The sequence below is a fragment of the Nicotiana sylvestris genome, chromosome 2 (assembly GCF_000393655.2).
Source record: "Nicotiana sylvestris chromosome 2, ASM39365v2, whole genome shotgun sequence".
NCBI classification, from domain to species: Eukaryota; Viridiplantae; Streptophyta; class Magnoliopsida; order Solanales; family Solanaceae; genus Nicotiana; species Nicotiana sylvestris.
In genome coordinates this window covers 173,590,241-173,662,329 of record NC_091058.1, presented here as the reverse complement: position 1 = coordinate 173,662,329, position 72,089 = coordinate 173,590,241, and the positions used below count along the sequence as shown (strand labels likewise).

Genomic DNA, 72,089 nt, shown 5'->3' with positions numbered 1-72,089 from the left:
TGAGGCTTTTTCTTTAATTAACTTTGAATCTTATAAAAGTAGATTGGAGGTGTGCCATATTAGACAATAAAATAGTTTATGGCCCTCCAAAACATAGTTTGCATTCCCTTTTACAATTGGAATTGAGGTGCGCCGTGACAAACAAAATGACAATTGCATGGCACTCATTTAATTAATATTGTTTTGATCCTTAGAATCGAGGTGAGCCATTTAGCGAATTTTCATGTCCCTCGCAAAGTTGCAAACGCGTAGTTGCTTTAGGCACATTATTTTAATAAATTATGTTCTTGAACTCGGGTGCGCATTTATGTGACCCAAATCCAAATCCCAACAATGCTAGATTGAAATATGTCGAGAGCCGCGGGTGCATTTATGTGACGTGGTTCAAAACATATTTTAAATGATATTGTAATTTTTTCTTAAAATTAATTAAAAGCGCTTAATAATTTAAAATTATGCCATAGGCTAAAACATGTATTAAAATCAGATAATAGGCCAATTATAGCAGTTGAGCGACCATACTAGAACCACAGAACCCGGGAATGCCTAACACCTTCTCCCAGGTTAACAGAATTCCTTACTCGAATTTCTCTGTTCGTGGACAGTAATACAGAGTCAATATTTTTCTCGATTCGGTATTTGAACCGGTGACTTAGGACACCATAAATTATCCCAAGTGGCGACTCTGAATCTTTAAATGAAATAATCCCGTTTTGATTGTCCTTTAATTGAAAAAACTCCCTTATATACTCCCTTCCGGGGGTGTAGGTAAAAAGGAGGTGTGACAAACCTTTCTCCTAAGATACCAAAAAAGAAGTAAAAAAGAGACTTAGTCTGATGAACTTCCTCCTAGGATCAAAATCTTAGTCTGATAAATCTTTCTCCTAAGATAGAAAACCTAGTCCGATGAATTTTCTCCTAGGATAATAATTTATTTTTTTTAAAAAGGAAGTCTGAATTTGAAAAAAAAGGGAAGTCATTTTTTTAAGTTTTTTAAAGATTTTCTATGTTTAGTTTTACTGAAATTAGGGGGGCCCGCCTGGAGAATAGGGTCAGTTTTTACTTTAGTCAAGCTTAGTTTATAGTTTTCTGCAAGCTCAATCACGTTTAGGAGACGCACATCCTAGTCGAGTCATTAATTTTACTCTTATCATTGCATCCTTCATCAGCAGCGCAAGTGATTTATAGTTTTGTTAACACTCACAGATGTTCCCAATATCAAACTGGGGTAGGAAAATTTCTTTTGTTTTGTCTGTTTTATTGTAATCAGGCGCCCATCTGGAGAACAAGGGAAGACAACTCAAGTTTCAAGGGAAAACAGTTTTGAAGGAAGACAACTCAAGTTTCAAGGGAAAGCAGCTTCGAAGGAAGACAACTCAAGTTTCAAGGGAAAACAGTTTCGAAGGAAGACAACTCAAGTTTCGAGGAAAAGCAACAATTCAAGTGTTGGTAATCAGGAGCCCACCTAAAGAACAAAATAACAAGTCAAGTGTTGCTAATTAGGAGCCCACCTGAAGAACAAAGCAACAAGTCAAGTGTCGGTAATCAGGAGCCCACCTGAAGAACAAAGCAGCAATTCAAGTGTTGGTAATCAGGAGCCCACCTGAAGAACAAAACAGCAATTTAAATGTTAGCAATCAGGCGCCTACTTGGAGAATAAGGGAATTCACTACAGAACGCAAATCAAGTCAGCAACAAAAGAAGCTCTCGGCAAGAATGCGAGTCAACAGTCCGAGATGATCAACAGAAGTTAGTCACAATAAAGAAAAAAAGAAAGGCAAGAAGTTAATCCAAAGGCAAAAGTTGATGAAAGATGTGGGCTGCTCAAGACATGGCCGAGGTCACAAGCACTACATGCCTGGTCTTGATCCGAAAAGCTGAAGAAGGATGAACTAGCACCTGCAACTAGTAAGCGTCAAGGTTCAAATCTAAAGTCTGCATTAAGAACCACTCAAGACTCAAGATCAAGCTTCAGAAGACTTATAGATAGGAATCTTGTTACTCGTAGTTGACGGACTTAGCTAGTCTTTTTGATGTTTTGATTTTTGATGTAATAATAGGACCGCGGACCGGAACCTCGACAGAACGGCACCTCGACCGGCTCTCCACCTCGGCATACTCCATCATCTCACTCACTTCTGAACTACACATGGCCTGATTCCTTTATAGCCAAGGATATGTAGGCAGCTCAGAGACCAAGGCTCGATCACATTCTCATTTCTCTTAGTTTTTGGTCCCTGTAAATAAGGGTCGGGTCAAAAACACCTGTCTAGTCGATCTTTGTCTGATAATACTTCGTCTTTCTAGTCAAAGAGGGGCAGCTGTAGACATGTGATTTTTGACCCTCCCCAAGATTTTTCATATTTTAGCACGTAAATATTTAATTTCAGCCTAATATAGCTATTTCAACTCATTTTTACTCTTTTACTTTTATTTTATTACAAGAACACGAAAATTACAAAAAATAGGTTCATTAAATGTTTTGTAGTCATTTTTAATCTTGAAAAAATACCAAAAAATAGTTTTGTTTTAATGGTCAGTCTTATTTTAATAATTATATTTACTTAAGTAGAGCTAATTAATATTTTTGATAATACTTTTAGTTAATTAAGCTAATTTTAAACATAACTAGTCATAAAGGCCCAAGTTCCTAGCCCGTTCCTTAATCTCAATATCCAATACCCATTAAGCTAATCCTAGGGACCCTTCTAGACTCTTCTTTGGAACAAAAAACAAATAAAAAGACCTTAAGGACTTAACACAAAAAGACCTAGGGACTAGTTGGCAAAATACACAAAAAATACATATTAGACTTAGACCTATACATAGGGGAAGTAAGGCCTAAAAGAAGGGGGACACACAAAAATACGCCTAAAAAAATCAAAAGAAAGAGGCATCTGAAAGGGCTGACAGCCGCAGACAAAAGAACCCCCCCCCCCTCCGAAACTTCGTCTTCCCCACCGAGCTTCACCATAAAAGCCGATGTTCACTTCTAAATTTTCGGCCATGAAAGGCAGCTAAACCATCTCCAAAAACGCACCAAAACGACCTCCAACGCCATCCAATTTCATCTCCAAAAACAAGCTGAACACTGCCCATAAACCAACCCTTAAATCATCTCAAAAACAGCTATAAAAATGTCAAAAAATAGTCCAAAAATCAGCTCGTTTTTCAGCAAAAATCTGCTGTAAAATCAGTTGAAAAACAGCATCAAGCAGTCCCGAAATCAGCTCCAAACACAGTCAATGAAGCGGCCTTGAAACACTCTTAAAAATCTAAGAAACATGCATGAAAATCAGCCAAAATCGCGGCTGAAATTGCTGCAAAAACGCAGCAGCACTTACCCATTAAAACTCACGAGTTTCAGTCGAGGGAGAAGTTTGTTGTTTCGTTTCTACTGATGCTCCGATCCGCGGGCGAGTTTGACCAATCTTTCTTACTTATAATTCAACACTCGGAGGTCCTTTATTAACAAATTGAAAAGTTCTGCTCAACAGAGGTCACTTTCTTATTTGATTCATTTTTGGTTTAATATAATGTGTTTGCTTAGTCTTTTTGTGCTCTATCTTGTTTGAATGTCTTTGATAGCTTATCAAATTGTTTAGTTGCCTGTGTTTTGTCCAAGAGCATTACTACAAATTGTATGAGTTAAGATTTATATTCATATGTTTACTTGATGGGTGGACATTACTGATTTGCATATTTCATCGCCACTTTGAATTTCTCTTTTAGATAAATAACTATGAAAGAAAAAAATGAAAGTATAAAGGGATTTCGGGTAAACTCTAATCAAATAGGCTTTTGGTTGTTTTGTTTTTCTTCTTCTTTTTCTTATTGTGTTAGCATATAGTTCTGGCTTAATCATTGTACACGTATGTCCTAAAAGCTAAAAATGGAAAATATTTGAAGACGGGTAGTAGTTGTGTTGGTTGGGCCTTGTGATTTTATGGTGTATCAAGTAACGTTAATGGGCCATATATTTGTGCTAATTTTTCTTTTGTAATTCCTAACCTTCAAATAACCTCAAACTTAGGAAAATAAACACTTATGAACATTAGTAGGATGCCTTAGGCGCGTTTTAATTTATTATCGTGATTGTGGATACGTTTGCGTGACATAATTACGATTCCTTAAGGATAGATCAAGGCGTGCCATTTAGTTGAACTTTCATGGCCCTCGCAAATTAAAAAAAAATTGTGTAATTTAAATTGCCTTCCTAAACTAAGGTGTGCATTTATGTGACCCAAATCTAAATCTCAACAACGTCAAGTAAAACGTGTCATGTACCGCATGTGCATTTATGTGACGTGGTTCAAGATGTGCTTTTGACGACATTGAATCTTTCTAAAAATAATTAATTAAAGCGGTTATAAAGTTAAAATTGAACCATAGGTTAAAACATGTATTAAAATCAAGTAAATAGGCCAAATATAACAGTTGAGCGACCGTGCTAGAACCACGAAATCCGGGAATGCCTAACACCTTCTCCCGAGTTAACAGAATTCCTTACCCGGATTTCTGTGTTCGCAGGCTATAAAACAGAGTCAATTTTTCCTCGATTCAGGATTTGAACCGGTAACTTGGGACACCATAAAATTATCCCAAGTGGAGACTCTGAATTTATTAAATAAATAAATAAATCTCATTTCGATTGTCACTTTAAGTTGGAAAAAACTCCCCTTATACCCCTTGCAGGGTGTAGGAAAAAGGAGGTGTGACAATGGCGTCGGACACTACTATCAGGCAAGCCAACCAAAATACTTAATTAAATTCTCATTTACACAATTGCGAAAAACTCTGATTTTTTTCTTCAATTTTTACTAGTAAAAGATAATCAGTTCAAATTAAATATAAATGTCAAGAAGTCAATACAAAATACCCCATAACTATCCCAGAACCCGGTGTCACAAGTGCATGAGCTATTTCTAGGAAGCAATACAATACAACAACTGTCCAGAATACAAATTGGACAGAAAATAAATACAATAATCTGGAAGAGACCGTGTTGGATACGGGTCGCCTCGATAAATGCAGCTCACCTAAGTCTCCATATCAACCATGCCGCTATGCCACTAAGCCACTAGCCACATCTGAAACTGTGCAACAAAAATGCACAGCAAGTGTTGTATGAGTACGAAAACAACGTGTACCCAATGAGTATCCCGTCTAATCTCGAAGAAGTAGAGACGAGAGGTCGACTTCATCACTTGCTAGTGGTCCAATAATAATATTATTAATGCAATGAATCACGGATTTATTAAGAACAACATTAAATTCAAATAAGTCACGAAACAGGTAAAAGTTCCTTTTTATTTAAAAGTCTCTGAATTCATAACCCATTCATTAACAATTATCTCAAGTCGGGGAGAGCAAATATCAATATCAATAAATCTCCAGGCAAGCAATACAAGCATGCACAAATCATGTCGAGGTAGTACGACCCGATCCAACATAAATGTAAAATGTGCACTGTCGAGGGTCGAGCGGCGCAAACCATAGATGCATCTATTACCCCGCTCGCGAATCATACATGTGACGCGGTCAAATTTAAATAAACAATCACCCTGCTCGCGAATCATACATGCGACACAGGTACACATAGAAATACATGCTCAAACAGCCAATTAAGAATTTATCGGGGAACATTTATCCAAATAAAAGCCAATTCTTTTTTAACGATTTAAGAAAATGAAGTTTAATCCTTTTAGAAATTCATTTACTAATTCGATAGGATTTAAGCAATTCAACTGCCAACAAGATTACAGATATTCCAAGTATAGCATGTTTTTGGATCCTAGACTACCCGAACTTACACATAATAGTAGCTACGCACGGACTCTCGTCACCTCGTGCATACGTATCCCCCACAAATAGGAGAACATAACCAATCACATCACATATCGGGAAAATTCCCTCTTACAAGGTTAGAAAGGAGACTCATCTCGCTCCGAAGATCCATAACCGGCATTCCACGCCCTTCCGAAGACTCGAATCGATGCACAATGCTTCAAAACTAGCCAATAATTATGCAAATCCATTAACATATGTTCAATTACTCATTACAACCTAATTTATAACAATTCCTAACCCCGATCGAAAAGTTAACAAAATTGCCCTCGGGCCCACGTGCCCGGATTCTGAAATTTTTCAAAGATAAAGTTTACCCATGAACTTACAAACTCAAATATATGATTTTCTCTTAATTTCATGTCCAAAATCGTTGTCAAAATTCAAGAATACCAAATTTCTAAGTCTTCCTCAAAAACCCCAAATTTCCATTAATTTCCATGTTAAAACCCATGCGAAATCAATGTATTTAACTCCTATTAAGTGGGGATAACTTACCTTGCCATTGAATGATGAAACACCCTCTTGAAATCCTCCAAGAATCGCCCAAGCCAAGAGAAAAATGAAAGAAATGGGCCAAATCACGTCTTAAAACAAGTCACTGCCCAGCACTACTCTTCTTTGCGAACGCGGAAATGCCCTCGCGTTCGCGAAGCACAACCTGCTTCAGCCCCAAAATTTCTTCATCGTGTTCGTGACCCTACGCTCGCGTTCACGAAGGCCAGCTCCCCGGACCCTACGCATTCGCATTCCAGGCCTCGCGTTCGCATAGGCCAACAGCCTCAAGCCCCACTCTCATCTTTCCTTCTACGCGTTCGCGATATCTCATACGCGTTCGCGTAGTCAACTCAGCCCACCCCTTCGCGTTCACGATTTCCACTTTGCGTTCGCGAAGGTCAAATCCAGCAGCCTCCCACTTTCCACTTCGCGAACGCGGGACTCCCTTCGCGTTCGCGAAGAAGGAAACCAGATACCAGCAATTAGCAACAACTTTTTATCCAAATTTGATCTGAAACCACCCCGAAACACACCCGAGGCCCCTGGGACCCCGTCCAATCACACAAACCAGTCCCATAACTTAACACAGACCTGTTAGAGGACTCAAATCACATCAAACAACGTCAAAATCATGAATCGTACTCCAATCCAAACTTTATGAACTTTGAAATTTCAAACTTCTACATTCGATGCCGAAACCCGTCAAATCACGTCCGATTAACCTCAAATTGTGCACACAAGTCGTATTCAACATTACAGACCTTCTCCAATTTCCGGAATTAAAATCCGACCCCGATATCAAAAAGTCAACTCTCGGTCAAACTTCCCAAAAACCTTCAAATTTCTATCTTTAGCCAAATGACTCCAAAATGACCTACGGACCTCCGAATTCACTTCTGATCGCACTCCCAATACTAGAATCACCATATGGAGATATTCCCAGACTCGGAATCCCAAACGGACATCGATAACACTGAAATGCACTTCAACCCAAACTTGAGAAATTTCTTCTAAAATGCTAACTTCCACAATAAGCGCCAAAAGGTTCCCAGGTCTTCCAAAACCCGATCCGGACATACGCCCAAGTCCAAAATCATCATACGAACCTATTGGAACCTTCGAATCTCGATTCCGAGGTTGTTTACTCAAAAATCCAACCTTAGCTAATTCTTTCAACTTAAAGCTTCTGAAATGAGAATTCATTTTCCAAATCAACTCCGAATTCCCCGGAATTCAATTCGGACCAAGCGTACAAGTCATAATACCTGAAGTGAAGCTGCTCATGGCCTCAAGCTGCTGAACAACACTCTAGAGCTCAAAACGACTGATAGGGTCGTTACACATACCATCAATATGAACCTCAGTAGGATTCAAGGATCATACATGCTTAGAATAACTTTATAAGGAAAGAACAACATCGGTAACCTTAGTTGCTAGGAGTAGATCCGTTATGAAATAGCGTATTCATTTCATTTTAGATCATGCCAAAAGAAAGAAGGAAGTGCCTTAACATACCTTAACTCCTTTGAGTCCATAGTACATTCTAAGTTATTCTTCAAACAACTCAACTCAATCTACCATAGCATACGGCGATTCAAAATCAGTGTTGTGTAAAGGCTAAGTCCGCAACTTAAACTAGTAGCTCGTTTATGTAAATTTGGTCAGTATCTCCCCTGTAACAAGGGCCTCCTCCAATACCATATACCAACAACAACAAAAACCAGAGAAATCCAGCAACATATAAATATCAATAACAAGACATCATATAGCAACAACAAGTCACAACTACTTCACGACGAGTGGCAAGCTCCAATTGGAATCCGTATACCCCATATCACCCCTTATAGACTTCTTAATTCACCTTAACAATATGATTAACATGATACTGAAGTCATTAATCAATGATTCCAACCTTATACCATATATTTATAACAACGAAAATAATCTACAACTTCAACTATCTTCAATTAGCAACTTTATTCACTAGTTCATGTCTAGTCCATCCATTTAACTTAATCAACATCAAGATAACCTTAGGCACATGAAAGAAAATAATATACATACCTCCTACAGTAGCTTCAAGTTAAAATCCAAGTTATATTTAGCTTACAACATTCCTCAATGGCAATACAACACGATAGAAGTGACTTAAGCTAATCCAAGTATTATCTTGTAGTATCTTTCTCAAATAATGCAACCAACATACAAACAACTTCAAGAGCATGTAGTAGAGTATTATTCATGCCTAAACCAGCAGAAACCACATGAAAATTTAGCCAAACACATCCCACAACTATCCTCAATGACAACACAACCTCAAAGAGGTGTTCTTCTTCACTAGAACTCACTTTTGATGTTGAAATATGGTGTAATCCATTTGCAAGACTTGAAATAACCTAGGATTGATATAAAAACCATGGGGGAGTATTTTACAGAACTTAAACCACTTAAAACAACCTCCCACATAAGCTGGAACCACCCAAAAATTAGCAACAACAAGAAGAACAAGAAACTTACTAGCGCGACGGGATTTCCGATACTTGATTTGTGTTGTTTGCCCTTTGTTTAGGTCTTGGATCATGAGAGAACCTTGAGAGAGTATTTTTAGGTGTCTAGGGTCTGAATAGTGTTTCCAGATGTCTAGGGTCTGAATATACTGTAAAAGCATGAGTAAAAACGGGGTTGAAGCTTCTTATATATATCCATATATCTAAACCGTCTATGTGGGTCTCATAGGGAGATGCTTGGCGCAGTCTCACGAAAACATGAATATCTCTCTATTCCGATATTGTATTGACAAACGGTTTAATGCGTTAGAAACTAGACTCGTAGATCTTCAATTTGGTTGATATATCACCCAATAATTCCAAGTATATTGGGAGAAAAATTCATTTACATTTAACCTAATTTTCAGCACATTATGAATGTAACTTGTGATGACCTTTGCCAACTTTTGTTCTACAACTTGCTTGACTTCAAAATATAGCACACTACTATCATACGACTAAAATAACTCATATCATAACCTCCTTATCATGTTAAGAACCATAGTATCACCCTAAGGTACATGTTATAACATTCCGAACTTGTCGACTTTCGATGAAACTTATTTTCTTCAATTGGTTTAGCTTCTAAGCTTTCCAACCATCTTGGTACTCGTTATTCAATTGGTTTAGCTTCTAAGCTTCTAAACTTATTTGCTTCATGGATAAACTTGCCGTGCCATAGTATATTTGATTGATTTAAAATTGAACATCTTCTAATATCTCACTAATTGGGTAAGATTTTCTTTCGAATGAGTGAAAAATTTAGTTTGGTTTATTCTATTCCTCAATTAAAATGAAGTAAAGGGGCAAGCATGCAGGAACCGTTTGACTCACATTTTCTGTTTTAGGTCAAGTACAATTATTAGTAGATTAGTTGTGTTAAACTTACAAAGGTAAGTTATTTCAAAGGATGATAGTGATAGCTTTCTCTGTTAAATTCTCATGCTTTCTACCATCTTTTTTAAGTAGTTTAATGTAGTCTCTTTGAGTAATTTAGAGAATCTTCAGTGAATTCTTGCTTCTCATGTTCTCGACTAAGTGGTAACTGAAACTTGAGGTTTCAAAGTTGGTGAGCAGCCTTTGAATTAGTCGGTCATGGTGGAAAGGAGTGAATTGTTGGAGAAGATAATGTAACACTGCTTACAATAAAAGCTGCCGACGGTGGAATGGTAGCTCTCAGGGGTCTGCTAAGGCCTTATACTCAAGATGTAGAAAGTCATGGTTCAAACTGAGGTCTCTGCTGATGTGAAAGACAGAAAAATCAGATCTTGAATTTTGTTCGTCTTCAAGATGGAAGCATTGAATAAAAAGGAAGGAGACCATTTTCTTGAAGTCCGACCTTGAGTTCTATTTGGTGAAAATTCGAGGTAGTTGGCAAAAGGTACGGTGATTTTGGTTGTGCTGATTAGAATACAAAAACAACTTCAACAACTAAGTTTCAATCTGAAGCAGGTGTGCTAATTAGAATGACGTAACAAATTTTAACTGACCCAGCTTGACCTGCTAAATCCAAATGGACATCTAAGCTACCTAAAGAGTTGTGTAGAAGTGGACATATCAGGAAAAAAAAAAAACTTGTATATAAGTGGTAGAACAACTAGTGGGTCAGAGTTAAAAATGAACTAGGGCCGGAAACAGAAAAGCACTAAAGCAAAATGGAGAGATGCACATGATTCTACGACCTAACAAGCCGCAACAAAGATTGAACAATGCTTCAACTGTTAAGTTTGGCAAAATGCCAAAGTCCCACATTGGTTGGGAGTTAAGTTTAGGGGGATTTTTCCCCTATAAAAGAAGGCCTAATGTTTAGGATTGAAACACACCTCTCATTTGCCTTCTCATCTGTTTAAGGCATTTGTATCTTCTCTCTTTAGTATTATTTCACTTGTATTTTTGGAGTGAAATAAAATATTGGTTGTGTCCGAGGAGTAGGCAAAATTAGCCGAACCTCGTAAATTCTGGTGTTCCCTTTATTGTTGCTTTATTGTCTTATTTATTATTTGGTGGCTGTCATAATTTTTGGTATAGTAGTTGTGACTTATTCACACTATATACATTTGGCTTCCGCAACAATTGGTATCAGAGCCAAGGTACTGTCTAAGTATGCTCTGTGGTTGCAGCATAGTCTGATCTTCCACATCAGAAAAGATTTATCTTGGTAACTGAGTCAAGGTTCTGTCTGAGTATGCTCTGTGGTTGCAGCTTAGTCTGATCTTCCACACCAGAAAGGAAATAATCTTGATTTGTGTCGTCAGCTATTAAATAATATTTGTGTCAAAGATGGGAGACAATAAACAAGAAGAATCTACATCAAGTGTCAACAATACGTCATCATTGGCATCTTCGCTTATGACAAGAATTGTGTCAAATGCGAAATTTGCGGTCGAAATATTTGACGGGTCCGGACATTTTGGGATGTGGCAAGGCGAGGTTCTAGATGTCCTTTTTCAACAAGGGCTAGATCTGGCCATTGAAGAAAAGAAACCAGATGTTATTGGAGAAGAAGATTGGAGAATTATCAACCGTGTTGCTTGCGGTACCATTCGATCCTACCTTGCTAGAGAGCAGAAATATCCATACACAAAGGAAACTTCTGCAAGTAAATTATGGAAAGCACTGGAGGATAAATTTTTGAAGAAAAATAGTCAAAATAAATTGTACATGAAGAAGAGACTGTTTCACTTCACCTATGTTCCTGGTACCACGATGAATGAACATATCACCAGTTTCAATAAGTTGGTTACAGATTTGCAAAATATGGATACAACTTATGATGATGGTGACTTGGCCTTGATGTTGTTGGCGTCACTTCCTGATGAGTACGAGCACCTTGAAACTACTCTACTCCATGGAAATGACGAAGTTTCTCTCAGAGAAGTTTGTTCGGCTTTGTACAGCTATGAACAAAGAAAGCGAGAAAAACAGAAGGGCGGAGAAGGAGAAGCACTATTTGTGAGGGGTCGTCCTCAAAATCAAACGAGGACAAAGAAGGGAAGATCCAAGTCAAGATCCAGACCCAGCAAAGATGAATGTGCCTTTTGTCGAGAAAAAGGGCACTGGAAGAAAGACTGTCCGAAGTTGAAGAATAAGGCCAAACATAACAATGGAAAGGCTATTATGGATTCAAATGTAGCTGATTGTGATGATTCAGACTTCTCATTAGTTACAACAGAGTCATCAACATCATCAGACATATGGTTGATGGACTCGGCTTGTAGCTATCATATGTGTCCCAACAGGGACTGGTTCGTGGAATTTCAAGAAGGAGAATATGGAGTCATCCACACAGCGGATAACAGCCCTCTTACCTCATATGGCATTGGTTCAATACGATTAAGGAACCATGATGGAATGATCAGAACATTGATAGATGTTCGATATGTACCGGATTTGAAGAAGAATCTCATCTCTGTGGGAGCCCTAGAATCAAAAGGGTTCAAAATCATTGCAGAAAATGGAGTGATGAGAGTATGCTCCGGTGCACTAGTGGTAATGAAGGCTAATCGGAAGAATAATAATATGTACCGCTATCGTGGCAGTACAGTTATTGGGACAGCGACAGTGACATCCAGTGACGACAAAGAGGCAGAAGCAACCAAGCTATGGCACATGCGCTTGGGACATGCTGGAGGAAAATCCTTGAAAACTCTATCAGATCAAGGATTGTTAAAAGGAGTAAAGGCTTGCAACTTGGAGTTTTGTGAGCATTGTGTCAAAGGGAAACAGACAAGGGTTAAATTTGGTACAGCGATCCATAATACTAAAGGCATTTTGGATTATGTACACTCTGATGTTTGGGGTCCTTCCAAAACACCTTCATTGGGTGGGAAGCACTATTTTGTAACCTTTGTTGATGATTTTTCTCGAAGAGTGTGGGTGTATACAATGAAAAACAAAGATGAAGTGCTGGGAATTTTTCTCAAATGGAAGACGATGGTGGAGAATCAAACAGGCAGGAGGATCAAGTGTATTCGCACAGACAATGGAGGTGAATACAAAAATGATCATTTCAATAAGGTCTGTGAAAATGATGGCATCGTCCGACACTTCACTGTTAGACATACACCACAACAGAATGGAGTGGCAGAACGTATGAACCGGACCTTGCTGGAGAAGGTACGGTGTATGTTGTCCAATGCTGGCTTGGGCAAAGAATTTTGGGCTGAGGCAATTACATATGCATGCCACCTCATTAATCGTCTACCATCTGCTGCTATTGATGGCAAAACACCATTTGAAAAATGGTACGGAAAACCTGCTATAGATTATAACTCTTTGCACGTGTTTGGCTCAACTGCATATTATCATGTGACGGAGTCAAAATTGGATCCAAGGGCAAAGAAGGCTATTTTTATGGGAATTACTTCTGGAGTCAAAGGATATCGCTTATGGTGTCCTATGACAAAGAAAGTAATATTCAGCAGAGATGTTACCTTTGATGAATTTGCTATGGTAAATAAGGTAACAGAAGATACCAAACAAAATGAAGGTGCTTCTAAGCAGGTGGAGTTTGAGGGAAAATTTATTTTTCCTACACAAGAAGCAGAGGAGGAAACAAATGAAGATTACCCTCTGGAAGGAGAGCCAGTAGAGGAGATTCCAACTCAGGAATCTCAACAACAACTTGAATCAATAGCAACCAGCAGGCCAAAAAGAACAATAACGAAACCTGTTCGTCTCATAGAGACGGTTGCTTGTGCAACCTCAATTGTAGCTGATGATGTTCCTACTACTTATAAAGACGTTGTCCAAAGTTCAGAAGAAGATAAGTGGAGGATTGCCATGAATGATGAAATACAGTCCCTTCATCAGAATCATACATGGAGATTGGCCAATCTCCCGAAGGGAAAGAAAGCAATTGGGTGCAAATGGGTATTTGCAAAGAAAGAAGGATTTCCTAACCAATTAGATGTTCGCTACAAAGCAAGATTGGTGGCCAAAGGATATGCTCAAAAGGAGGGAATTGATTACAATGAAGTGTTTTCTCCAGTTGTAAAACATTCCTCCATTAGAATTATGTTGGCTTTGGTAGCACAATTGGATTTGGAACTAGTTCAGATGGATGTAAAAACTGCGTTTTTACATGGAAACTTGGAGGAGGAAATCTACATGACTCAGCCAGAAGGATTCAAAGTTGCTGGAAAAGAAAATATGGTGTGCAAACTTGAAAAATCGTTGTACGGATTGAAACAATCTTCTAGACAATGGTACAAGCGATTTGACGAGTTTATGTTGCGGCAAGGGTACAAGAGAAGCAAATACGATCATTGTGTGTATTTGCACAAGCTTAAAGATGGTTCCTTTGTATATCTTCTCCTATATGTTGATGATATGTTGATAGCTTCCAAGAATTTGGAAGAAATTGATAAGTTGAAGATTCAACTGAAGAAGGAGTTCGAGATGAAGGATTTGGGTGAGGCAAAGAAAATTCTTGGCATGGAGATAATTAGAGATAGACGTTCAAAGAAACTCTGTTTATCTCAAAAGGAATATTTGAAGAAGAGTACTTCAACGTTTTGGCATAGATGACAAGACTAAGCCAGTTAGTACTCCACTTGCTTCCCATTTTAAGCTAAGTACTATTATGTCGCCAATGGATGAAGCTGAACGAGAGTATATGTCAAAGGTACCATACGCAAATGTTGTTGGTAGCTTGATGTATGCAATGGTTTGCACAAGGCCTGACATTTCACAAGCTGTTGGAGTTATTAGCAGATATATGCACAATCCAGGGAAGGAGCATTGGCAAGCTGTGAAGTGGATTCTACGGTATATTCATAATACTGTAGATGTCGGGTTAGTTTTTGAGCAGGAAGACAATCAGTCTGTAGTTGGATATTGTGACTCAGATTTTGCGGGTGATCTGGACAAACGAAGATCAACTACTGGTTATGTGTTTACTTTTGCAAAGGCACCAGTTAGTTGGAAGTCTACTTTGCAGTCAACAGTTGCTTTGTCTACAACAGAGGCAGAGTACATGGCTATTACAGAGGCTGTGAAGGAGGCAATTTGGCTTCAAGGATTGCTAAAGGAGCTTGGTGTTGAACAAAAAGGTATCACAATTTTTTGTGATAGTCAAAGTGCTATTCAATTAGCGAAGAACCAAGTTTATCATGCAAGGACGAAGCATATTGATGTTCGGTATCATTTCGTACGAGAAATCATAGAAGAAGGAGGAGTCACAGTGAAGAAAATTCATACTACGGAGAATCCTGCTGATATGCTAACTAAGGTGGTGACTGCGATCAAGTTTCAACATTGTTTGGATTTGATCAACATTGTTGAACACTGAAGATTGAAGATGAAGACACAACCAAAATTTGTTATTGAGAGAGAATTGAAAATGTGGAATTTTGCCAAGGTGGAGATTTGTTGAAGTTTGGCAAAATGCCAAAGTCCCACATTGGTTGGGAGTTAAGTTTGGGGGGATTTTTCCCCTATAAAAGAAGGCCTAATGTTTAGGATTGAAACACACCTCTCATTTGCCTTCTCATCTGTTTAAGGCATTTGTATCTTCTCTTTTTAGTATTATTTCACTTGTATTTTTGGAGTGAAATAAAATATTGGTTGTGTCCGAGGAGTAGGCAAAATTAGCCGAACCTCGTAAATTCTGATATTCCCTTTATTGTTGCTTTATTGTCTTATTTATTATTTGGTGGCTGTCATAATTTTTGGTATAGTAGTTGTGACTTATTCACACTATATACATTTGGCTTCCACAACAATTGGTATCAGAGCCAAGGTACTGTCTAAGTATGCTCGGGAGAGCTAATATAAGTGATCAAAGTTTCCAATTCTTGACAACGGTGAACTTGAATCCTTTCCAAAATTATTCTGATTTGTGTTAATATGGAGAGAGGCCCCTTCAGTTGATTCTCTCTTTTGTATGGAGCCTTTACTGCTAAGTATTTTCCTGCTCACTAACTGGATATTGTAACGTGGTTTTGGCCCATTGGACTATCCCGTGCATTTCTTGACCATTTCTGGAAAATTCCTCTTAACCATCAATTGCTTTCCTCTACTAGATCAGTTTAACTTGGCCAAATTAAACACAGACAAGTAATCTAGAATAATCAATAGCCTCCATCACATAAGGCTTGGTTCATTGAAAGCTTAGGTAGATTAATGAAAACAACTTTAGCCCCAAAAGCTGTTACTCATTGTAATCATTGTAAACCAGGAGCAATGATATTTGTTGAAGTGTGTGACCAGTGACCATCTCATCTAAAAGCTTAAATTGATAGTGAGAATACATTTTTATTTATTTAATTATGATTTTTATTTATTTAAAAGCTTAAATTGATAGTGAGAATACATTTTTATTTATTTAATTATGTCTTCAACACGCCCCTCACGTGCGGGCTTGATTCTTTTTTTATGAGTCAAGCACGTGGAAATTCTTTTTGATATTGGGTGGTGGTGAGACCCGAACCCAGGACCTCTGCCTGCTCTGATACCATGTTGAAGTGTGTGACTATCTCATCTAAAAGTTTAAGCTGTTAGAGAGAACACACTTTTATTTGTTCCCAAATTAGTAAAATGAGATAAAGTTCTTAACAATAATATTGGACATTTAAGAACATACCAACTTCAAACCATTTTTTATAAGCAATTAAAAACTTCAAAAAGATTAGAAGATACTTCACAAAAACTGAACAAGTTCTAGGGTCTAAAGACTCTTTTTTTTTTGTGTGTGTATGTGTGCGTATGAGAGAGAGAGAGAGCGCAAGCGAGCAATTTGCCTTGTCCTTGGGCTTGATTAGCAAACACTGTAAAACTGAAGAGCCCCAAGTGCTTGTATTTTTGGTTCCAAGAAAACGATCTCTTCCATACCTCAGATTATATTTGCTCCTTGTCCATTTCCTCTATATAAAATGTGATTCCATCAATGGAAGGGAGAGAAAAAGTATCCTTGTATCCTGATCAAAAGAGTGGAAATGGATCAGAAAGGGAAAAAAGAATAATCAGCAAGAAAGTATCAAGACAGCAAAGTTCCTGTTTAACCAATTGGTTACAAAACTTGGACTTACACTTATAGAAGTACCAATGCAAGTCACTAAACTACTTTTTCTGCACTCAGCTCGACTTTATCTCTCCTCACTGATTGACTAACTCATGATTTCAATTGTTGATAATGGCTTCATCTTATGGAGTTTTTCTTCATTGTGTGAAGATCAGCTTTGATTCTTTAGCCTAACATAATGAACTTGTATTGTATGTGGTTAATATACTGTATCTGAGGTTGTCTGATAAATAAATTTCAGATAATAGCGAGAATGAACAGCCACAAAAGCAGTCAGAGGTGCAAAGCCAGTCTTCATCCCCTGTAGATGAATTGTCCCTCCCTGGCACTGTGCCACCAAACATGCACTACTTCATGCCTTCTCAATTCCGAGATGCAAATGCTATGGTATTATTATTTTGAACTCATTTCAACTTTTGTTTGTGATAACCTATTTATGAAAGTCCTTTTTATTCTGCTCCTAGTCATTATTCTTGCCAGTAAATGCAATCCCCATCCCCCCTCCCCCCCCCCCCCCACAAAATAATACACACACATGTGATTGTTTAAGTTCTATGACTGCTATCTTTGTTCAGTAATAGGGTTCTTGTTAAATCTGGCAAAGAACTAAAAATATGAACATGTGAATGTATTGATGTTGGTTTGGGAGTATTGTCTTCATGCAGATACTTGTTATCTGCCTTTTTCATCTTCTTTTGTTTAGTTAATACAGTGCACGCACATATATGTTGCATATATTATTTAAATTCACATGATCCTCTGAACACTCCAAAATTGGCTTAAATAATTGGAAGCAAATTTCCATATCCTTGTTCATCTTGATATGCAGATTGAAATAAGTTTTGCTGGGAACCATACAATACCATAGTGTAGGGACGTAAAGTCTAGAGATCAAATTTGTATTTTTGTCATACTACATCAAATTAATAAGCATCTAATCTTGCCCCCCCCCCCCCCCCCGACAATTGTTTTTAATAAAAATTCTTGAAATATTTAGGGCATTAGTTTCAAGATTTTCAAACATTTCAAATGTAAGCAAATGGTATGATGTTTTCCTTTTACTTTAAATGTCATACTCAGACGTCATCCATTAGTTAGAATGTTCATCTACCATTACTATTTGTACACTAACCCCTCAATCAGCATGGGTTAAGTTTTTTCATGTATAATGGAACTAAGAATGATCTACTGTCGTCTTTTATTTATTGCAGGCGCAAACAGCTTATCCTTATTCAGACCCTTACTACAGGGGTATCTTTGCACCCTATGACATGCAGCCTTACCCTGCACAACCTTATCCAGCACAGTCAACGGTATAGATTTTCGTACTAATTACATTTTCATTTGGAATCTAGTGAAGAAGTCTTTCTTACTAATTACATTTTCATTTGGAATCTAGTGAAGAAGTCTTCACAAAGTTTATCTGACCCATGGTTTGGCAGGTTCAACTTCAATTGATGGGAATTCAGCAAGTTGGTGTTCCTCTGCCATCAGATACCATAGAAGAACCTGTTTTTGTTAATGCAAAACAGTATCATGGCATCTTGAGGCGTCGACAATCTCGTGCAAAAGCTGAATCAGAAAATAAACTTCTAAAAGCTAGGAAGGTATTTTGTACAAAATGCACTTTGTATCATTTTACCTGCAGGGTCAGTTGCTTCAGTAGGCCTGCCATTTGGCAGCTTATTGGTTCAACGGCTGATTTATATTTCCCAGTTCATTAGCCTGCCAGATTTACCAACCTGTAGAACTTCTATTTGGCCCCTTATATTTTGAGGTCAGACATAATGGTAACACGTAAAACCCCAACATTTTATTTCTTATGTACTATATCGTGACAATAAAAAGCAGATAGTGAAAAAGTTAGTAGGGAAATTGGCAGAAAGCAGTTTTACTCCATTTGCTTAAGGTCTAGTGCAAGTTAATGCCTCAGATACTCTCTTGGTGCACATGAAAATCCGTAGGATTTTGTAACATGATATATTGTACCAATGTCTTTGCTGCACCAAATGGTATTAAACATTAAAAATGTTATTCCGACGAAATCAGGATCTAACTCCAATCTAAGAAACTACATGTACTCATGATTTTTGGGCCACACGAGGAGTAAAAGTGCTATTTCGTTAATTGCTCCATCAACATCTTATGGTTTGTTGTCTATCATCCCAACATGACAACAATAACAATTATTATGCTTCAATCCCGAACAAGTTGAGGTTGACAATATGAATCCTTATTTCTTTCTTTAAGCTCACCTTGTATCATCATCATTACCAAAATAAAATAAAACAAAAATGAAAGTAAAAAGTAAGATAAATAAAAAAATATACATATGTATATACACATAAATATATAAATAATAGTAATAATACTAATATTATTAGAAGTTCTCTACCAAGTCTAAAACCTATTCCCAATTAGTAGGAAACAACTATATAGATATTTCTCTTCCATTGTGTCCTAATCTTTAGCTAAATCTATGTTGATTCCAAAAATTAGGTCTTTCGAGACTACTTCCTTCCATGTGATTTTAGGTCGATCCCGTCCCCTTTTTAATACTTTCCCTCACTATAGTTTCGCACGTACGGATCGGTGCATCTGTAGGTCGACGTAGTATATGGCCAAACCATCTCAAGCGGCCTTCTCTCATTTTCTCATCAATGCATACAACTTGTACCTTCCTACGAATGTGGTTATTTTTAATCTTATCTAATTTTGTGTGACCGCACATCCATCTTAAGATCTGCATTTTTGCAACACTCATCTTGTGAATATGGTGGACTTTAGCCGCCCAACATTCACTATCATATAACATAGCCGGTCTTATAGTTGTTTTATAGAACTTACCTTTCACTTTGGCAAGCATCCTTCTATCACAAAACTCCTTGTAGCATACTAGTATTTCTCTATTTCAACCATTTGGTTTTAATCTTATGAGTAACATCTTTATTTATCATTCCATTTTCTTGAAACGAACCTAGATATCTAAATTGTTTGCATTTTGTCACCGTAATCTCATCTAGTCTTACCTCAACTTTGCTCTTCTCATGCTGACTAAACTTGCAGTGCATGTACTCCGTCTTACTTCTACTTATCCTGAAACCCTTATTTTCTAAGGTGCTTCTCCATTGCTCAAGTTTGTGGTTGACACTCTCACTAGTTTCGTCAATTAGCACAATTCATCAGCAAATAGCATACACTATCGGACCTCATCTTGTATTGGTTATCTCATCCATGCCTAGGATAAATATGTAGGGGTTCAATTTAGAACCCCAGTGTAAACCCACTGATATGGGAAACTCCTCAGTCTCTCCTACTATTGTTTGCACGCTAGTGACAACTCCTTCATACATGATCTTTATAATATTTATATATTTGATATGAATTTCTTTCTTCTCCGTCGCTCCCCAAAGGACCTTTCATGGTACTCTATCATATGCTTTCTCTAGGTCAATGAACTTCATGTGTAGATCGTTCTTCCTTTCGTGATAATTTCCAACATGATGACACATAAGAAAAATTGAACAGAATTAAAAGTGATAAAAAAGAGTAGGCATCATATGAAATATAAGTGACACAGATCAAAAAATACAATAAAATAAAAATGATTCTCAAAGATGTATTGCAATTTATTGGGGGAACTTGATTGTTATTGGCTTTGCTCCTAGTTGTAATCAAGTTTGAGTTTGCTTTAGGTCAACCCAATCAGGAGTTAGCTCTTTCTCTGGATCACAATTGATATTGAGAAATACTGGATTATCTACTTTCCAAATTAGATCTGAAAACAGGATATAAAAAATGGATGGTAGATTTGGATGTGAATAATTATAGAACACTACAAAAGGGGTGATTTATATGTTGCTTAGATATTGGAGGGACTAATTGTGTCCTTGAACTTAGGAACAAGTGCAATTTTACCTAGTGTATACTTCCTAAACACTTCTGACTTTTTCTATTTGTGCTTCTCTTTTTCAGCCACAGAATTGTAGTCAGAAGTGTTCCTGCTGCCTCTATTCTTTTGATGGTCCAAGTATTAATTTTTTAGTTGTACAAGTGTCCAAATAGTTGAGAAATGCAACTGAATAAATAGAATTGTATGAGGCTTAAAATTTGTCTGAGTTGGACGCATTATTTATCAGGAATATCTTGCGCTTGATCAACGATGTCATTAATTTCCTAGTAAATTAAGAGCTCAAAGTCAAAGCTTTGATTGTGTCGAGTAGCATTGTCTGTTATTAAGGCAGCCTGCCCCATTAATTGTTGTAATCTCTGTTTGAGGCTGTGTGCTTCCAGCACCAAGACCTTGGGGGTCTTACTTTACGAAATAATCTTGCAGCCCTACTTGCATGAATCTTGGCATTTACATGCACTAAAAAGAGCTAGAGGATGTGGTGGTCGTTTTCAGTCAAAGAAGAACGATGAGTACGGTGATAAGTCACAGGCAACTGTTAATATTGACTCCAACAAAATCGAGGTTACTTCTTCAGAAGATGCCTCTTGAATTGAGAAGTTTGTGGGACCAGACACTGGAAGAACTGTTTAAATTCATTGACAGCTTAAAACTATGGTAGTTGGGTAAGTTCAGGCAGGGTCTGGTGTTTCTGTCGCATTATCTCAGTATGAAATTTTCAGGAGTAGGCTGAGTTGCAAAAATGGCAGCTGTGCATGTATTTTCGAGATGCTGTCTAAACTTTCTCTTTTGAATCTTCCTTTTTTTTTCTTTTTCTTCTGTAAGTAATTTTAGCCGTTCCTTGCGCTGGAACTTTGGTAGATTTGTCCGAAGGTAAAGGTTCGTTAGCTGTAACATGTAAGAATACGTTCTTTTAGCTTAGGAAGATAAGCTAACGCAGTGCAGGTCCTTACATTCTCATTGTCAAAGGTCAATTACATTCTCTTTGTCAGTATCTTGAAATGTTTCCTGTGTTACTTGTGCTTAAAACTTGATTACTAGTGAAAGTGAGTATTCGTAGAGTAATTGTCAATGATTATGGACTCGAACCTGGTGAGTCATCCATGTCCAATGTGACTTGAACAACTCGGGCACATTTTCCATTAAGAAACATATATTTGTAAGAGAACTATTTGAAAATTCAAAATTTCTCTTTGGTTAGCTTTTTCAATCCCTTCGATGGGCTCAAGGATTCTAATACATAAGAGTAAAATTGCTTATTTAAATTTCTTTACTATTATGCAGAAAGCTCTCGGTTAACAAAGTCGAAACCAAAGATGCGTATGTTTCTCCTCACCTAAAAACATCTATGAAGGGCGGGCTGAACTTGAACCAATTGTCTATTTAACTGGTAACTGTCAGCAAATAAAATTATTGGTTCGAGCTTGCTCTATGCAATACATGTGTCTCAATTCCCAACAAGTTGGGATCAACTATATAGTTTTCATTGTTCATATCGTTTTATTTATGTCTGTCTCACTCAAATTTATAAGAACTGGCACGGGCTTAAATAAAGAAACATGACTACTGTAGTCAAACAAAAACAATCATATTTTCAAGAAGCCATTAATGGATAAAAACGTAACCTGGAAAATTGGCCCTCGTAAATCAAACTTGTCATTCCCTATAAAACAAAGAGTTTAATCTATTTTTCTTCAGAAAAGAAAAAAAAAAAAAAAAATCTAACCAGGTCCATTTAATTAAAAATAATTTAAAAGGTTGAGTGGGTTTAAATGAAGGAAGCTGGGCAGAGACATGATCATTCAGGAGGTAAAAACAGAGCGTAGTTCAAATGTTAAAGCAGCTTCAAGCTAAAGAGCATTTGATAGTTGTCAGGTTTTTCCCACAAATATAAACTGACTGGTATAAACATTTTCCACTCTAATTTTTTTGAGAACACAAAATTTCTAGAGTATGTTGGGAGTTTGCTAACATAAATGTTGATATAATTTATTCCCATAACCTACTTCCTAAAGATTTTGATAAATACTTGACTGACAAAAAACAACAAATAAAAAGAAGAAGAAAGAAATAGAAAGACAGTACACAAAAGAAGAGAATAGGAAATGCAAGTCAAAGAACAATAGCAAGACAAGGTACTATTGCCGTCTTATTTCCTGGGAAAGCGCTGCGGGATTTGAAGCGTATGGTTCGTGCACCGACAATTCGGACAAGACTTTCCTGTTCAGCTGGACATTCTCCTTCATCAGTCTATGCATGAAGTTTCCATAATTTACCTATAAAAGAAATGACGCAAGCGAAAAGCATATCATGATTTGCATCAAAAAACTATTTAACATATCATATGGGTCGATGTTTTTCCTTTTTGTAGTGAGAGAGAGGGAAAGTACCATTTAACAATACAAGATTTCCATCAAAATGACTTAGTGGTGTCTACCTCTTATGGTGGCACTCATATTACTAAACAACTAACAACAGAATTCCAAACCTTGGTAATTAAGATTGGAAGTCGGAAATGGATGTAAATTAGGACTATAATGATAGGACTCGTAAATCGTGCAAGCTGTTTAGAAAGATTAATTTCCTGCCAAACAGAGAGATGCTACAATTGCAGACTGCAGAAATAACAATGGACTGCTGATTAAGTCCAGAGGATTGGGAAGTCGATGGAGTGGAACTTCTCTTGCATAAACAAGAAGAACAAAATACATCTGAAGCTGATTCTCTATTTGGAAAGATGAGAAATTCACCGTGAAATCATGCTACAACATACTGATTAAAGGTAGCTAATAAAATACGTCATAGATGTTATGCTACAAGTGCAGAAGATCTCTAGAGTTCCCCAATCATTTTTTATACTCTTTAGCAATACGTAGCAGAAACGGTATCTCTTCCTCAACCTGTTGGAGTGCACTAGGTGATGTCAAAGATAGCCTTCCGAACCTGGATGGATAGACATGAGTGGAAAACTGATAAGACTGGATAACTATATTCCTGTTTCTATTGACAACATGGCTGGAGGAGAGCAACAACTGTCGATAACAAAAGTTTGGTGTAACCCAGACTCTGTATATGACTTGCATACCGCACTGGACATTATAGATTCCTCATTTCCCTTTATGCTGAAAGGGTCTAAGTCACACACACATTTTTTGAGCACCCAATTGGTGCTATGATTAATGAAAATTTACCTTCTTATTAAAAAAACAATACCTACGACCAGTGTTGCCAAAGGCGAAAAGCTTTAAAAAGTGTTCTACGGTCTATTGAGGCTTTAAGTGCAAAGTGCAGGTAAGGTGTGGACTTTAGTAAAAAAAAGCCCAATGAGGAAAAATAAAGATATATATGTAATGCAGGAAAAAAAAAGTAACAAATTCATTCATAATGTTTTCTTTAACAATTATTATATCTCTTTGTTAATTATACTTTATTGCTTAGTACCACTCGATTAAACATAGAACGCATGGCCTATAAGACGTATGTCTTAGCGCAGCTTAAGCGAGGCGAAGGGCCCTCCTTGAGCTTTATTGAGCTACAGGGCGTAAGCGCACTTTAAATGAGCCTTTGACAATACTGTCTAAGATAAACGTAGGGAGTTAAAAAAGTCTAAGCAACTAAACCGGAACAAAATGACAACAAATATAATTACACAATGAGTCAAGCAAAAAGATAACAGGATCATGAAGCATAAAAATATTAGATTTTTTTGACAAATGGCATGCGGACAAACTTGCGTGCAGCTCGACTAGTCCATCGGGTACATGATCCTCCCTCCCATCAGCACAGGGACCGGTTAAAAAATTTACTGTTCTCGTTCTTTGGATAATTTGTAGGAATGTTTATCACCCAATTCAAGTGCAATCGATTTGGCGCTCCTATTGCTAAAAACCAGTAAAAGATATATAAATAAGGAAAGAGTTAAAAGTAAACAAACCCCATGTTGGCGAGTGCCGGCGTTGATGCGCTGAATCCAAAGGGAACGCATATCCCTCTTCTTGTTTCGACGGTCTCTATAGGAGTACTGAAGCGCCTTTTCCACTCTCTCCCTTGCTATTCTAATACAGTTCTTGGCTCTCCCTCTGAAACCTTTTGCTAGCTTCAATACCTCCTTGTTCATCTTTTTAACTTCTTGGGGTTTTGCCAAGACTTGGGTGTGTGCGCGCGCCTGCTACAAAGGATGTATCCAGCTGTATATACAAAGGTCCATTTGTTCCGGTTTTGGCACTTTGCACCCTCATGTCTTAAATTTTGAAGTACTACTCTATTAGAGAAATAGAATGGTTTATGCTAGACTTTATACAAATTAATGTAATTTGACTGTTTATAGCATATTGCTATTTGTATTTTATTATAAATATCATATATTCTATGAAAAGTTGCATATTGTTCTACGTTATATATGTAGAAAATTTATAAACTATCTTTATGCAAATCTTAAACTAATGCAATTATACATGATTGTGTTTGCATTTTGTTTAATTTCTTAAAACCAAATCTCTAATACTAGAGAGAAAATTATCTTTTATTTGGTTGAGGCTTTATTTATTTTTTATACGTAAAATAATTTCTTAAATATAAGGGAGAAATTTTACTATATTGCCAGGATTATAGCCCTTGATTCCTGGGGAAGTGCACAAATAGTCATTTCTAGGATTGTTAATAAAAAAATAGCCCCAGATACATCTCAGGTTAGAGGGGGAACCCAAACACCTAAAACTCATACTCTAGAGCAGGTAGCGCGATGGTTAAGACGCCGAAAGCATTGCCAATTGGCTTCGAGCATCCTATTATGGTGCTAGACCCATGGTTGAGCCTGCTATGTCTATTGAGGAGCATAAAAAGGTTTAGAAGTTTAAGAGGCTACATCTTCTTCACTTTGATGGTGACGCTTTAGATGATGCCCAGGATTTTTTAGACCGATGTCATCAGATTCTTTGCAACTTGGGCTTGGTAGAGTCCAAGGGAGTGGACTTTATAACATTTCAATTGAGAGGGGCTGCTAGGAGATAGTGGCAGACTTATGAGTTCGGTAGGTCAATAGGTTCATCTTCTCTTACTTGGACTTAGTTCTCAAACTTGTTTCTATAGAGGTGCCTCCCACACACCATGAGTTGAGAGGTCAGCTTGAGCAACTTCAGCAGGATCACATGACTGTGATTGAGTATGAGGCGAGACTCACATAGTTGTATCGTTATGTTGTTTTCTTAATCCCCACTAAGGCAGAGAAGGTGAGGAGATTTAATAAGGGATTGAGTTATGGTATCAGAATTGCTATGGTCCATGAGTCAGAGATTGGGACTACTTTTCACTAGGCTGTAGAGATAGCTCAGAGGATTGAGCGTATTTGTGGTCAGGGGAAAGAGGCCATGATGAAGGATAAAAGGCCTCTTCATTATAGTAGTTTTATTGGTACCTTATCGGGAGGTAGGAGTCAGTTTGGTAGGGGTCATCATGGTAGGCCAGCTTATTCTGCACAACAAGTAGCCATCACTATAGTGTCTCGGCCATTTTTCAACACTCCGATTCCATCATCTTTTAGTGCTCTGGTAGTGAGTTTGTATTGCGCTCCGTCTGTTCAGGGTTCTTCCAGCGGATATTCGGTCCATTAAGGGCAAATTCAGGTTCAGCAGCCTCCATCAGCTAGAGGTTTGTATGAGTGTGGAGAGTTTGGCAATACTATTGCCCTAGACTTGCTAGAGGCATAACTCTGCAGATTTCTCAAATTGTAGTCCCTGCACTACTTACTTCATCCCCGACCCAATCAGTTATAGGGGGAGGTCATGCAACTAGAGGTCGCCCAAGTGGAGGGGGTCAGGTTGGTGGTGGACAAACCAGTGGTGGTCAGACTCGTAGCTATACTTTTTTGGGTATACCAGAGGCGGTGGCCTCAAATGGAGTGATCACAGGTATGGTTTTGGTCTATCATAGAGATGGTTCTATGCTGTTCAATCTGGGGTCTACATATTCATATGTGTCATCATATTTTGCTCCTTATTTGTATATGCCTTGTGCTTCTCTTGATATTCATATTCATGTATCTAGACCGGTTGGTGATTCTATTATGACGGATCGTATATATCGGTCTTGTGTGGTTATACATACACTAGTGAACTTGCTAGCGCTTCGCGCGGCGTAAACTTTTTTTTTATAAATTTACTAAATACAGAAGAAATAAAAAATTAAATTTAAAAATAAATATATATTGTGGGACATTCACATAAAATAATTAAAAATCAAATGTATAAGAGAAAAAAAACATGTGAAAAGACATCACAAAAATAAATCCAAGTGAAAACATCACATACCTTTTTGTAGAATTTAAATAACAAAGTTCTTGAGGTAAAGAGCCCGTTTGGAGTAGCTGATTTGAAGTAGCTGATAACCATTAGGTGCTAAAAAGCAGATTCTCATTAAAAAGAAAAAAGTCGAAGGCCATTAGGAGTAGATGAAGCTATCAACGACAATGATGATTAGAATTAACGAACCGCAAATTTCAACTTTGCAGTTGCAACAGAAAACAGGAAATCTCCAAATGGAGCTTATGAAGTGACCTAAAGAATGTGAACATGATGGCGAAGTTCCATAGAGCAACGCTGAAGTCAAGAAAATTAAGCCATTGCTTAAGCTTGAATTTTAAAATTTGTGTTTCAAATTAGATTTTGTTTCGAGTGTGTGTTGTTGAAATAGATTGGGTACATCTCAAAGTATTTGAATCTCATTTTTGGGATAATAGACTTGAGATAGTTTGAATTAAAATTTGAACCAAATTTGAAACTGAAGATGAACATGGAAGAAGATAAGATGTGTATCTACTTGTGTATCTCCTTGTGTATCCCCTTGTGTATCTCCTTGAACCAAATTTGATGTATATCACATATATATCAAATGTATATGTAATAAATCAGCAGCACACTCCGACATTACCTAGACGCAGTACTAGAGATAGGCATTTGCCAAGTCATCTAGACCACTACGTGGTCCCCAATCTAAAATGGAATGTTGTATCTGTCAAGCCGTTAGAGAAGGGACAGAATTGCTTGGCAAGGAATAACATATATAGCTGCAACAACAATTAGAATTGGCGTGGATGAAGTTTGCTTTTTATTTCATTAGCTAGCTTGTAGCAGTCTGGGACCTCTCTTTTCTTGCTTTTCATTTTTGTTCACTGTTTCTTCTTGTTTTCCCTAAGGATTGAGGATCATATAGTGTTATCCCTCAGTTCAATTGAATATCATATCTGGTTTCCTTGCATTTGGTGCTTTCATTGATCCTCCTTCTACAAATGGGTGACGGTGCACACAATACTCGGTTGAAATCTTTGGATAAAGCTGTGAAACACCTCCAAGAACAGTCAACTATTCACACCAAAGTTTTGGACTCCATCCACAATACCCTTCAGGAGATTGTTGCGCACAAGGCCTCTCAGAGAGCTCCTTCTCCGACGCCGGTGCCAATCTCTGCTAGCCCTTCTTCCTCTGTGTTGGGTCAATTATCGATGCCGCAACAACAAACTGGGTATAAGAAACACACACCACCACACACACCAATTTTTAACATCACTCAACCACAACAATAATAAAAACAACAGCCCTATAATCACTTTCGCAGAGACAGAGCAATTGAATTACTAAAGTGTGACGGTAACGCTGCGGAGAGTTGGATTTTCCAGTCCCATCAGTATTTCGAGCACTACAATGTTCCCGATGAAGAACATATCAATCAATTTTCCTTCTTTCTTGAAGGCAACGCTAGAGATTGGTATCAATGGATGTTCCGGAGTCACAAATAATGTGGTTGGGTTCACTTAATAAGAGTTTTTGTGACTCCTTTTGGGGTGAAATCATTGGAATCACTGGAGAGTTTGCTTGCAAAATTGCAAATGACTTCTTCCGTTCATGACTATCTCTCCCATTTTGAAAAGCTCGCTAATCGTACGACAGAGATGTCGCGGCCAATGTTGAAACATTGCTTTACTTCAGGGCTTCTACCAGATATTAAGGTCGATGTGCTTTCCTTTCATCTTGTGGACTAGAATGAGGCTATTGGTTTGGCCTTTTTACAAGAGCAGAAATATTTGGCCCAACCCAAACAAACAACCGGCCCAATTCTTTCTCTAAACCACAGCCTCTTTCCCTGCCACAACAAACCATTTGGAACTCTAAACCAACCCCGTCAATCTCTCCTTCTTTGCAATCCCCAACTCTCTCTCTTCCCAGAGTTGGCCGCATCCCTTTTAAAAAACTAACACCGATGGAGATTCAACGCAAACACGAGCTAAATTTGTGTTTCAATTGTGACGAAAAATACCACAAAGGTCATCATTTCTCCTCAACACCCCATCTTTTCTTCATCTCGTAGATGACGAAGCATTGAGGATCCTTCATTGGAATTGTTACCACCACCATCTGATTCCCCTCCTCCTGATATATCACCTACCTCACCCTCTCTTCTCACCATTAGTCTTCACGCCTTCTCTGGAGGACTATATTCCTCCACTATTCGCGTGACTGGTTACATCAAGGGCCTTGCAGCTCAGATTCTCATTGATGGAGGTAGCACTCATAATTTTGTCATTCCGCGTGCTACTAGGAAACTTAAATTGGCCATTGAATCATCTACTAGATTTTCTGTTGTGGTTAGAAATGGGCATGCGTTGACGTGTCTTGGAATGATACATGATGTTCTTATTACTATTCAAGGTTTTTCTTTTTCCATTGACTTCTTTGTCAGTGATCTTCACGGGTTTGACCTTGTTTTGGGTGTGGTTTGGCTAGCCACACTAGGTCCTAGTACTACAGACTATGTCAAACGTCTCTTCGAGTTCAACATTTCTAGGCAATGCATTTGTTGGTTAGGTAACCCTGTTTCTTTCCCAACCCAAATCAATATGACAACCCTTCGTCATTTTACACAAACTGATGTCATTTCTTATCTCCTCCGGTTAGATCTCCACTCTACATCTACCACTACTTTACCTGGTTATCCTCAAGACTTATGCCTTCTCCTTCAATCCTATGATGATGTATTTAAATCCTCAAAGTCACTTCCACCCTCCAGACCTAGGGACCATCGTATTCCACTGCTTCCGGGTGCTAATCCAATTAATGTGCTTCCTTATCGATATCCATATTTTTAGAAGGCTGAAATTGAACGCCAAGTGCCTGAAATGCTTAAGTCCGATGTTATCCGTCCCAGTTCAAGTCCATATTTTTCCCTTTTCTATTAATTAGGAAGAAAGATGGGACTTGGCATTTTTGCATTGATTACCGGACCTTGAACTCCATTATAGTTAAAGATCGTTTTCCTATACCTACTGTTGATGAATTATTTGACGAGTTGCACAATGCTCGCTTCTTATATAAACTGGATTTATTAATAGGGTATCACCGAATTTGCCTCCATCCCACGGATATTGAAAATACTGCCTTCCGCACTCATGATGGGCATCATGAGTTCACTATTATTCCATTTGGGCTTTCGAATGCCCCCTCCACCTTCCAGTCCATAATGAACTCCATTTTCAAACCATTTCTTCTCCAATTTATCCTCATTTTTTTGATGATATTCTCATTTATAGCCAATAGTGGAAGGATCACCTAGCTCACCTTCGCTCTGTATTTAATAGTTTTTGTAGCAATGCTTTAGTGGTAAATCAATCAAAATGTCAATTTGGTTTGTCCTCCATTGCCTATTTGGGTCATATTTTATCTTCTGATCTCCTTCAAGTTGATCCAGAGAAAATTGCTGCTATCATATCTTGGCCCTATCCTTCATCAGTCAAAGATATACGTGGATTCCTTGGCCTAACGGGCTATTATTGATGTTTTGTCAAAGGATACGCTCAATTGTCTTCACCTTTCACGGACTTGTTGAAGAAAGATTCTTTCGTTTGGTCTGATTTGGCTTCTGCTGCTTTTTTAAAACTCAAGAAGGCCTTGAGCTCCATTCCTGTTTTATCATTGACTGACTTCTCCAAAGTCTTCACGGTGGAAGAAGATGCATCGAGTACATGGATTGATGCAGTGCGATCTCAAGAAGGCCATCCCATTGCCTTCTTGAGTCAGAAATTATCTTCAAGAATGCAGGCTGCCTCGATTTATAATAGAGAAATGTTTGCTATCACACAAGCTATTCAAAAGTGGCGGCAATACCTATTGTGACGCAAGTTTATTATAATCAAAGACCGACAACCTTTAAAGTCCCTCATTAGTCAAGTGATCCAAATACATGAACAACAACGTTGGCTCAGTAAACTAATCGGGTATGATTTTGAGATTCTTTACAGATCGGGAAGACTCAATTCAGCCGCTGATGCTCTTTCTTGAGTTCCTACATTGCATGCCCTCACCTTGGCTGTTACTGAATTGGCTTTAATTGACTGGCTGGGGGCCCTGAATAAAACAAATCCTGAGTTATTACCCTTGCAAAGGAAATGGGAGACTGGTCCAACTACTTTACCTCACTTTTCCTTTCAGGAGAATTTTTTTTCGTTTCGCAATCGACGGGTTGTCCCTCGAGATACTAAGCTACGCACATTACTGCTTGAGGAATTTCACTCCTCTAAAACTGGTGGACATGCAGGCATCTCTCATACTTTTCATCGCCTCTTTTCCAATTTTTATTTGGATACTATGCAGACAAATGTGAAATTTTTTATCATGACTTGTCAAAATCTGCCACCAAATGAAGGACTCAAATTTGAAACCTGCTGGACTGCTTTCCCTTTTGCTAATTCCAAAGGTTATCTTCGAAGATATTTCAATGGATTTCATTACTGGTTTGCCTCCTTCCCATGGTCGCACGGTTATTTTGGTCGTTGTGGATCGTTTTACAAATACGGCCATTTTATTGCCTTGCCCACAAACTTCGTCAGTCATAAAGTAGCAGAGGTATTTGTACGGGAGTTCATTTGACTCCATGGTTTTCTAGTCACTATTGTATCGGATAGGGACCCCTTATTTCTCACTGAATTCTGGCATGAACTCCACAAGTTTCAGGGGACACAATTTTGTTACAACCCATATTCACGTACGTTAGTTCATGTCGTAAGGTATTCAACGTAAATCTATAAAGAGATTATCTTTAAGATAAGAAGTTAATTCTATTGGTCTTAAACTATATAAGGGTGTATAAGGGTGGTTAATAAGTATTAGAAGTTAAACGAATCAAGTATGTTGTAACCTGTATTTTCGGGTAAACCTATAGGTGATTAATATACTCAAAAGGTCATATTTTAAGGTATTTGAATCTATAATATCCATATCATAAGTGTTGAAGTCAAACTTATGAAACAAAAGTCGACAAAAATTGTCGCAACTTAGGTTCATAATTTTACTTAAACTTTAGGTCAAATGTTACTAAGATTTTCTCCCAATTTTGCTTGTAATTATGGGGTGATATACCCACCAAATTGAAAATCTATGAGTCTAGTTTCCAACGTATTAAACTGTTCGTCGATACGATTTCGGAGTAGAGAGATATTCACGTTTTCGCGAGACTGCGCCAAGCAGCTCTCTATGGGGCCCACATAGGCAGACATATGGATATAAATAAAATTCCCCAACCTTGTTTTTAGTCATTCTTTTTCAGTATATTCAGATCTTAGAACCCTAAAAAATACTCTCTTAAGTTTCTCTCATGATCCAAGACCAAACAATACAAATCAAGCGTCGGAAATCACGTGGCGCTAGTAAGTTTTTTGTTCTTCTTGTTGTTGCTCATTTTTGTGTTGTTCCGACTCATGTGGGAGGTTTTTTAAATGTTTTATGTTCTATAAATATTCCCTCAAGTTTTTAATATCAACCCTAGGTGATTTCAAGTTTTCTAAAGTGATTCTAGTGCTGAAAAACCCTAATTGATTGCTACTTTCGCTTCCTTGTTCTTGTGGCAGCATTGGAGAGATATTTCATGGAAAATTAAGGTCAAATTGGAGTTGTTCTTTCTGTTTAAAAGTAAGGAACCTCTTACTCTACATGTATTTAAGATTATCCAAGTTGCGGCTAAGTCGTTGAAGCTAGAACTTGTGAAATATATATCGAAAGGCTTGGTAGTAGTGTTGTTGGTTGGTGGACTATTTTGGGAGGCTCAATATGATTATTATTGTTGTTGTTTGAGCTGTTTGGTGATTGTTTTGACTAGTGAGAAGTCATATAAATAGAGGAGGTGTTGTCCGCTTCCTCGTAAAATAGGTTATGGTCGATACATAATAGTTACCACGCCTAAACGATAACGATAGTCTCATTTTTCTTATTGTAGACTAAGGAGTCGTGAAATTTGCATAGCTTGAGGTTGGGCAGTATATACAAGGTATGTGTGGGCTATCCCTTTCCTTCTTTTGCAAGATTCCGATTGTACATAATGTAATGAACGCGCTTCTAAAGATACTCTACTCTTAGGAGCTAACAGTACTTACATTGTTTCCCTTCTTATGGAGCGATTGATGTTGATGTTGCTTCTATTATTCTTTTGTTATCAATGTTGTTGGTACTTCCTTATTCTTATAAGATTCATGATGAAGAGTTAGTCCTAATAACGTGTAGAGAAGAGTACCTTACGTCATTCCGAAAGGTTCAGAATATTATTCCAACGAGTCCAGCATGCATCATATATATGTATCTATTTTACTCTACCGAGCCGTGCTATAGACGGCCAGGTACATCACCTATTATGCAACCACTGATCAGTTAGGTTTTATCGAGGTCCACGTGGCCGGGTACGATTCTACCGAGCCTTATTATGGCCGGGTACATTTTTATCGAGCCTATTACGGCCGAGTATGATATGATGATGATGATCCCACAGAGGCGTATGTTTTAAAAGTTTATGTATATATACATATGTATCATGCATTTCATGTCAGTAGCCCTTAGAGGTACCCAGATGTTACAGGTTGTATATTCTCTATCCCTGCACGCATTACTGTTCGTACTTATGGTTCCCTGCCTTACATACTAGGTACTTTATTCATACTGACGTCCTTTTTATTTGTGGACGCTGCATGTCACACTGCAGGTCCTGATAGATGGGTAGACGCAACTCCCCCACCATAGTAGGCTGCCCAGTTCAGCGGTTATTGGCGCGGTCCCTTCTCCGAACTTGTTGTGGTCTTGATATGCATTTTTGTTATAGACATCATAGTTATGTCGGGGTCCTACTCTGGCAATGTTGCAGCACTTATATTTTTTTAGAGGCTCATAGACAGGTATCAACTCATGTATAGTTTGGTATGCCTTGTCAGCTGATTTTTGTTGTATAGTCTTTCATGGCAGCATGGTAGCTCGTACCTTATATATAGTTTCTTGGTTGTTTGGTCATCCCATGTTATGTATGTTCATGATATTATCTTTCATTGTTGGTTGTTCATGATCCATGTCTACCATTTTTATTGATCTCGCCGGCCCTTAAAGATAATAAGGAAGGTTAGATAAAATGTACATTGGTGCTCGGTAAATATGGCCCGGGTGCTAGTCATGACCCGCCAGTTTAAGTCGTGACAAACTTGGTATTAGAGCAAGTCTGTCCTAGGGGTTGTCTATGAGCCGTGTCTAGTAGACTCTTTATTATGGATGTGTAGCGCGCCACATTTATAATCAGGAAGCTACATGACATCTAGGGTTATTACCTTCTTCTTGAATCTAGATCGTGTGTAGAGTTGAGTCATAAGTGTTCGTCTCTAATATTCACCTTGTTTTCTTTCAGCGATGCCTTTGACTAGGAAATAAGCGATTAGTAGACGGCTTGATATAACTGCAGGAGAGGGTACCAGAACAGGCCAAAGTGAGGCTCAGAGTGAGATACCGTCTCATACCTCATCTACTCCGTCTCCTCCAGAGGATATTAAGAGGCACCCAGCACCACCAGTTCCTCCGTTTGGCACTATAGACCAGGATATGCAGAGTGTGGTGCAGTTTTTGACTAGCTTCATAGCTGCTCAGGCTCAGAGGTAGAATACCGGTGCTATTGATAAATCAGTTAGTACAAGAGTTCGTGATTTTATTAATCTAGACCCTCCAGTGTTTACCGAAACAGACCCCAAGGAGGACCCGCAGACTTTTATTAATCAAGTTCATCGTACACTGAGAGTTATACATGCTAGTGATATGGAGGAAGTAGAGTTGGCTTCTTATCAATTACGGGATTTAGCAATTTTCTGGTATGATAGTTAGGAGCGATCCAGGGATCCGAACGCTCCTCCAGCTGTGTGGAAGGAATTTTCTGAAGTCTTTCTTCGTCACTAATTGCTAGTTGAGATACGACGAGCTAGAGCTGAGTTCTTGAACCTTTGACAAGGTAATATGAGTTTGCGAGACTATAGTATGCAGTTTGATTCTTTAGCAAGGTATGCTCCCTATATAGTGGCTGATATGAGCGATAGGGTGCATCTGTTCGTGAACGAATTGGGACCACATCTGATAAATGAGTGCACGACAGCCTCCTTGGTGGAGGCATGGACATTTCCCGTATTCAGGCTTATGCCCAGAACCTAGAGGATCGTAAGCACCAGAAAAGGGCAGATAGGGAGCAGAATAGGGGCCAACATAAGAGGGCGAGATTTGTAGGGTATTCTGATGACTTCAGAGGCGTGTCAGGCCCCAGTCTTTGAGGAGTTTGGTGCCACCTGTAGCTAGTGCTCCTCCACAGTTTTAAAGGCCTCGATATGATCGAGTTACCTCTTCTGGTTTAGGTCAGAGTTCACGGGCATCAGGCTCACAATATCACAGGGATTCTAGTTAGACGAAACCGCAATACCACGTTGTGATCAGTGCGGCAAGGCCCACTTTAGACTGTGTCGTCGAGGTTCTGATGCGTGATATTCTTGCGGATTGCCTGGCCATATGATGCGGGATTATCCTAACAGAGGAGGTGGTGGTATGGATCAGCCAACTGGATCTGTATCTGGTTTTTCCTCATCAGTTCGACCTCCAGCATGGGGTTTTCAGTAGTCGACAAGTCGGGGCAGAGGTAGAGGTGCAGTGTCGAATTTGAGTGGTGCTCAAAATCGAACCTATGCTCTAGTAGGTCGACAGGACCTCGAGTCATCTCCGAATGTTGTTACAGGTATATTGTCTGTATTTTCTTACGATGTATATGCGTTGATTGATCCGAGATCTATATTATCATATATTACACCCTTTCTAGCTAATAAGCTTGGCATTGAACCTGAATTGATAAGTAAACCACTTGTGGTATCTACTCCGATAGGAGATTCTATGATTGCTAGAAGGGTATATAGAGGTTGCACAGTGATGATTTGTAGTCATCAAACCTCGGCAAATTTATTTGAGTTAGAAATGGTTGATTTCAATGTGATAATGGGAATGGACTGGTTGGCCTCATGCTATGCAAATGTTGACTATCGTATGAAGATGGTTAGGTTTCAGTTTCCTGGTGAACCCGTCATTGAATGGAAGGGGAACATTGCTACGCTGAAAGGTAGGTTTATTTCCTATTTTAAGGCAAGGAAGATGATCTCAAAAGGTTACATTTATCATCTCGTTCGCGTTAGGGAGGCGGAGGCAAAGCTGCCTACTCTACAATCAATCCCTGTGGTTAGTGAATTTCCAGATGTTTTCCCAGATGAACTCCCAAGCCTTTCTCCTGAAAGGGAGATTGATTTTAGCATTGATGTGTTGCCTGACACTCAACCCATATCTATTCCTCTATACAGGATGGCCCCGGCAGAGTTTCAACAGTTGAAGGCGCAGTTGAAGGACTTGCTGGGTAAGGGCTTCATTAGGCCTAGCACTTCACCTTAGAGTGCGCCAATTTTGTTCGTGCGGAAGAAATATGGGTCGTTAAGGATGTGTATCGACTATCGACAATTGAATAAGTTCACTATAAAGAACAAGTATCCACTTCCAAGGATTAACGACCTGTTTGACCAACTCCAGGGTGCCAAGTATTTCTCCAAGATTGACTTATGTTCAGGGTATCATCAGGTGAGGGTAAGGAGAAAGACATTCCAAATACGGCCTTCCGGACAAGATATGAGCACTTTGAGTTCTTGGTGATGTCGTTCGGGCTAACAAATGCCCCAGCTGTTTTTATGGATCTCATGAATACTGTATTCAGGCCCTATCTTGATGTGTTCATGATCGTATTCATTGATGACATTCTTGTGTATTCTTGTTCGGAGGCAGAACATGCGGGCCATTTGCGCATAGTATACAGACGCTTCAGGATCGTAAGTTGCATGCTAAGCTCTCCAAATGTGAATTCTGGCTGAACTCAGTGGCATTCCTTGGCCATGTGATATCTGATGAGGGTATTAGTGTCGACACTCAGAAGATTGATACAGTAAAGAATTGGCCGAGACCTACAACACCATCAGAAGTCCGCAGCTTCCTGGGGCTAGCAGGATATTATAGGCGATTTGTAGAAGGGTTTTCCTCTATATCAGCACCATTGACTAAGTTAACACAGAAAGCTACTAAGTTCCAGTGGTCTGACGCTTGTGAACGAAGTTTTTAGGAGCTAAAGAATCGATTGACATCCACGCCAGTGCTCACCCTCCCAAAAGGAACAGAAGGTTATGTGGTATATTGTGATGCCTCAGGTATAGGTTTGCGGTGCGTATTGATGCAACATGGGAAGATAATTGCTTATGCATCAAGAAAATTGAAGAAACATGAAAAGAATTACCCGACCCATAATTTGGAATTGGCTGCAGTAATATATGCTTTGAAGATATGGTGGAACTACTAATACGGTGTCCATGTTGACATCTACACAGATCACAAGAGTTTACAATGTATCTTCAAGCAGAAGGAGTTGAATTTGAGGCAGCGTAGGTAGATTGAATTACTAAAAGGTTACGATGTCGAGATATTGTACCATCCCGGTAAAGCCAATATTGTGATAGACGCTCTCAGTCGTAAGTCAATGGGAAGCTTAGTACACATTGAGGCAGGTAGACAGGGGTTGACTAAAGAGCTTCATCAACTAGCCAATATGATAATCGGATTGTTAGACTCTGATGACTGAGGTGTTACTGTACAGAATATAGCTTAATCATCTTTGGTAGCCAAGGTAAAAGCACAGCAATATGAAGATCCTATCTTAGTATGATTGAGAGAGAGCATTCAGCAGTGTAAAATTACGGCTAATGAGATTTATCAATCCCGATATTCCATCCATCCCGGCTCGACAAAGATGTATCATGATGTCAAGGAGCAGTATTGGTGGGATAACATGAAGAAGTATATTGCATAATTTGTAGCCCAGTGTCCTAATTGTCAATAAGTAAAGATCGAACACCAGAAACCTGGTGGATTGATCCAAAATATAGAGATTCCGACCTGAAAATGGGAGGTGATTAATATGGACTTCATTATTGGATTACCTCGCTCTTATAATAAGTTTGACACCATCTGGGTGATAGTTTATCGACTTACAAAATGTGCCCATTTTCTGCCAGTTAAGACAACTTACACGGCTGAAGATTATGCGAAGTTGTATATCAAGGATATTGTTAGGATTTATGGTGTGCCGATATCTATTATATCAGACTGAGGAGCTCAATTTACGGCTAAATTTTGGAGGTCTTTTCAAAAGGGTTTAGGCACATAAGTGAATCTCAGCATTGCATTCCATTTGCAGACTGACGGACAGGCTGAACGTACCATTCAGATACTTGAAGATATGCTACGAGCATGTGTTCTATATTTCAAGGGGAATTGGATGACCATCTACCACTCATGGAATTTTCCTACAATAATAGCTACAATTCCAGTATTAAAATGGCTCCGTACGAGGCACTTTACGGGAGAAGATATAGATCACTAGTTGGATGGTTTGAAGTCTGTGAAATAGAATTATATGGGCTAGATTTGATTCACCTAGCCATTGAGAATGTGAAAGTTATACAAGAACGATTGAGGATGGCACAAAGCAGGCAAAAGTCTTATTCCGATGTCCGACGTCGTGATCTGGAGTTTAAGGTTGGTGATTGGGTTTTAGAGAATCTCACCGGTGAAGGGTGTTATGCATTTCGGGATAAAGGTAAGCTGAGTCCGTGGTATATCGGGCCATATAAAATTCTTCGACGAATTGGACAGGTTGCTTATGAGTTAGAATTGCCATCCGAATTGGAATTTGTCCACCCGATATTCCATGTATCTATGTTGAGGAAATGTATTGGAGACCCTTCTCGAGTCGTCCCTATCAAAGATGTACAAGTTACAGAGGATCTATCATATGAAGAAGTGCTAGTGGCTATATTAGATCGACAAGTCCGCAAGCTGAGAACAAAAGATGTTGCTTCCGTCAAAGTATAGTGGAGGAACAAGAATATAGAAGAAATGACATGGGAAGCAGAAGAGGAGATGAAGTCTATATACCCTTACCTATTCCAGAATGAAGATAACAAGGATGCCAGGGGAACGCAGGACGCATTAGAATGTGAAACAACTCTATGAGGTAAGCAATAGCTTGAGAATACTCTTCCTTAATACAAAATGGTGATATGCAGATAATGTACATATCCATAATGCTTTGTATAGCCTTGTGAGGCAATACGTTGGCTTTGACTTCTTGCATGTTTGTCTAGTGTCCATATTATAGGGGAAATTCGGCCGGAAATTTCCGTTGGAATCCCCGATGATTTAGACTCCCAATAAACTTTTACATTTGAGGACGAATGTTTTTTAAGGGGGGAGGGTGTTACAACTCATATTCACATACGTTAGTTCATTACATAAGATAGTCGACGTAAATCCATGAAGAGATTATATTTAAGATGATAAGAAGTTAATCCTATTGGTCTTAAATTATACAAAGGTGGTTAACAAGTATTAGAAGTTAAACGAATTAAGGATATTGTAACCTGTATTTTCAAGTAAACCTAGAGGTTCTTAATATACTCAAAAGGTCGTGTTTTAAGGTATTTGAATCTATAATATCCGTATCATAAGTCTTGAAGTCAAACGAGTTATGAAACAAAAGTCGACAAAAGTTGTCGCAACTTAGGTTCATAATTTTACTTAAACTTTAGGTCAAATGTTATTAAGATTTTATCCCAATTTACTTGGAATTATGGGGTGATCTACCCACAAAATTGAATATATATGAGTCTAGTTTCCAACACATTAAACAGTTCATCAAGACGATATCGGGGTAGAGCGATATTCGCATTTTCCTGAGACTGCGCCAAACAGCTCTCTATGGGGCCCACATAGGCAGTTTAAGACATATGGATATAAATGAGATGCCTCAACCCTAATTTTTAGTCATTCATTTTCAGTATATTCAGACCTTATAACCCTAAAAAACTCTCTCAAGTTTCTCTCATGATACAAGACCAAACAAAGGGCAAACAACACAAATCAAGCGTCGGAAATCCCGTGGCTCTAGTAAGTTTCTTGTTCTTCTTGTTGTTGCTCATTTTTATGTTGTTCCAGCTCGTGTGGGAGGTTGTTTTTAATGGTTTTTGTTCTGTAAATACTCCCTCAAATTTTTAATATCAACCCTAGGTGATTTTAAGTCTTCTAAAGTGATTCTAGTGCCGAAAAACCCTAATTGATTGCTAGTTTCGCTTCCTTGTTCTTGTGGCAGCATTTGAGGGATATTTTGTGGAAAATTAAGGTCAAATTGGATTTGTTCTTTCTGTTTAAAGGTAAGGAACCTCTTACTCTATATGTATTTAAAATTATCCAAGTTGCGGCTAAGTCGTTGAAGCTAGAATTTGTGAAATATATATCGAAAGGCTTGGTAGTAGTGTCGTTGGTTGGTGGATATAAATAGGAGAGGTGTTGTCCTTTTCCTCGTAAAATGGGTTGTGGTCGATACATAATAGTTACGACGCCTAAACGATAACGATAATGTCATTTCTCTTATTGTAGACTAAGGAGTCGTGAAATTTGCATAGCTTGAGGTTGGACAGTATATACAAGGTATGTGAGGCTATCTCTTTCGTTCTTTTGCACGACTCCGATTGTACATAATGTAATGAATGAGCTTCCAAAGATACTTTCCTCTTAGAAGCTAGCAGTACTTACATTGTTTCCCTTCTTATGGAGCGATTGATGTTGATGTTGCTTCTTGATCACGCCCAACTCAAGTCCTAAAAAGGATAAGCGGTCGTTGCAAATATAATCCGGTCTAAAAGTCCGGAGTCGAATCCCACAGAGAACTAAGACTTAGCTATATCTGTTTAATATCACTAAAAAGACAAGTTTGAACAATTTTCTAAATTATAAAGATTGAGATTTATATTTTTAACTAGTTAACTAGCAAATACTAGAAAACGGTAAAATTATCAACTAACGAGACAAAGGGTTGGAGACTAAATTAAAGAGGTCTAGAGTTATGATTTTTCCAATTGTCAGAATCCTTCTAGCTATGTTCCCTACAATTTCATCAATGTATTCTCTACTGATCGTGAGTATTTTAGGTGCCGTAATTCTCTCTCGAGCAACTACAATAATTTACTAGACTTATTCTCTCGAACTATGCTAGTTGATTTTATCTAACCGCTCATTATGACCACGTCAAGGCTTTGGTATTTCTAAACCTGCCTTTAAACCCGCCGTATTGATTTCTCACATACGTTAGGAGTGACATTGTTCAACAACTACCTAACTATGTACTCTCTCTCAAGCACTACACACTAAATAGGCATAGTCAATTGATGGCCATTCAATCAACAACAACAAACACGAAGTTGAACAAGTAGAGAAATCCAACGACTCAATTATATAAAATCATAACAAGAATTTATCGTACAAAAGGTTCTATCAAAACCCTAGATAACAAATTAGCTATTCATAATAGTATGTAAAACTACAATACTAAAAATCATAATCAACAATGAAAAATAGGAAGAGAAAGGAAAAACTCGTAGAAGAATTCTCCGCCTTGCTCCTATTGTGTCTCTGCCTCCTTAGGTCGAATCTGTGTCAAATATTGGTCTCTTCCCCTCAAAATAACATTTTTTCATGTGTATATACCAAGTAGGGTCAGGCCCAAACTATTATACCTTCTCCTACGCGAAAAGGGACAAGTTTTTCACGTCTGGATGGCCGCGGCCGTGGTCAACCGCAGTACGGACGCGGTATTTGGCAAGTGTACTGCCTCAGCCCGCCTCAGGTCCGCGGTCGCAGTTTCGACCGCGTTTTTCACCCTGTTCCGTTTAGAATTTGGAAAAATGTAAAACATGAAAATTGTATCCCTTTGAGTTAGATTTCCAACTATATATTGTGGAGCCCAAATGGAGTTCTCATCGAAAAGTTATGTGTATTTTACTAGACAGTACGCAATATGCCTACTCTATTCTTCGTTTTGTTGCTCTATCATCTGTTGATCCCCGAATATGATCCCGACTTAATTCCTTGGGCTTTTACTCAGACTTCAAAGCTCAAAATCACTTGAACTCATTCCATAACATTTACATAGCTCAGAATCAATCCTACAAGGCATAAAACACACAATTAGTGCAAGACACTAGCGACTAAAGCTCAAACTCAATTAAAGTACAGTAAATTTGAGTGTAATAAGCGACTAAAATACGCAATTATGGCCTATCATCAACACTCCCATACTTAAACCATTGCTCGTCCTTGAGCAATCAAACTGCACTTTTTTTATAGACACGACCTTTTTAAACAACTCTCCTAACTCATCACACCAAGAGTATTTAAAATAGACTAAGCACAAAAGCGTAACATCTTCACCTCAAGATTTGACTCACAAGTACCACGCATTATTCACAACTCACCCACTTACTCTAACATTGAGGTCACTGATTACATTTCCTTCATGAATCAAGTGCCCTCACACAGCAAAAGAGAGTAGTTCCACACAATAAAATTTAAGAACACTTAGGAACTCAAGATAGAAAGAATTCACTCATTCTCAGAAATAACATTCATATGCCATAAAAGATGCACCATAAGGTTGCCTGTAGTGTACTACTCCACTAATCGAGCTCATTCAATCTAGGATCAATTAGGACTTTATTTGGTTGTAATGTAGGCTACGGGACAAATAGGATACATTTAGATATAAGAGTGACTACATCCCCCTAAGCACTTTAATACATATATTTTAACATTCAAACCTCATACTTATGTCAAACTAAAACTCCACTTTCACATCAATGTATATTACCCCATTCTTCTTTAAGCACACTTACATCAAGAGCCATCACTTATCAAGGAATTATTTTTTCACAGCAATCCAACTAATTTTTTTTTCAATTCAAGTGGCTCTTACTATTTCAAAACAGTACACCTTTCTCCTTATTTAATTAGTTCCACTTAAAAGCCAAACCAACCACCCCACACTTTAACCTTTACAAAGTTCATAAACAATTCAAGTGCTCATGAGAGGTTACAATGGTTCAAATAGATGGTTAATTCAAACAAATGGGTAAGGCTTGTAATGTGGTTGCCAAAGAAATAAGATTACATGCTCAAAGGGGTTAACTACGATACATAACAATTAGGTGGGTAAAATATACATATCTGGCTCAACAAAGAAACGCCTATATCACTTCCAAGACTGAACAAAACTACTATTTCGCTTTGCAAACACACAAGGCAAGTTCTAGGAATCAAATGCATTGCACAGAATATAACAAATCCTTACACACACATGGCACATAACTCACTCAGGATTGGTTTCATCAAGACACTCTAGTCAAAGCAGTTAAGCAAAGTTAAGATCATAAAATTTATGGTACTTATACAAGAGTCAAAAACTGAGCATAAGCGTCACAACCAAAGTATTCACAATTCTCAAGGCATAACAAAGTCAAGAGATATTGCTTCAATTCAAAACACAACACAATGGCTCCTATTCCTAAAAAAAACTAACTACACCAGGTTCAAATAAAACCCTTGGAAAAGAACCGCGGCACAAAGAAAAACCAAGGGGGAATTGCTACACTACCTAACAAAAGAAACTCTTTTTATTTTATTTTTTCTTTAGACTTAAATCCCTCAAGAAAATTGTCTAATAGATCCATCGTCGGGAAAATCCAATCTTTTCTATTTAAAAAAATAAAAAAAAATATTCAATTAAACTAACACAACTAAAATAGCATAAAAAGTCACTCAAACAATCTCCTCACCCCATACTTAAAATTGTGCATTGTCCCCAATGCACACCATAACTAATAAAAGAGTAAAAGAGACTCCCTGGTAGGCCAAAGGCCAAAGCACTAACAGCTTATAGGGTACTCAGACTTCTCCCAAGCTTAGTCCTTCGTGCGGGTACCTTACACTTAGTTCCAACCATTTGGTTTGCTATTGCATCCTTCCAATACATTTGCTTTCCATGCTCCTAGAAAATAAAAAATTGACAATACAAAAATAATACAATTAAATAAAATAAAATAAAATAAAATAAAGCAATAAAGCTGGGTTGCCTCCCAACAAGGGCTTGATTTAACATCGCAGCACGACGCGTATCACTTTTTGCCTCCACCTCGAGCTTATGAATTGAACCCCCAATTTGGCATCAAGTTTTTGACTATGCTCCAGGGGTGGAGGAACAAATATAATTGGCCCAAGCAACCATTGTAATATTCTACACTTCTTGGATTTTAGATGAGGTATGTAGTCCTGTCTTTCTAGCAAGAAAAACTCCAGAATGTAGGCACCTTGTTCCTCATTCCTTGACTCCTCAATCGGCTCGGATGACTCTATTTCCATATCATCATCCAAACCCAATGTGGAAAAATATTTGGAGTGAGGACCAATGCACTCAAACACATGAACTTCAGGACTTTCAACATCCTCAACATCAATGATACTAGAATCAACAAAATTTATATCCTCAAAGTCCTTGGCTGGCTCTAGTCCCACTTCTTCAACATTGACATCCTCAAATTGTAGTTGGCTAGGTTGTTGATGTTCTACTCTAACCTCCCCAATTAACACCTCAAATTCATGCTCTTCTTGTCTACTATCCTCAATATTGGTTTGTTGAGCATTACAAGCTCCAACCACTTGACTCAATTGAGCCTCCAAGTTGCGAATAGTTGCCTCTTGCCTTCTATCTGCAATTGTTTTTCATTATTTTATTTCAGAAGGCACTTTAACATATCCTTGATCTCCTTCAGGTCTGCATCCCCAGATTATTTGTTCATGTTAACTTCACAAGAAAAGGTAGAACTATCATAGTTAGGGGTTGGGGGAAGATAAGAAATATAAGCACAACCATAAAAGTGACCATTTTTACCACCACACACATCACACACATTCCACAAATAAGATTGAGTTGGTGCACATAACTCACTCTCAGGAACGTTTTGAAAATTTTGTCACGGGTGGTTCCTTCACAATATGTATGGAGATCAATAGTAGAATTATCTACACCTAAATTCCCATAATTCCAAGATGTCATGTTTATCAAATCAACAATTATAAAAAAATACAAAACAAAACAAAACAAAATGAAAGTTCAAACTTGAACCCTAGCAATATATATAGCTACAACTACACCGTGAGTTCCCCGGCAACGACGCCAAAATTTGATCACGCCCAACTCTAGTCCTAAAAAGGATAAGCGGTCGCTACAAATATAATCCGGTCTAAAAGTCCGGAGTCGAATCCTACAGAGAACTAAGACTTAGCTATATCTGTTTAATATCACTAAAAGACAAGTTTGAACAATTTTCTAAATTATAAAGATTGAGATTTATATTTTTAACTAATTAACTAGCAAATACTAGAAAACGGTAAAATTATCAACTAACAAGACAAATGGTTGGAGACTAAATTAAGGAGGTCTAGAGTTATGATTTTTCCAATTGTCAGAATCCTTCTAGCTATGTTCCCTACAATTTCGCCAATGTATTTTCTACTGATCGTGAGCACTTTAGGTGCCGTAATTCTCTCTCGAGCAACTACAACAATTTACTAGACATATTCTCTCAAACTATGCTAGTTGGTTTTATCTAACCGCTCATTATGACCACGTCAAGGCTTTGGTATTTCTAAACCTGCCTTTAAACCTGCCGTATTGATTTCTCACATACGTTAGGAGTGACGTATGTTCAACAACTACCTAAATATGTAGTTGTTCTCTCGAGCACTACACATTAAATATGCACAGTCAATTGATGACCATTCAATCAACAACAACAAACACGTAGTTGAACAAGTAGAGAAATCCAACGACTCAATTATATAAAATCATAACAAGAATTTATCCTACAAAAAGTTCTATCAAAACCCTAGATAACAAATTAGCTATTCATAATAGTATGTAAAACTACAATATTAAAAATTATAATCAACAATGAAAAAATAGGAAGAGGAAGGAAAAACTCGTAGAAGAATTCTCCGCCTTGCTCCTATTGTGTCTTTGCCTCCTTAGGTCAAATCTGTGTCAAATATTGGTCTCTTCCCCTCAAAATAATGATTTTCCATGTTTATATACCAATTAGGGTCGGGCACAAACTATTATACCTTCTCCTATGCGAAAAAGGATAAGTTTTTCACGTCTGGATGGCCGCGGCCGCGGTTAACCGCGGTACGGACGCGGTATTTGGCAAGTGTACTGCCTCAGCCCGCCTCAGGTCTGCGGTCGCGGTTTCGTCTGCGTTTTTCACCCTGTTCCGTTTGGAATTTGGAAAAAAGTAAAACATGAAAGTTGTAGCCTTTTTGTGTTAGCTTTTCAACTATGTATTGTGAATCTCGAATGGAGTTCTGAGCAAAAGGTTATGTGCATTTTACTAGACAGTGCACAATATGCCTACTCGATTCTTCATTTTATTGCTCTATCATCTGTTGATCCCCGAATACGATCCCGACTTAATTCCTTGGGCTTTTACTTAGACTTCAAAGCTCCAAATCATTTGAATTCATTCTATAACATCTATATAGCTCGGAATCACTCCTACAAGGCGTAAAACACACAATTAGTGCAAGACACTAGTGATTAAATCTCAAACTCAATTAAAGTGCATTTAACTTGAGTGTAATAAGCGACTAAAATACGCAGTTATGGTCTATCATCACTTCTATTATTCTTATGTTATGAATGTTGTTGGTACTTTCTTATTCTTATAAGATTCATGATGAAGAGTTAGCCCTAATAACGTGTACAGAGGATACCGACCTTACGTCATTCCGAAAGGTTCAGAATATTATTCTAATGACTCGAGCATGCATTATATATATGTATATATTTTACTCTACCGAGTCGTGTTATAGATGACCGGGTACGAAACCTATTGTGCAACCATTGATCAGTTGGGTTTTACCGAGCTCCACGCGGCCGGGTACGATTCTATCGAGCCTTATGATGGTCGGGTACGTTTTTACTAAGCCTATTAAGACCGAGTATGATATGACGATGATGATGCCCACAGAGGCGTATGTTTTAAAAGTTTATATATATACACATATGTATCATGCATTTCATATCAGTAGCCCTCAGAGGTACCCATATGTTACAGGTTGTATATTCTCTATCCATGCTTACATTATTATTCATACTTATGGTTCCCTTCCTTATATACTCGGTACTTTATTCGTACTGATGCCCATTTTATTTTTGGATGCTGCATGTCGTGTTGCAGGTCCTGATAGACGGGTAGATGCAGCTCCCCCACTACAGTATGCTGCCCAATTCAGTGATTATTGGCGAGATCCCTTCTCCGGACTTGTCGTGGTCTTGGTATGCATTTTTGTTATAGACATCATGGGTATGTCGGGGCCTTATTCTGGTAATGTTACAACACTTATGTTCCTTTAGAGGCTCATAGATAGGTATCGACTCATGTATAGTTTGGTATGCCTTGTCAGCTGATTTTTGTTGTATAGTCTTTCATGGCAACACAGTAGCTCGTACCTTATATATAGTTTCTTGACTTTCTGGTCATCCCATGTTATGTATGTCCATGCCATTATCTTTCATTGTTGGTTGTTCATGATCCATGTCTACCATTTATATTTATCTCATCGGCCCTTAAAGATAATAAGGAAGAATAGATAAAATGTACGTTGGTGCTCGACAAATATGGCCCGGGTGCTAGTCATGACCCTCCATTTTGGGTCATGACAAATTATCTGTAAATTTTGCTTATCACCCACAATCAAATGGTCAAACCGAGGCTCTTAACAAATATCTCGAGATGTACCTCGTTGCTTCGCCGTTGATACACCAACTGCTTGGTTTTCTTTGTTACCATGGGCAAAATTCTGGTATAACACATCCTATCACCATAATTTTAAAGTAACTCCTTTTGAGGTAGTATATGGCCATCTTCCACCAACTGTTTCACGCTATGTCAAAGATTATTTAACTAATCCAATTGTGGCTACTTCTCTTCGCCAACGTGATGAGGTTTTGGCTATATTAAAGGCAAACTTAATCCAGGCACAAGAGCATATGAAGGTTTATGCGGATAAAGGTCATCGAGAGGTTGTGTTTGAAGTGGGTGATTATGTTTATGTTCGTCTACGTCCCTATTGTATTGGGAAAAACTGAGTCTGAATATTAAAGATGACGTGTCATGACACGTGGACTGGTTAAAAGGTCAAAACGCAATAAATAGCCAAGAGGCACGGGCAACAACAGATAGGGGGAAAAGAAATCAACATAGGTGTGGACCGTTACTAAAATAGGTACGAGTCTCGTACCTATTCGAGTCGTTTAAAGATCAAAGATCAGAAGAAGTTGAAGATACGAATCTGATGACGTAAAAGAGTTTAAATACAGCATTAAATGTCAAATACGTTAGAGAATCTGAATTAAATAGAAATGATTGTGTAACGTTTCTTTTAAATATCATTTATTGCTCATAATTGCCTCATTAAGACAAAGGCATTATATCTTCTCCTAGAATCAACTATAAAAGGGGAAAGACTCAACATCTGTAAGGACACGAAATACTATTGAGATCTTACTGAAATACAAAACTATTTACTGCTTTACCATCATTCTCAAAAATATTTTATTTTCGTCTCCTGATTATCAGTAACCCGAATTTCTTTCTAGCTTTGACCAAAGACTCAGATTTTTGGTTAAACAAATTGGTTCCGTTACCGGGAATCTGATAATCTTTTCTTTTAAGCTACATCTTGTCCATTATTATCACCATGTCAAACAACAACACCAACAATAACAATAAAAACACTTTGGGAAACCCTGAAAATCAAATCCATCAAAATCAAGGAGATTTACATAACATTGAAGTGGTTCCCTCCCCTCAAAATTCACCATGTCAATCTCATGAAGGCACTCCTGAATCTCGTGCTGATCAACAAGAATAATCTGAACACTTTGAAGGTGGTACAAATGAAGCTTTACAAAAGCTAATTGATGCACAAGTCGGCAAAGCTCTTCAGGTTCTAGTTAGTCGATTTCCTGTTGCACCACCCACACCAACTCCTAATAATAATACATTGGAGAATCCCCGTTCTGGTCTTGTTAATTCTGGAAATGGAGGAACCACCAGTGAACCACAGGAAGGGGAACCAGGTAATTCAAATAATTCCTATTTGCAAAATTTAGTACTAACCTTGCAGAAACAGATTAAGGAACAAAATGAACGTATTGAGCAAATCCCTGGAGTTCCGCCTGTAATAAAAGGAGTTGACATGGACAAATACTCACAACAACCTTGGAAGCCAAGTGCTGCTCCCCTTCCAATTCCGAAAAAATTCAAAATGCCTGACATCCCGAAATATGATGGTACTACAGACCCACGTGACCACGTGACTGCATTTACAACAGGCGTAAAAGGCAACGAATTGACCAAACAAGAAATTGAATCAGTACTGGTCAAGAAATTTGGAGAAACACTCACCAAGGGTGTATTAACCTGGTATTCTCTTTTATCTGAAAATTCTATAAATTCTTTTGTTGAGCTTGCAGATTATTTTATTAAAGCACATTCGGGAGCACAAAAGGTTGAGAAAAGAATGGAAGATATTTTCAAAATCAAACAAGGAGATTCAGAGTTGCTCAGAGACTTTGTTGATAGATTCCAGCGTGAAAGAATGACTCTACCCCGTGTGCCTGACAACTGGGCTGCAATAGCTTTTGCAAGTAATTTAAATTACAAAAGTTCTGAAGCCACGAGAAGACTCAAAGAAAGCCTTCGAGAATTTCCTGCAACCACGTGGAATGATGTTTACAACAGGTATAGTACGAAGCTGCGAATTGAAGAAGATACCGTACCTAAGTTTCATCATGAAGAAAGGGGTGGTTCCAGAAGATCAGAAACCGAAAAAAGATCAGGTAAAAACAGGTACGATCCATATATGGGACCTGTAGGAAAAGACCCACCGTCAAAACAAGATAGCCAGCAATATGATCAAAAATCGAGGAATAGGGACTCTGGTTCTTCATCGAAATTCAGAAATGATCGGAACAGAAAAGAGTCATGAGATGATGACAGAAGTTTAAAGGCACGGTTCGGCGGATATCACTTTAATATCACTACCTCCGAGCTCGTGGCTGTTTTGAGAAGTATGGGAGATAAGGTGCGGTGGCCAAAAGAGATGCGGTCAAATCCAAATAGACGCAATCCAGATCATTGGTGCTAATTCCACAATCACGGGCACAAAACTTCATAATGTAGATTCTTGCAGAGTGAAGTGGACCATCTATTGAAGTAAGGGTACCTCACTAAGTTATTTAGTGAAAAAGGTAAACAAGCCTATATGAAAAATAGGCAAGAGCCACCAAAGCCCCCTTCACCCAATAGAACAGTGAATGTGATAAGTGGGGGAGAAGATATTCACGGTATAACCTACACAACCTCCAACAAGGTTTCTAAAGTAACATTTACACATGGGAAACAGGTACGGCAAGTTTTAGAAAATGAAAGTATTTCATTCGATGATGCAAATACCGAAGGAGTGATAACTCCACATAATGACGCACTGGTAATATCTTTACTTATATATGAAACTAATGTAAAACGAATTTTGATTGATCTAGGGAGTTCCGTAAATATTATACTACTAAGGGTATTACGTGAAATGCAAGTTGAAGATAAAATGATACCCAAGGCGCATACCTTGTCAGGCTTCGACAATTCAAGTATGGTAACTAAAGGAGAAGTAATTCTAACAACCTTTGCTGCAGGTGTTGTTAAAGAAACTAAATTTCAGGTGGTAGATATGGAAATGGCTTACAATATGATCATGGGGAGACCGTGGATACATGATATGGATGTTGTCCCATCAACTCTACATCAAGTTATTAAATTCCCATCACCATGGGGAATTTGCCAAATTCGTGGGGATCAGCAGACAGCTAGGAGTATCAACGCTGTAACAGGTACGAGCACTGTAAATAAAGAAAAATAGCAATTACAGGAAACAGTTGAAGGATTCAAGGATCAAACCTCAGTTGAACAAGAAAAGACGGATTTAGACTCGAGACCTGATACAATTCAAGAACCTGAAGAGAATGAAAATATCAAAACAACAATTGAAGAACTCGAAGCTGTGATATTATTCGAACAGTGGCCTGAACGGAAGGTTTACATTGGAGCCAATTTAAGCTCAGATATGCGAGGTATGTTGATTAAATTTTTAAAAGCTAACGTGGACTATTTTGCTTGGTCCCATGCTGACATGACAGGGATACCACCGGATGTGATGACTCACAAATTAAATGAAGATCCATCCTTTACACCAATAAAGCAAAAGAAAATAAAGCAAGGGGCTTTCAAAAACCAAGTGATTCAAGATGAGGTCCAAAAGATATTAAAAATTGGGTCAATCCACGAGGTAAAGTACCCTAATTGGTTAGCCAACACAGTTGTTGTACCTAAGAAAAATGGTAAGTGGCGAGTCTGTGTAGATTATACATATCTTAATAAAGTTTGTCCAAAAGATTCTTTTCCTTTACCACATATAGATCAGTTAATTGATGCAACTGCAGGACATGAACTTCTAAGTTTTTTAGATGCATATTCAGGGTACAACCAAATTAAAATGGACCCTAGTGATGAAGAAAAAACTTCTTCCATTACAGACATGGGGACTTACTGTTATAAAGTAATGCCCTTTGGTCTCAAAAATGCTGGGGCAACCTATCAAAGGTTGGTCACCAAAATGTTCCAAGAATATTTAGGAAAGACAATGGAGGTATATATAGATGATATGCTCGTCAAAACCCAGCAGTCTCATGATCATATTTCTCATCTATCTGTTACATTTGAAATTTTGCGAAAATTTAATATGAAACTCAATCTAGAAAAATGTGCATTTGGAGTTGCATCAGGTAAGTTTTTGGGTTTTCTTGTTTCTAACCATGGTATTGAGGTAAATCCTTCTCAGATCAAAGCAATAGAAGAAATCCCTGATATCCTTACTAATAAAAAGGAAGTTCAAAGATTAACGGGAAGAATTACAGCTTTGGGGAGATTTATTTCCAAATCCTCAGAAAAGTGTTTTAAGTTTTTCTCTGCACTCAAAAAGCAAGATCATTTTGAATGGAATGAAGATTGTCAACAAGCCCTTAGAAATTTGAAAGCTTATTTGTCAAAACCACCGTTATTGGCAAAACCAAAGGTGGGAGAAAAGCTTCGCATCTATCTGGCTATATTTGAAGTTGCGGTAAGTGTTGTTTTAGTCCGTGAGGACCAAGGTAAACAATCTCCTATTTATTATGTAAGTAAGTCCTTATTAGATGCTGAGACACGATACCCACATCTAGAAAAGTTAGCATTAGCTTTGATCATGGCATCTAGAAAATTAAGACCTTATTTTCAATGTCATCCCATTATTGTAGTTACTGCTTTTCCGCTTCGAAATATTTTGCATTAACACGAACTGTCAGGAAGATTAGCAAAATGGGCTATAAAACTAAGTGAATACGAAATCATTTATCAACCCAGGACCGCTATAAAATCTCAAGTACTAGCTGATTTCGTGGTTGATTTTAGTCAGGGGATGCATTTAGAAGCAGAAAAAGAATTACAAGTTTTTAATGGTGCAAACCTGGGGACTTGGGTTTTATTCACTGATGGTTCATCTAATATAAAAGGAGCAGGTCTGGGTATAGTTCTCATACCACCTACGGGTGAAATTATTAGGCAAGCTATAAAATGTCATTCTATAACTAACAATGAAGCAGAGTACGAAGCTGTAATTGCAGGTTTGGAATTGGCAAGAGAACTCGGCATAACACAAATTATAATCAAGAGTGATTCTCAACTCGTGGTCAATCAAATGCTGGGAACTTATACAACCAGGGAAACTCGAATGCAAGAATATCTCGAAAAGGTACGGGAACTAATTAAGCAATTCCAAACTTGGAAGGTAATGCAGATCCCAAGAGATAAGAATGTGGAGGCAGATGCTTTAGCTAATCTCGCATCTGCAGCTGACGTAGCAAACGACGCAAATGCTTCAGTCATACATTTATTTCATTCCGTTCTTGAACCTGATAAGAATGAGGTAAATTTTAATCATCTAACATGGGAATGGAGAAACGAAATTATTGCTTTTTTATAGCACGGAACCGTGCCTATTGACAAAGGGAAGACTCACACGCTTCGCAAAAAAGCCGCTCGATATTGTTTTTATCAAGGAAATCTTTATCGAAAGATGTTCGGTGGACCACTAGCACGGTGTCTCGGACCCTCTCAAACAGAATATGTGATGAGGGAAGTGTACGAAGGACATTGTGGAAATCACGCAGGGCGAAGGTCGATGGTAAGAACATTGATTCGAGCAGGATATTATTGGCCTAAGATGGAAGAAGAGGCAAACAGTTTCGTGTCCAAATGTGATAAATGTCAAAGATACGGCAATAATATGCACAGACCAGTTGAGTTACTACACCCTGTTATAGCCCCGTGGCCCTTTATGAAATGGGGAATGGATATCATAGGTCCACTTCCACAAGCAAAAGGTCAGGTAAAGTTTCTACTTGTACTCACAGATTATTTCACTAAATGGGTAGAAGCAGGAGCATTTAAACAGGTACGAGAGAAGGAAGTTAAAGACTTCATATGGCGAAATATAATATGCCGTTTTGGAGCACCAAAGGAGATCGTGTGTGACAATGGACCACAATTCATAGGAGCTCAAATCATAGAATTTCTTCAAAGTTGGCAGATTAAAAGGATAACGTTTACGCCATACCATCCAGTGGGTAATGGACAAGCGGAATCCACTAACAAAGTCATTATCAACAACGTGAAGAAGTGGTTACAAGATTCAAAAGGTAATTGGCCTGAGGTATTATCTGGAGTATTATGGGCTTATCGTACAACGGCAAAAACAAGCACTGGAGAAATACCATTTTCAATGGTTTATGGTGCGGAAGCCTTAATTCCAGTTGAAATAGGTGAACTAAGCACACGGTACATTCGGGCAATGGAGGAATCTAATGATGAAGAGATGCGGGTCAACCTTGATTTGCTTGAAGGAAGAAGAGAAGCTGCATTGATAAGAATGGAAGCACAAAAGGAAGTAATTGAACGATATTACAATAGGAAAGCACGCCTCATATTTTTCAAAATTGGGGACTTCGTGCTTAAAAAGGTGTTCCAATCTGCAAATGCTGCTAATTCAAGAAAGCTAAGTCCAACGTGGGAAGGACCATACAAAGTTCGTGACATTGCGGGAAAAGGAGCATACGAGTTGGAGACAATGGACGGCAAAGTTTTACCCTCACATTGGAATGTCGTCCATTTAAAGAGGTATTACTTCTGAGAAAGTACCCACGGTCAGGTATCACCATGTTAAAAAATTTTCTTTTGAATTATTAAAGTTTTACTAACGATTTTAGATGCTAGGCAAAAACCCTAACTCGTGCCAAATGATGAGTCACGACCTGCAAGGCAAAATGGAGTGTTCTAAAATTCCCAGCCCAGGGTTACAATTAATCTGATGGAAATACACACGAGTTAGGCAGTCTTCATCTATAATCACACCTCCGAGTCCCGTATCTTTTTCTATTTCAGGAAAAGGACCAAATAGAAAGAAATAAACAAGTGCTCGAGGCTTCATACTTCACCGCTCAAACACTTGGGGGACTACATATTATGCACAGATATGTGTAGATAAACAGATACGAATATCGAACAAAAGTCGGCCACAAAGAGACAAGTGTTGAGAAAAAGTTACGAAGTCTTCAGCATTCATCATCGTGTTCAACAAACACAAGACATTCATCATAATGTTTTTCCCATGAGAACAACAGAGTCATCTCTCAAACTCATAAACGAAGTCACCTCTCAAATCCTTCTTAATATATAAAGATAGGGTCTTGGCTATGTACTAAAACAGGTTATGAAGAAAAACCTTGTTTATTTTATATTATGTAAAAATCTGTTACAAGAAAAATAGTTATGAGAAAGTCATAGATGGATTTTAATACATGTAATAGTCAAAAAAACTTGTTAAAGTTCATGAATAAAACTTGTCAAAGTTGTTTCATACAAAACATGTGTATTCCTATTTCTTTCATCGTATTATAACACCATTGTGAAGTTGAGACGTCTTCTTCATTAAGTGTCGATAAAATAAAAGGGCCCTCTTTTATAAACCTCATGTTAATAAGTCATGAGAAGAATCATAAAGCATTTTCAAAGGATAAAAATGCTAAACTATTCTATAAGTCCTAAATAAGTAAGGAAAAGGCAAGAATAGAACACATTGAAGTACTAACAAAACTTCTTAATATAATTAAAAAGACTAAGTAGAAACTTAGTCAATAAAAGTTTATACAAGTGCCCCATTATGATAACTGGGGACTTTCACCAAAAAATCCCTTAAAAACTAAGGGATAAAACCATCATCCAATTGAAGGGGTTAGCACATCAGAGCAATATTAATTTCACTTTCAGCCACATGCACGGTGGCAACTTCTGAAGAAGCAGCAATAGGAACGGTTTCAGCTGAGCTTGAAATGTTAGGATCAACGAGGGAAGCAAGAGTCACGGAAGCTTCAACTTCCACAGACTGAGTCATAGAAGTTTCACCCTCTGAAGCTGGAATTGCAACATTTTCAACTTCAACTGCCATAGCAACGGCTTCTTCATTTAAAGGTTCTTCAGCCACGAGAGCTTCAATTGACGGAGAGGGAAAGTCAAGTGGTTGTTGGGTTCTCTCAATGGTCTCTAAAACTTTGGCCAACTCTGAGTTTAAATCAAAGTTTTCTTGACTGGCCTCCATTAAAGCATCACGACGAGAGTTTAGAAAAGCCCAACTCACCTCTATGTTAAAATTCTCCTCAAGAAGTTCATACTCCCTTTCCCACATAGCAAGATCATTCTTTAACACTTGATTTTCAGCTAAAGAGGATTCAAAGGATGCTTCAAGGGAGGCATGAGAACTCTCTAAGGTACGTACCTTATCAGAAGAGATTTTTAAATCAGCTTGAGCTTGAGTCAAGCTTTGCACTAACTCCCCTGCATACTCTTCTTTCTTGGCCAAGAGTACCTTAAGTTCTCTGATCTCTTCACTACAATTTGATAGTTGTTCTGAAAATGAACACTCAAGGCGCTCCTTATCTTTCTCAAATTGGCTTGAAGAAGCCTTGGCAACTACTATCTCAGAAGTCAGACCTCGCTTTTGTTGCTCCAGGAGATTTCTACTCTCTAGCAATTCTTCTATAGTTCCCTGAGCATTCTCAAACTGCTCTTTCCAATTGGCTGCTTCTAGCTGTGCTCCCCTGGCTATTTCCTCAGCCTCGTGGATAGACTTTTCAGACTCACGGGCTTTCTTTTCCAGAAGGGAAATTCTTCCCATTAATTCTGTACCAATGAGGTTAGCCTGTAGTGACAATTCATAGAAATAAGATTTTTTTTAAAAAAAACTTGTTAGTAAGTAAAGGAAGAATACCTTCAAAGTAGAATGAACAATGTCATTCATCAAAGTTAATCAGTTATGGCTATCCATCTTCTTCTTCTTCTCAATATCTCCAATCAAAGGCCTAAGCCAGTCATCTGCTCCACCAGACTTCCTTAAAAGGCTGTTGTTAGCAGGAACTTCAATCGTAACGCTTCTCATAGCCAAGCTTCTGCTACTAGAACCCTCCTCTGCATAAGAACAAAGGAAGGGGGAGCTATAGAAGGAAGAGTGGTAGAAGAAGTGAAAATAATAGGAGTCACAGGACTCGAAGCAGGTAAGAGAGCAGAAGTAGGTAAAGAAGCAGGAAAAGAAGGAATGGTAACGGAGGAAGAAAGAGGAACTTCATCTAAAACTGGACCTAGTTCTCCACTTTCAAAACCACCAACGAAGAGATGATGAATAGATTCGTTGGTGTCCCTCGGAGTGGTTTCATCTTCAGAGGGAATGTGAACAGGTTCAGTAAGAGAGGCACAGACAGGGGTAACTTCATTTCATTCTCGGAAATTATGCATCTCCTGGCTCTTGGTCTAGCTATCAAAGAGGTGTCTTCGTCTTCATCGTCCTCAGAATCTTCTTCTACAACTTTCCTCTTTGACAGCCTAGCTTGAGTTCTCTCCACAGAAAGAGAAGTACCAGAAGAGGCTCGAAGGGTAGTAGCCACTTCGGTTGTCATTCCTCGAATAGCAAATCCTAACAAAAAGAAGGATTTTAAAAAAAAAAGGACTTATCATATGAAAAATGATAAAGAGATGCATACCGTGAGTTTTCACTTTCCAACCATGTAAATTGGAAATGGATTTCCACGTTCTCGCCTCCATAGGCACGACTTTCATGATTAAATCTACCGAACCACAGAAATTAGGAACGGGTTCCACATCTCCCATGGTTGCTATAGAAAAGCAAAAAAGGATGAAACTAGAAAAGAAGTTGAAATTCTTAAGAGGTAAGAACGGTAAGTAAAAAAAAACTTACGTGCAAAGTTTCACTTCTCAAGGAAGGGGATATTTGTTTCACCCACCAAATCAACTGTGTGTACCGCAACATAACGAGTGTACCACCCGCGGTCCTTGTCATCTTCAGGGCTTACTAAGACCCTTTTACTTCTTGCAGTTAGAGTAAAAACTCCATTGCGAAATAACTTGGGGTGGTAAAGATGAATAAGGTGGGGAAAGGAAAAATCAACACTGGCTTTAACAGATAAATACCTCAAACAAGCCACTGTTCTCCATACAAGGGGACCAATTTGTCCCAAACAAATTTTGAAAAAACGACAGAAATCAAGTATGACTAGGTCAATAGCAGGAATAAAACCCAAAGTGAAGGGGTAAGTATAAACAAAAGAAAATCCAATCCTAAAAGAAGATATTCTTTGATTTGGATTAGGGATTACTATACGAAAATCACTTCTCCAGTTGCAATCTTTTCGAACAATAGAAACCAAAGGTTCAGTGATTAAAGAAGGAAAAGTGTCAGCTTTCTCTAAATTGACAACTTGCTCACGAAGAGATTTCCTATCATTCTCAAAAGATAGGTCGTTGGGTACTATTTCCTCAACTAAAGGCTCTTGAAGAGGCTCAGGAAGTTCTTTACCTTTAGAGGAAGATTTCTTAGTGATAGAACCTCTGGAAATAGTACCAGAGCTAGAAGAAGGCATGACAGAACCAGAGGCACCACCACGAACGGATCCTAGGCTACGAAGCCTGCCTCCTCTTCCTCTTCTATGTCTTACAGGGGCATTGGGAAGCTATCAAGAATTGGGATTCTTTTAGGGTTAGGATTCGGAGATGCCATTGCAGAGAAAAGAATGAACTCAAGGATAAAGGAGTAGAAATAAAGAGTAAAGGATCTGTTAAGGGTTTATGAAGAAAAGGACAAAGGGAAAAAGGATATATATGTATATAATAGCAACCGTCAAGCAAAGAAGTGTAATGATGGAAAGCCTATAATAAAGGCAACTATCGCTTCGTGAATATAAGGGATGAATAAACCTTGGAAAAAGGCTGCAGAATTACAAGACCAATCGTAAGGTGACACGTGTGCAAAACATTAAATAGAAAAGACAACTGGGGCGTCAGTACTGTCATAGCATTGATTACAGCAAAAAATTCCCTTTTTGTGAAGGTCCACTTCCCAAATATTTAATGGATAAATAAATGAAAAGTGGGGGGACTATCTGTATTGGGAAAAAACTGAGTCTGAATATTGAAGATGACGTGTCATGACACGTGGACTGGTCAAAAGGTCAAAACGCAATAAATAGCCAAGAGGCACGGGCGACAACAGATAGGGGGAAAAGAAAGCAACATCGGTGTGGACCGTTACTAAAATAGGTACGAGTCTCGTACCTATTCGAGTCGTTTAAAGATCAAAGATCAGAAGAAGTTGAAGATACGAATCTGATGACGTAAAAGAGTTTAAATACAGCATTAAATGTCAAATACGTTAGAGAATCTGAATTAAATAGAAATGATTGTGTAACGTTTCTTTTAAATATCATTTATTGCTCATAATTGCCTCATTAAGACAAAGGCATTATATCTTCTCCTAGAATCAACTATAAAAGGGGAAAGACTCAACATCTGTAAGGACACGAAATACTATTGAGATCTTACTGAAATACAAAACTATTTACTGCTTTACCATCATTCTCAAAAATATTTTATTTTCGTCTCCTGATTATCAGTAACCCGAATTTCTTTCTAGCTTTGACCAAAGACTCAGATTTTTGGTTAAACACCTACCGTCAGCTCTCCATCCGTCTGCAGCGTCATAACAAACTGAGTAGACGATTCTTTGGTCCCTTTTATATTATACAATGCATTGGCAAAGTTGCTTATAAGTTGGAACTACCCCTATCCTCCAAAATCCACCCCGTATTTTATGTTTCTGTTCTCCGCAAGTGTCTGGGCAATCCATCGCACCAGGTCACTCCTATTGACCTTTTGGATCAATTCTCTTCCTTGATACTACAACCTAAAGATGTCTTGTGAACTCGCACTATTTCGAGGGGAGCACATCAGGTTCCACAATGTCTTATCAAATGGTCTGGATTTCCTGCTTCTGGTGCAACTTGGGAGGATACTCACGCTCTTCTGCAAAAGTTCCCAAATCAGAACCTTAAGGGCAAAGTTCATCTTCATGGGATCGCAATGTAATGAATCAGCAGCACACTCCAACATTACCTAGACGCAGTACTAGAGAGAGGCATTTGCCAAGTCACCTGGACCACTACGTATTCCCCAATCTAAAAGGGAATGTTATATCTGTCAAGCCGTTAGAGAAGGGACAAGAATTGCTTGGCGAGGAATAGCATATATAGCAGCAACAACAATTAGAATTGGCGTGGATGAAGTTTTCTTTTTATTTCATTAGCTACCTTGTAGCGGTCGGGGACCTCTCATTTCTTGTTTTTCATTTTTTGTTCAATGTTTCTCCTTGTTTTCCCTAAGGATTGAGGATCGTATAGTGTTATCCCTCAGTTCAATTGAATATCATATCTGATTTCCTTATCTCTGTCATATCTCATGTATATCTGTATATGGGATACATGTTCGTTACATGTTTCGAAGCTAAGCTTTTAAGCTCCATTTCGACTACCAATTTTGAATCCAAATCACTTCCAATCTTTCGTAAATTTTACATTTCCTCATCTATGTATTTTCAATAAATTCCAACCATACCCATTAAAAAGAAATCTTCTTTTTTTTTTCCCAATTTTTTTAATATCATATATTATTGGTTGCAAATTTTAACTTCAAACTAGTCCAAATTACCTCCAATCTTTCTCAAATTTTGTATATTGTCTCATTCATGTATTTTCAACGAATTTCAATAATACACATTGAGAAATATATTTTTTTTGCCTAGGTTTTTTGAATGTTGTATATTATTGGTAATTTTTTAACTATATTTTGTAGCATGATTAAATGGATAATTGTTGGTAATAAGTATTTTTTTTTCTTTTGGGTAAATCTCTGAAGTTTTCTCAATTAAAAAATTATTTGTTCTAGGTAAATGTTCGAAGAAGATAAATTGTACTTTGAAAAAGCCCGTAAGCTAGAGGAACACTAAACTATTAAGTATCCCATTTCAGTTCAACACCAAAAAGAGAAAAAGCCCAAAACCTTCGGAAGTTGAGAAGCTGATTGAGAACTAAAAGGGCGAAGTGCAGCAATAGCCACTTATAAGTTTGCTATTTAAAATATATTCATAATTTATAATGTATTTAAAGATTAGTTAATTCATCCAAACTTCAGGACTAAGTATTCTGAATTTGAAAATTCAGGACTTGATGTCCTGAATTTTTGAGATGCTATTCTGCACTACTAATTTAAAATTCAAGAAATAAAATTCGAATCTCTGGACACAATTTTTGAACTATAGGATATGATGTCCTGAAGTTTGAAATTGGAAGTTTAAACTCTAGGATTCTGTGTCCTGAAGTTTGAGTGAAATTGACTAATCTTTAAATGTAGTGTAAATTGTAAATATATTTTAAACAACAAACTTAAAAGTGGCTACTGATATCATTTCCACATCTAAAAATTCATATGGGCCTGAAGCATCTTATGCTAAAAACAGTGAATTCTCTTTAGCTCTTTGCTTGTTGGTTCAAGAAGTATATTTGATTGGCAGAACGCATCTTGTATTGTCATGATTCAATTCAGTTCCATTTTGATTGATTTCTTATTTTTTCAATTGTTTATAACAGCAGTGAGAAGTAAAAAGACACTGGCGAAGGAGTATCTAGAATATATGTCCTCAGGCATAAAATATGAATAATGGCGGATCGAGGAGAATAGTGTACTATGTAATGAGATTGCAGTTATACTAATTAACTACTTATTATGATTCTATGAATCCTAAATGAAAAAACCGAGTTGTCACTTCTATGTGCAACACATGAGTTAGGTTGAATGGATAACAAGATCAAGAGAAAAAAAAATCAATAAGATGATTTTAATTAATAGGAGTACTTTTGTTAATTAGCATAATGATCTAAAGAAATACTGCAAACTATATGCTTCTGTTGTTATTTTTCAAAATCAATTACTTCAATTACAAAAATCCTCTAAAAGCCATACTTGGTTAAAAGGAAAATGAAGGCAACTATTTTTTTTTTCTACTAGGAAGAAGATCAGAATTCAACAATCTACTCAATGGGAGAAGCTATTTGACCATTGTCAATGATTTTTAGTGGATTGTCTTATTCAAAAACATGATGTGCCAATAATCTATCAAAAGGAAGAGGTTGATTATGTATACCAACAAAAATTTCAACACGACACAATTACTTTACTTTTCTTGTATTGTTTTATTATAATATAATATGTTATCTAAAACCTTAAAAAAGATTCAACACTTGAATCATTTCAGAGTTGCCTAAAATTCTTATATGCTTCTTGGATTTTGTCCCTTTTAGGGTCTGCATGATCTTTTCAACCTTATCTGAATTTGGATAGTTGCGCTGATATCCTTCATAAATAGGACAGAAATCGGACTACAAGAGTACTCTTGTTTATATTATTCTTTTCACTGGTTATAGTGCTATTTTCAAACCTCATCTGCTGTGGGAAAACTTTAAGAAAACACCAAATCTAACTGTGTTTATTTGTTTTCCCTAATTTCAGGCTAAATATATATATAGGTAAAAGCGTAAGAATTTTTTTTTTTTTGGTTAAGGTGATCACCACTTCTTAATTTCTTTTCATTTCTCGAGAATAGCTACGTGGTGTAATTTAATTTTGGGATCTTTATACGAATAGCCAGTTGTATTTACTGTTTACTTTTCCTAGGTAATATATATAGATTATAGACTAGTTATACACAGTTATGTACATATTTATACATGAATTATATAAATATATTACTATATATTTACTGACTATTTTTATTGTAAGCAATTGAGAGTACGATTAAGTTAATTCTTCCTTTTGTGCACGGTCTAATTAAATACCTTGGTTATATATTTCCTTTTTTTTTCAGGATGTATCATACGCTCGACATTTGAAGTATAGCTAGTTTATATGTGAAAGAATCTGCTCATATTCAACTCAAAACCTTAATGTAATGAATAGAGTAGTCGAGCATCATATAAATTTCCTTGAAACCTTTACACAATCAATGAGAGAATTTAAGCTCAAAGTACCAAAATTATCTTTGATCCTGTTTATTTGTACTTAACCTTTAGTGCTTGATCACGTACAACTATGCCTTATAAAAAAGACAAGCGGGCGTTGCAAATATAATATGAGTATTTAGCCCAGAGTCGAATTCACAGGGAATTAACCTATCAATTACTCTTGTTAGACTCACTAAATTCTACGTAATCAACTTCCCAAATATTTTGAATAACAATTGATGATATTTTTACTAACTATAACTGAATACAATTAAGTAAACTAAAGACTAACTATGATTGCGTTGTAAACAATTAAGAGAAGGACCTAAGGTTGAGATTTCCCTATTGATGGAATCCCTTCCTGTTATGTTTCATACATATTAGCATAATCATCTCTATCGATCATGAGCACTCTTACTACCGTAAATCTCTCCCGAGTAATTACGATAATTTACTAGACGTACTCTCCCGAGTTACGCTAGCTGGCCTTTATTACAGCTCACTTTAGATCACACCCAAGGCTTCGTTATCCCTAATCCCACCTTTAAACCCTCGGTTATTGATTCCTCATATAGTTTGGGAGTGGTGTTGTTCAACAATTACCTAAATATGCACTATCTCCCGAGTAATACATACTAAATAGGCACACCTAATTGAGGATCCTATCAATTAACTATAACAAGAACGTAGTTGAACAAATAGAGATTGAACCAGGAAAACTATATTAATATAAAAAGAAGTTCATCCTTCAACAGGTTCCATCAAAACCCTAGACTAAATATTTAGCTACTCATAGCAAAGCAAGATAAAACCACAAAAATATTCATAATGTGCAAACAAAGATAACAAAGAGAAGATTGAAAAACTCTGATGGTTGATTGCTCTTCTCACACTTATTTTTCCCTCCAATTCAGTCTAAAAACAAGCTTGACCTTTGCTTGGGCGAGTTTGTTGAGTTTATAAAGGGTTAGGATAAGTTTCCCCCCGATTTACACTTTAGTCCCAAAATTTCTGGGCGATTACACAGTCGATCGCGGCCGCGGCAAAACGCGGCGCGACCGCGGTGAATCGCAACTATTCTGCCTCAATCTTTTGGCCTACCGCGTTCCAGCCGCGGTTGATCGCGGTCGCGGTGGCCTCTTGTCCAGTCCTCCTTTGCCTCATTCTTGCTTATTTTCGTTTGGGTTCTTCTTGATTGGCCTTATATCCACATTATTGACTCCAAAACACTCTATAGTCTCTTCCTAACTTGGATTAGTCCCTGCAAAGTAAAAGAACACCAATTAGAGTATTTTGTTATCATTTAGCCTTTAAAACAACAATAAAAATAAAATTAATACCTTTTATAGAACACAAGACTATATATTACTCCATCAGTTAAAAAAAGAATGACAAAATTGTCTTATTAATATGTTAAAAACAAATACCTTTTAATATTTTAAATATATATATATATATATATATATATATACTAATCAGTTTCGTATTAGTCAATTTCACCTTTTATTTTCATTAAGATTTTCTGCATAATGTTTTTCTTTTCCTTCTTTTTATAGAACACAAGACTATATATTACTCCATCAGTTAAAAAAAGAATGACATAATTGTTTTATTAATCTGTTAAAAACAAATACCTTTTAATGTTTTAAATATAATTTAACTTGGATTTCTCATTTTACTATAATGACAATCCTTTATACCCACACAAAACTATTACATGTTACGTTTAAGATAATAAGTTTTGAAACTTTTATAATCACACAAATTTTATGATATATTTAAGACTAAAAGATTTAGAAATGTTCTTGTATGTCTAATATACACTGTGTTCAATTAACCTGCGTCATATAAACTAAATAGATGAAGTATATTCTTTGCCCTAGATTTTGTATTATTTTTTGTATTTCAATCACCCTTCACTCCTCGCTAAATCATTCAGTATCCTCCAATAGGAATATGTAATCATTCGAAAAGGTCCCCCAATATCCACGATTACTTGAGTATGACTTTTCTAAGATACTATCTTCATATATACTATCTTGTAGAAAATTTAAGCAACAAATTATATTCGAAATCTGTGGAAGAGTTAGAATCAGAGTTGCATTGATGATAGGCTATAATTACGTATTTTAGTCGCTTATTACACTCTAATTTACTGCGCTTTAATTGAGTCTGAGCTTTAATCGCTAGTGTTATGTACTAATGATGTGGGTTATGCCTTGTAGGAGTTATTCCGAGTTATGTAGATGTTATGGAATGAATTCAAGTGATTTGGAGCTTTGAAGTATGAGTAAAAGCCCAAGGAATTAAGCCTGGAACGTTCCAGGATCAACGGATGATAGTTAAGAACGAACGATGAATCGAGTAGGCATATTGCACACTGTCTAGTAAAATGTACATAACCTTTCGCTCAGAACTCCATTTGGGTTCCACAATATATGGTTGGAAAGCTAACTCAAAGGACTACAACTTACATGTTTTACGTTTTTCCAAATTCCAAACATAACAGGGTTAAAAGTGCACGTCAAGTGTGCAGTCACGCACTGGCCGCGCAAATGCGGCAGAACACTAGTCAATATACGCGGCCCATCCGCGGTTGATCCGCGGACGCGCACGTCTGTCCGGGAAAAATGTCCTTTTCCGCGTAGAAGAAGGTATAATTGTTTGGGCCTGACCCTACTTGGTATATATACATGGAAGAACGGTATTTTGATGACTTTTGACATAATTTAGACCTAAGGAGGCTAAGGAGATCAGGGATTCGACCCAAGGAAGCAAGAACACACTAGGAGCAAGGCGGAAAATTCTTCAACGAGTTTTTCACTTCCTTCTTCCTATTTTCATTATTGGTTATGAATTCTAGTATTGTAGTTTTGCATATTATTATGAATAGCTAATTTGTTATCTAGGGTTTTGATGGAACCTATTGGAAGATGATTTTCCTGTTACGTTAATATAGATTTGCTGTAGTATTTTCTCTATTTGTTCAACTATGTTATTATTGTGGTTGGTTGAAGAGCTCTCAATCGACTGTGCCTATTTAGTGTGTATTACTCGGGAGAGCGTGCATATTTAGGTAGTTGTTGAACAACATCACTCCTAACATATATGAGGGATCAATACGAAGGGTTTAAAGGTGGGATTAGGGATAATGAAACCTTGGGTGCGATCCGAGTGCGCCGTACTTAATGCGAGCTAGCATAATTCAGGAGAATATGTCTAGTAAATTGTGGTAATTAATCGGGAGAGAGTTACAACCGTCAGAGCACTCATGATCGGTAGAGAATACTTAGGCGAATTTGTAGAAAACGTAGCGGAATGGATTCCGACAATAGGAAAAATCATAACTCTAGACCTCCTTAATCTTGCCTCCAATCCTTATCCTTGTTAATTCATAGTTTTACTGCTTTCTAGTATTTGTTAGTTAATTAGATAAAAATAAGCATTATAATCTTTATAATTAGGAAATTGTTTGGACTTGTGTTTCTTAGCGATATTGAACAACTATAGCTAAGCCTTAGTTCTCGATGGGATTCAACTCCGGTTTTGTAAATCGGATTATATTTTGCAACGACCGCTTACTCCTTTTTATAAGGCATAGTTGGGCGTGATCACGCAGCCAGGATTTCAAGCTTATGAGTTCGGGATTTCTAATCATTGGAAGTTACTGAGTTTTAGATTAATAATTTATGCATATTAATTGAATTTTTAAAACAAATACAAGGTTCGAATCAAAGCTACTAGGTTCGGCCGAACTCACTCCCGGCACTCTAGCTCCGCCCCTGGTTAGAATTCTCACTAAGAAAATAAAATATAAAGAAGTAAATATACGAAGAAGTAAAGGATATTCAACATCTACTATATATGTACATAAAAATAATTTTATAATCGTACAATATAATTTTCCGACAAAGGAAGTTCTCCTAGTTGGCCCATGTTCGGAACTCTTTATTAGCAAATATCCATGTTCTTTTTTTAATCCTGGTAATTACAAAAGAAAATTTTATTTTTTATGAGGTTGCACTTATTAAATTCATCAAAATAGTGTTTGTTTTTGGAAGAAGTTATATTAGTTTCCAGAAATTTATTGTTGAAGTACATACGTGAATAATTATTTCAAGAAATCCTATTTAGAAGTAGATAGGCACACAAACAGAGAGATTTCCGTACACACACAATCAGATCATCTGACAAAAGACTCGGTTTAATAAGCTATTAATGATGCGTAAAGTGCTTGCATAAAACCAAACCACTTGATATAATTAATAGCGTAAAGTGCCTCATCTAACTAATTAAGAAACTAAAGCCAAGTTAACTTTTAATTCACTCATTATATGCATGCATATATTAATTAAGAGTACAGTGACACGAGGAAAGAAAAAAGGGACTAATTATATATGAAAATCTGAATTACTATATGCATGCATATAGTAATTATATTACAACTATAAAATACAACTATAAGATACGATATGCAATAATTTTGAAGCGCACACACATATTAAGATATTATACATATTGAATGCATATCACAGCGAAAAATATACATACTAGCAAAATAAAAGAATAGCGTTGGAAATTTATATATGAATGCTTTTTCATTCTGACTTTTGGATTAATATGATTAATAGAGCAGTCACTCTCAAGCTATTTAAAATCTTCCTTTTCATTTCATTTATGAAGACTTTGACGAATAAGATTAAGATTCTTTAGTGTCACTCTTAATCATAGCATGGAGGAGTATTTTTGTATAGAAGATGATATTGTGTCATTATTAGGAGAAAAAGAAAGGGCAAGTTTTCTTTTTCTTTTTCTTTTTTGAAGTCTTAAATCCCTCGCATGGGCATCCTACGTATCAAGTCTTTGTTCCTATTTCTACCTTTATAACCCGTATCATTCATGGACCCCATATACCACCTCATGATATTACACAAGCTTGGATTCTCCTAAATAAGAAAATAAATAAAAAGCATAAACACAAAAGAAAAGTATAGTATGCATAAATGCAACTTTTTTTGTTTTAGCTGGCATATGTACAAATTAACGTCGACATCTTATATTATCACGGGACTAAAGGGAAGGTAGTGGCAATAGGCTTGTCTGTGCCAAAGATAAAAACCAATGGAAGGTCGACGAGTCTAGAATTTAGAGTCGGTATATTTAGAATAAATTTCACAAACTTATTATATTTTTATATTTTAATTATATATATATAAACTTGCATAGCTTGTCATAAATCCATCTCGAGAGATCAAGGAATTAATTTATATAATTGAGTTCTTACATGTCATAAATCAAATTAATTAAGTTATACATGACGACATTAGTTCTATTCGCTCGACTTCTTTCAAGTGCACTGTTATGTTTAACAACAAACAATATAAACTCAAAAAGAAAAAAAAAGAAATTAAAGTCTTCAAATAGTTAGAGAAATGAATTAAGAGTGAGAAAGTAGAGATGTAAAATGGAAGCAAAGGCACAGAAAATGCATATGGTGGGGCTTGTGGGAGACTCAAAACTTTCTTTTCTTTTGGTGCATGACATAAAGGATATGACCTTCACTCCCCACTCAAAACAAAAGCCTTTTAGGGGGACCCCATGCATATATATTAGGGTTAGGTTTTTTTTTTAGTTGGGGCTGGAAAGGGACTTCCACCTTTGTCAATTTTGCAAAATCACGCAATGCGATATGGGAACATCCGTCAGTGGACACTGCCCTATTCTGACCCCAGCTCCCCCCACCACCCCCCCACTTCTTTGTTCGATCTCCGGTACCCATAGTCAGATCTCGATTAATTCAAATTTGAGCCGTGTAAGACTCGTTGAATGAGAAAGTATTTCTCATAAGAATTTTTTTTTCATTCTCAAACTTAAACACGAAATCTTTGGTTAAGAATAGAGGAATCTTACGCATCCCATCATACGCCTTGATGGTCCTCCCTGTCTAATTTTCTTCCAAATAGACAAGTAGGAGAAACAATATGTAGTTTTTGTTGTATGTGTGTGTGGTATCAAATGATTTTATATATTTAATCGTCTTTCGCAGTTTGTTGAACGTTTTTCAAGTGCATCCATTGTCCAAATGTTTTCTGCTTTCTGATCCTTATTTAAATGACTATTTAGTGTATGCTGTTTCGTTTTTAACAATGTAGGTACTTTCCTTTTTAGTCTGTTCCAAAACAAATGATATATTTTTAAATTTGGAAATAATTTAACTTTACATTTTTTTATTTTACCCATTTACCCTTAATGAGAAGCTTTTATAGTCACACAAATGTCATGACCCCACAAACTTTTTAGCCCTTAAACTTTTAAGATCACAAGTTTCGAAAGTCTTCTTCTTTTTTCTTCAATTCCGTACCGAGTCAAACTACCTCATATAATATGAAACTGAGGAAGTATAATTCAAAGTTTATTGGCCCGATTAATTTGAGTTAGCGTCGGATACAAATTCGCTTGGAACATGGCCAAGTGTAAACCTTTTGAAAACTAAATGTTTAAGAATCTATTTCAAGCGTGAAAAATGAGCAATAAAATTATATGGTTAAAATTAATAGAGAGATACAAAGGGATTCATCATTCTTAGCTAGGGAGACAAGCAGACCAAGCGAGTCTGGGTAGCTATTGGGTCCTCACAACTCCATCATAAGCCATTTATTCTCTCTCTTATATATGTGTGTGGGAGAGAGGGAGTAGAGTTTGTTTATATGCTTTGGATGCTTTCAAAATGTAAACCCTTTATACCAAATGTCAACCTTGTGAAATCTAAAAGTCAATTGCTTTTCCAACCATCATCTCTTTTTTCACTTTTGAATCCTTTTGGGTGAAGGGATGATGGTGGGAAACACTTTCAATTGTAACAAAGGTAGTAATTGTAGGTGGTGCTAGCTACATCTTAAACATGACTCATATAGATAAGGTGCAAGCCTTCTTGCCTATATGAACAGTGGAAAATAAAATTTATAAATCCATATCACACTAGCACGAAATATTATTTATAGGACAATGCAATAAGCAAACAATATAACACTGTACTTATCGATGGATGCTTTTGATTGACTTGCCAAGCTACACCGGTGAATTAGCACATCCTTTTTTACTTAATTAGGCATTTGGTATTTGAAGTTACTAGTTCAATAATTCAGATTTCGTATCGAGTAAGTTTACTAAAGGGAGATAAACTCCATACCAAAAACTTCTCCATTCGAGAACTGGAATATCCAAATTTCTGATTAAAGATGGTGATCCATCCATTCTATTTCACCCTGATGGTAATTGACACATACTCCTTTGCTTAACCATGTTAAGCTCAAATGCATGGATAAGGTGCCCTAATTAATCTGATCAATTAAAATACTTGAGGGGGCATTTACAAAATGAGGTTCGACAAGAGGGAATAGTTTATCCCATCGTATGATGCTTGCTCACAATAAAAATAAATTTTCAGAAGTTGCAGGAACTCCAAATGCATCGGAAAGTGTTCAAAATGATCAATCGAAATATTTGGGAGATATTAATTTAATAAAAGAGCTTCAACAAGAGGGAATATTTTATCCATTGTGTCATGCCAGCTCCAAAAAAAAAAGGAAAAACAGTCGACATTTAAGGATGGCAATGGGGCGGGCGGGTGCAGGGCGGGTTTAGCAAAACCCACAAAAATTTCAACCCGCCCCGCCCCTCCCCACTTAATTTTTTTTTCTTTTTTCTTAATTTTTTTTCTAAAACAAACGAGTTTGACATTTATTATTTTATTAAATGGAGAGTTTAATAGAATCATATAAAAGTGTACCAAAAGAAAACGTATGAAAACTTTCTTTATCATAATAGATTCTATTAATCTACTAATATCACTTAAATCTACGTAAAAGAATCATAAATAATATTATAAACTACGCCGGTACAACTTTCTGAATAACACGATCAGAAAAACCTTTTGACTTTTTGAATACAAGAGTAAAAGTCAAGCTGGTTAGCAGGGTTTTTTAATACAATAGTACTGTTGTTTCTTTATCATCTAAAAGAAAGTATATAGCGATAACCTAGGATAAATAGTATAGTACTGATTAAATTATACTTATAATATAAAAATTGCTAAAATTAATGCCTACCCTAAATTGGAGATCAAGCTGGTTAGCAGGGTTGCTGGTATCAAGCAAAGCTACAGTAACAAGACGACGCGTTGATTCAAAAAAGATGAAATTTAAAGTTGCCCTGCATTAAATCCGCAACCTGCCCCGCCCCGCTTTAAAAGTTTTAAGAATTATTTTAACCTGCCCCGCACCCGCCCCGCACCATTGACATCCCTAGTCGACAAATTTATATGTGTGAAGTAGGCTTATGTAACTAAATATGACTCTGAAGCAGATGCATAGTCAGAATTTGAAGTTTTTGTGTTTTGAACTTGTTATCGAACTCAAAGTTTGTTTTAATTACTGAATTCGCAATTGATTATGTACATATGTAGTGGATTTCATAATTTACAAATGCAGAATCTAAGTAAAGCCTACTGGGTTATTCTGAATTATACTTTTTTGTAACGATTCAGCCGGTTGTTTTGTGTATTTTAGCCTCGTTTCCCCCATTTGATGCTTTACATATGTGTGCTTTTCATTATGTGACTTGCGGGGGCGGTTGGTTTGATTTCGGGAAAGTTTTGGATTAAATTGGGTCACTTAGTTCCAAGGGTGAAAGCTTAAGTTGTGAAAGTTAACTGGAGTTTGGCTCACATATAGACGAACCTGGAATGGTATTTGATGGTTTCAATAGGTCCGTATGGTGATTTTGGACTTAGGCGTATGTCTGAATTTGGATTTGGAGTTTTCTAGGTTGATTTGGTTCTATTTGGAAAAAGTTGGAAACTTAAAGGTTTGGAAGGTTCATAGGTTTGACCAGGAGTTGACTTTGTTGATATCGGGTTCGAATTATTGTTCCAAAAGTTGACATATGTCCGTTATGTCATTTGTGACTTGTGCTCAAAATTTGAGGTCATTCCGAGTTGATTAGACATGATTCAGCATGAGTTTTAGAAAGTTGGAAGTTGATTAGTCCTCAAACTTGAATTGATGTGCGATTCATGATTTTGATGTTGTTTTGTGTGATTTGAGGCCTTGAGTAGGTCCGTGTTACGTTTTGAGATTGGTTGGTATGTTTGGATGGGGTCCCGGGGCTCGAGTGTAATTCAGATGAGTTGCGGATCATTTTTATATTTTTGGGCAGACATGTTCTGGTGTTTTCGCACATGTGAAGGTTTGGCTACAGGTGCGAGTCCGCAGAATCAGACTTGGGGGCGTAGATGCGGTGCATGGTTGGAAAGGCTGAGTCCGCAGATGTAGCGTGGGGAACGGAGATGTGCTAGCGCAGAAGTGCATGT

General features: G+C 37.4%; 1 protein-coding gene and 1 pseudogene across 2 annotated transcripts; one reads left to right on the top strand and one right to left on the bottom strand.

The window, feature by feature from the left end:
• The first annotated feature begins 16,759 nt into the window (after nucleotides 1–16,759).
• LOC104231042 (nuclear transcription factor Y subunit A-7-like) lies at nucleotides 16,760–21,537 on the top strand. 2 transcript variants are annotated; one of them, XM_070167543.1, is made up of 5 exons: nucleotides 16,760–16,939; nucleotides 17,156–17,301; nucleotides 18,126–18,227; nucleotides 18,357–18,521; nucleotides 21,251–21,537. In XM_070167543.1, exons 2-5 carry the CDS (start codon nucleotides 17,257–17,259, stop codon nucleotides 21,413–21,415), a joined length of 477 nt encoding a protein of 158 aa, XP_070023644.1. In that variant the 5' UTR covers nucleotides 16,760–16,939; nucleotides 17,156–17,256; the 3' UTR covers nucleotides 21,416–21,537. The 2 variants fall into 2 exon arrangements, with proteins under 2 accessions (XP_070023644.1, XP_070023645.1); XM_070167544.1 differs by lacking the exon at nucleotides 21,251–21,537 and adding an exon at nucleotides 20,890–21,150.
• A 1,163-nt stretch (nucleotides 21,538–22,700) lies between these two features.
• LOC104231041 (uncharacterized) lies at nucleotides 22,701–28,782 on the bottom strand (annotated as a pseudogene).
• Nucleotides 28,783–72,089: the final 43,307 nt, after the last annotated feature.

Bases quoted from the DNA above. Each gene is read 5' to 3' on its own strand.
- LOC104231042 (XM_070167543.1), top strand. From the start codon at position 17,257: ATGCACTACTTCATGCCTTCTCAATTCCGAGATGCAAATGCTATG. The intron at 18,228-18,356 runs GTATAGATTTTC...ATGGTTTGGCAG, and splicing joins CTTATCCAGCACAGTCAACG to GTTCAACTTCAATTGATGGG. The intron at 18,522-21,250 runs GTATTTTGTACA...ATAATCTTGCAG, and splicing joins AACTTCTAAAAGCTAGGAAG to CCCTACTTGCATGAATCTTG.